General features: G+C 38.9%; 1 protein-coding gene across 1 annotated transcript; it reads right to left on the reverse strand.

The window, feature by feature from the left end:
* Nucleotides 1–6,088: 6,088 nt before the first annotated feature.
* Nucleotides 6,089–34,229, reverse strand: LOC125279033 (uncharacterized protein C14orf132-like). Its single transcript, XM_048208499.1, has 2 exons — nucleotides 33,905–34,229; nucleotides 6,089–6,998 (listed from the first exon to the last, which is right to left on the reverse strand). The coding sequence occupies exons 1-2, from the start codon at nucleotides 33,929–33,931 to the stop codon at nucleotides 6,768–6,770; spliced, it is 258 nt and encodes an 85-aa protein (XP_048064456.1). The 5' UTR covers nucleotides 33,932–34,229; the 3' UTR covers nucleotides 6,089–6,767.
* Between the last annotated feature and the right edge of the window lie 37,860 nt (nucleotides 34,230–72,089).

Raw genomic sequence — 72,089 nt, forward strand, 5'->3', positions numbered from 1 at the left:
GCAAATAACCCACCACAATTGATTTGACTCCGGTTTTAATAAAATATGCCCTGTTGATCTGAATCCTAATTAGTTGCTAGCTATTGATCTGTGCCAACTTCTGACCATTGTTCAGTCTTACCTTGGTTGGAATATGGATTTCTTCTTTTCTTCTTCGAATGGGTGATTGTATTAGCTAGAAAAGCTGTATATGAATTGCTTGCCCAAGTGGATAATAAATGTACTGTTGCCAGATATTGATAATGAAAAAATCAACTAAAAGTAAATGATAATTGTATATTTTCATGTTTTTCTCGAAACAAAAAAAAAAAAAAAAATGGTGAAAATCCACATAAAACATATTCTCCCATATCTGGCAACATGGATTGAAAACGTAACTTACTGTAGGCTAAGCTTTTCGAAGAACTGGAGAATGGATTTCATTAAAATTGGCATACCTTAAAATCTGCACCTGCCATGGTGTTTCTTTTTCATATTTTCATATTTTTTTTTATTTTTTTTTTATTTATTTATTGTATAATGTTGTATTTTTCTTCTTCTTCTGTAGCTTGGGAATGTTTTGGAAGGCCTCCAGTTCTTGGCCAAGTTGCTGTCAGGTAAAATTCTCTTCATTTGACTCACAGTAGACTAATCCACTTGTTAAGTCAGGCGTCATGCGTGACCATTTCTGTGTCCAAATTATGGAAATTTTGCATTTCTATGTCAACATTATCAATGCCTAAATGAATCTGCAGTGGTCAGTTGGTACAGCTGTAATGTAGTATAAGTAGGAACTCTCAAAAAATTCCCATTTTATAAGCTGTAATCCTAACCTTTATCTCCCTACCGAAATCCCAGAAGGCCAATGGTTAAAATATTTATGTCTGGCCAAAGATGCTGTGAGTTGTAGTGTTCACCGTGAGTTTTTAAAAGCTTAGCTTAAATGCGTGATTCTAAGTTGTGTGTAGTTAAGTGTATTCTTGGACCCAGAAACTGTATTCCTTATGTCACGACTTAACAAGCAGATGGACACTAAAACCTTTTCAGGTCCACTTATTATGATGTTAGACAAAATTTGTAATATATAAGTTCTCTTTATAATTCAATTTCATTTTGAGGGAACTCGATGTTGCGTCATGGTGTTGATGCTATAGGAACATGTCTGCAGAACCTCTGTCTGAACACGGCAATCTTAATGATGTTTTATTAACACATTCAAATGATCTAACTAATCATCACATCACTCCAACCAGCAGTCATCAATCAGCAATCAACATGTCTACCCAATCAGCATGAGTGGAGACCTATATATATATATATACACGCAGTCCACTCACCTATGTTTTTTTGACAGTTTTCAGCATCCCTCCACCACCCCGCCTCCTCACACTCGCCTGGTTACTTTCCTAAACTAGAAATACAGGGGTTACTCTGGGTTCGGGCCTTGCGTTTTTTATTACGGTCGACAATACACATGAACTGTGTGTTACTTGTTTAGGACCGGCGGCATACAAATTTGGCTCTTGAGAGAACTGGATGTACTCACTGTGATAAGTTGACAATGGATGTCAAGTGTTTGCACCTCGAGATTTAGTCTACAGGCTGGCAGAGGAGTTTGACAAGGGTGTTGTTCACGGCAGATTAGACAAATGCTTTCTGCTGCATCATCCTCTCCTGTGAGCCCTCTGTTTCTTCCAGACATCCATACTGAGTCAAGCTCATTCCCCTAAGGGATCTAAGGCAGTATTGAGAATGGAAGTGGACTATGTACAATATGAGTGTCCCACTCTCTGATTGGTTGCCCTCTCCAATGTTTTGAGTTGTGAAGCATGCCAACGCTCTTTTCTACTAATTTGGCGGTAAATATTTTTCAGTTTTTCTCCTGTTGAGGCAGAAGTTCATGCACAGAGATGGGCAGCTATTATAGTAGAAAGTTATCTGTATGCCTATAGGCATCCTACTTTCTCGCCAGTTGCCCCTCTAACATAGTGAGCGATAGTGTAGACATATGATGTCGACACTCTCCCCTGATGGTAGCGCAAGATGAGAAGGTTGACAGAACAGAAGTGAGCTATATCACATTAGGGAGTCCCACTTTCCACTTTCACCTGGTCCAGTATGGAGCTGGAGGCTATTTGCCTGACAGATCTCCTCAAAGTACTTTTATCTCTCCTCCCTAGATGTATTTAGGGCATAGAGCCTGGCAGATTAGAATTGAGGTGGACAGGGTCACAAGAGCGACCCACTCTCTCATTTGTCACCCTCCCCAGTTTATTCAGACTGGGGGTTAAAGCAGAGTTATATACCCCTATGAAGACCCCTTTTCAGTCTAATCAAAGGTCAGAGTGGTGCACTCTAGCAGAGTGGAGCTAGATCAAATCACAACTGGTGATCCATTCTCTCATCTGTCACACTCTCCAGCACATTAAATCTGGGTATTAGACTGCAGAGGTTTACCTCACATGCTCCCTTCATGAGGGCTGCTCCCTAAGAACTTTACAAGTCTTTGGCCGAGGCCGGGGGACTAGTAGGCTGATATGACAGAGAGAGGATGTGTAGAGTTATCTCATCTGTGGCCTGCTTCAGCTTAAGATGGAAGGAGTACTGTGGATAATGTCTGTGAACTCCCCTGAATAGCTCTGTTTTCAGGGACTCTTAAGCAGATGCCTGTCCTGTAGCTGGAGGCTATGGCTGGCCTAAAGGCTGATTTATACTTCTGCATCGGACCTACGCCAGAGCCTCTGCACCGTAGGCTAAGCGTCTGTTTTCATTTATACTTCTGCGTCATTGTCCATGTCGACGTGCATGCAGACCACTAGGAGGCAGTGTGTGCAGTCATGTTGAGTATCAAGGCAAAAGCCGAAGAAGAAGCAGCTTGTCATGTACATTGTCAAAGAAGCTTACAAATAGAAGCGGCAAATAAGTAACGACTTTTGTTGTAGTTTGACTGTATGTGTCCCCTGAAACAGCATTTTTTCATTTCTATGTAAGTTGAAAACGCTCGCTCTTCTCTGATTGCTCTGTGCCAGTTTTTTAACCTGAGGGAGGGGTTCTAGCAGACCAATCACAGCGCTTGCAGTCCGCGTAGAATTGACGCGTTGTTACATTTTTGAAGAGGTGCACGTCAGGCTACGTCATAGGCTACGCGTGGCACAAACAGCCTACACCGTAGCTACGGCGTACACTCGTTGCAGAAGTATAAATCAGCCTTAAAGCTGGGTTAACTCTTTCACGTAAGTGTTTCAGTAGAGCATGGAAGCTTCAGGGTCTTCTCTGGCACCTCTAGGCATTAAGCTCTTCAAGGGGCTATTGTACTATGTCAGATGCATCCTAACTGGAAGTTGATGACGTGTAATGCAGGCACCCTTTTAAGCTCCATGTGATGACATAGGACTGCTGTCAGCCAATGAGCGTGGCATGATTTCACACCTGAGTAAGACACCAGTTCTGCAGATACGTTCACATAGTGTCAACACCATGATGCAGCATCTTGTTCCCTAAGGAAGGATTTTTGAGTTTCTGAAAATTTATCAAATCAAGTCAAATGTCATGTTATATTAAATGACCTATAACTTCCCTCTGAGCCAACATATCAATTATTTATACAATTACTTGTTATTTACTATAACATTAATAATTATGCAGCCCTGCCCCTCTTCAGCACTGCGCTAGTTGTCTTTTGTCTTCCGGTTTGTATTTCCACAATGATCTTACGTATTTATGAATGACCTGCTCATTTTAAAATCTTCTGGATCTACTGTCATTTGTTAAGACATCTGCTTTAAACATTACAATGCTCACGATAACTTTCAGTAACTCTACAACAAGTAAATCCATTTCACCAGCTGATGCCATAGAAATGTACAGGGCTGCATTCGGAAGTTCAAAGACAATTTTATAAAGATGGCGGCGCTCTTGTTTCTCTGGCGCATAAGGTCTATATATATATATATATATATATATATATATATATATATATATATATATATATATATATATATATATAATGTATATACTAAAGACTGGACATCCACTAAACCAATGAGTCTTATTTTCCAATAGTTAACAAATAAATTCAGTGTTTCAGTGGTGCTTACGCAGGGTTTTCAACTCAAAACAAATTCCTGGGGTTTGTAGTACAGTAGTATTTTAAGTGACAACAAAAAATTGAGGTCAAAGTGTCAAGGTTTTGCTTAGTTCACTGTCAGAAAAGATGAACAGATTTGTTATCAAAGGTATTTAACAGTCACACATCTGGTGTTCCATGACTCATTTAATTCAACAGTGGTTTTCAATACAAAAAGAAACACGTTGCAGTGCAGGTGAAGCAGAATTTAGCTGAACACACCAGTGTTCATTTGCTACAATAGATATCAGGCCTCTATATAAAGACCTCTCAACATCAACAGACAGGACTTTTACTAAGAATCTTAATATCTACATTGTTTTTGCTGAGCAGAAAAGAGTTTGTTACTTCGCACCACACTTCTAAATGAAAGTTTACTGTGGTTTGGGGATTGTGATTTGAGCTGGTCTAAATAACAGATGTTCCTCTATTAGGAACTGCAATGGTACCAGCAATGGTACCTTTAATAGAAAAGAGCAAACTGCAATTAGATTGTATTATATGCCATAATTAACAATCAGCTTTTCATCAAACTTCATTGTGGCAGTTACAGTTTATCTGCAATATATTTTAACATACTGACGTGAGACCTTCCAGTCCATAAATCAAAGTCAGTGATAAAGTGAAGGCCATTTTCCTGTTCAGCATATATTCAACTCCATCTCCTAGTGCAATCCATTGCAGAAAAGACGATAGATGATCATCTTGGCTTGGCCCCAGTCCATTTCATCCGAGTGAACCATAGCTAAAACCGGCTCATTTTAGTTTACCTAATAATAAGGTCCAAAGTCTGTTGATCAGATCAATACTGTGACCGCCACAGTTTGAAAACTGCCCGTTCAATAATGACTCAATTAGTAATTGTCCTTCAAGTTTTACAGTGAAAATGCTCTGAAGATCTGACTGGTTTGTAAAATTCGACTGGTATGAGATAACTTTCTAAACCTTCTTATTTAGTTGGTCAGTGACCTTTAAGGACATCTGAAGACTTAGTCTCATAAAACAATTGGCAGTTGCATGATCAGAATTAAGAGAGAATTGATTGATCTTAAAAAAAGTGTATTTGCTGTTCCCAAATGATAAGAATACCATTATCACATGGTGGGATGCTGATGTCCCCATCACTCTTCTTAAATAACTAGCTTAAACTACAGTATTCAACTATCTTCCATAGAAACACCATGTTGGTCAACTAGCCAGACCTGCACTAACCAGCGTAAGAAAACCTAAAGTAGTTAGTTAATTTTCAGAAGGGATTGTTGGTCCAGTAATATGCTTCATTTATAGATTAAGGCTTTGAAACTCTCCCAAAAAAAGACAATTAAAATAATAATAATAATTATGCGCATTAGGAAAGTTATTAACATAATTGTGCATGAATAAAATGTCTTTATATGTATGTTTGTTTGGACAGTTGCTTTGTGCCAACGGGCAGTAAAGGTTTTTGCAGGTGTACGATGGTGGGATAAGAAGCCACCGCCACTTTCTCCTAGACAGCATGAAACAGTCACCATAGCAACCACCACCTTTTATGCTGAGCTCATTAAAAGCAAAGGTTTGACCTCTACCAAACACAAGCTGCACTTGTCATCCTCAAACTAAGGGGATGGAATGATTTATCTGTATGAAATCATTTACTGGAATGCAGGTTTTAATTGAAATCATCAGTAAAATCAGTGATTTCACTATGTGAGATAAGAGATTGTCTCCAAATTGATGTATCCTGGGGTAAATAAATAAATAAATATACCAATGTGCATAAATGCTCCACGAATGAAGAAAAATAGGTAACACTTTACAATAAGGTTAACATTAGTTTACTACTTTAGTTAACATGAACTAAGAATTAACTGCACTTCTACAGCATTTATTAATATTAGTCAATGTTAATTTCAACATTTACTGATATATTATTAAAATCAAATGTTGTATTTGTTAACATTAGTTAATGCACTGTGAACTAACATGAACAAACAATAAATATATAAATACTTTAACAAATGTATTGCTTATTGTTAGTTCATGTTAATTAATACATTAACTAATGTTAACAAATGAGACCTTATTGTTAAGTGTTACTGAAAAATTGAAAAAAAAAAGTGCTTTTATCACTTATTATCTCTGTTTCAGAACAAGACTAAATAGTTTAATAAGAAAAAAAGGGTTTAGTTTCCTGGGCACTTACATATTGCACTTCCTGCTTTTACATTATTTTGTGGTTACTTTTACAAATTAGGTTTGGGATTCATTTCAACTTCCTCATCACTGCTCTAAAAAGGTAGCTGGATGACTTCCAGAAAGCGTTTGCCCTCTAGACATTTAAAGCTTAATAAAGCATTTGTTATTACATACTAAAAGCAAAAACACATACAAATTATTTGGCAAAAGTCTGGCAGTATTAGTCACTCGGAAAAATGAAATCAGTGGTTTTTCCTCGCGTTAGCATTAAACAATCTAGTTAAAAAGTTTTCAACATGAAAATTACAAAACAATTTCTGGAGCTTCTAAATACTGTTCTGCATAAAAAATAAACAACTAACACCGTGTACATTTTTTTTGTTTTCTTGAACGATTGCACACACTGTTCGTCTGATGAGGGCCCCGGCGCCCCATATTTGGGGATGAATTTATCTCCAAAGTTCAGTAGGTTTCATTCTAGAGGTCAGAACGTGAAGGCATAAACAACGCCCACCACTATAATATTTCCGATGGTGGCGGTGATGGCGATCCACAGCCATATGGCATCTCGGGACATGGGCTGTTGCTCCTCCTGTTGGTTGTGAGCTGCGAGAGCGGCGGCGTGGACGCTAGCAGAGGAGTTGAACAGAGAGTGATCCGTGCTGTAGTCATCGTGAGGCGATGAGTCCATGAAGGCTCCTGTCATCACAGGGATCTGATGATGGAGAAGAGAAGAGGTCAGGTGGATGACCAACACAATCAAATGATTCCATCTTCTACATCAAGTAACACGCATTTTGGTCTGGCTTTATAGACATCTTACAAAACTCGGTAACACTTCTGCTAAGTATAAGCAACTTTGCAACTACATGTCAATTAACTCTCTAGATCTAAATCTAGTAAAATCAAATATCATTACTAAATTTGATTTTACTAGATTTATTTCAAATTAAAATGTGACACTAACACCAAAGAAAGAAAGAAAGAAAAAAAAGTGCAGACCTTATATACAGTAGCTACAGAAATGTACTACTCATGTAGCTTATAAAATATACGGTATTACTGAAAATACTGAATGCATCATGTGTCACTTTGGATAAAATCATCTGTCAAATATACACAGTCTAAGAAGTATAGGAGAAATTTAAGAGTCCTGGTTTATTTATGATTATTTTAACTAATGTAACAACCTCTTTTTTTAAGAACTGAATTCTGAAGTCTACACAAGAGGTATATGAATTTTTATTCTCAGAAACAAATGCAGATGTATCTCAGAATAAATGTTACTTTCCATAAATCAACATAATTGTTTTTTCTAACCTGTGGAGGAAAAAAAGGGGAACTGAATGTTCTCTTTTCAGTGATAACCTCAGGAAACGGGCTTCCCATATACAGTCTGCAATCTGTCATATATTGGCGTGTGGTGTAGCAAAAACAAATCTAAATCTAAAAAATTATAGTTATCCATTAATTTCTACAAGGAAAATGAAGACTGTTTGTTCAAAAGTTGAAATATGATAAATTATGTTATTTTAACTATTTTAATAACTATAAACTATATTATTTAGTAATGTGTTATGAAATAGGACCAGAACACCTCATAAAAACTTGATGGTCTATGTGTAGCATTTTATTGGAGTAGTTTTATTGGAACAAAGCAATTTTCTTAGATTTAATTGTCTTGTATACTACTGACTTATTTGTTTATTTGAAATTTGATTGCAAAGTAAAGTCTGCTGCAGACATTCACATGTTCAAGTGTGTAAGTTCACATAAAGTACATCTCTTATTAACTTCATCAATGCACCCATTAATATCCACTGACAGATATTTTAAATTTTGGTTGATTGTTTGGTAAGTGGGTCCCACTTTATATTAGGTGGCTTTGTACTAATATGTACTTACATCAAAAAATACGTAAAATTTACTTATTGTGTTCATATTGTATTGCAAAACACTTTTGCTGCTATTGAGTTGGGATACGGTAGGGCTGCAACAAATGATTATTTTGATAATCGATTGAATCTGCCGATTATTGGAACGATTAATCGGATAATCGTCGATTATTACACTGATTAATCAGTATGCTTTGTTTGATTATTCCACTTTAGCAATTAATTAAAATATTGATAGTTTGATTGATAGTTATACTTTAATAAATAAAAATCACTTCAGCTTTTGAAAGTGTATTTTTAATCAATTTCGAGCCAAATGAACAGACCAAACTACTTCAGGTTTTCTTTTTTTTTCTCCTCAGAAGTCATCAATAGTCCAACTGTTACAATGACTGGTACTGTGTTTTTATTTAGTCTGGGAACTGTAATAATAACTTTTTAATAAGAGTAAAAATATGAATGTGTAAGATTGTGCATATTTTTTGAAAAAAATACCCCTCTCTAGATGTCTTTTTACTAACTATCGAGTTTATGGTCACTGAATGGCTTTCCTGAGGTAAATGTAACATTTTGTGACATTTTAGTTTGCAAGTTGTTTTATTGACGTCTTTGTGCGATTAAAACTTTGATTAACCCTCTGGAGTCTGAGGCTGATTTGGGGCCTGGAGAAGTTTTGACATGCCCTGACATTTGTGCTTTTTTTCAGTTGTTCATAAACATATTAATGACAAAGGTGCCATTACACTGTATTCAGCACAAACTAGGCTACCATAATATGTGAGGAACATGTATGCACATGTTTGTGTTTTTGAAGGAATAACGTTTATGCGTGGTTATTGAAAAAACAAAAAAATTAAGTCACTGAAAGAAGGCCAAAAATATATATTAAATCTGTGTTTACAAGACTTCTGCGTATTGGAGGTTGTAGGCTAGAGTTTTTGCTTCAAAATTATTTAAAAATTATAATGCCTACTTGTTCATATAAAACAATATATTGATTTAGTTTTTGTAAGACACTTTTTGTCAAGAAACACAGTATGCGTGGAGGCTTGAATCATCATGAATAATGGATCATTTACACCTGAGAAGACAAAAGAATCGCATAAAGAACCTCTAATGGTGCTGCATAATAATGAGGCCTTTCAGTCAGGTAGGCTGTGAAAAAACCTCTGTAATCATGTCTCAGCTCAATTTTAAAATAATGGTATTCTATTATATTCCTTAAAATATAATGTATTTCTGTGATGCAAAGAGTCTGAATATAGGTTTTTAGTTTAAAAGCATTCACATTTGGAGAAATATTGATGGATTCTCATATGTTTATGTCAATATTCTATACTGAGGAGTAATATTTATTCAGTATTTATTATCATCACTATGAGTGCTGGATACTGTTTTCAATTCATACTTGCAGCCAGAGGGCGCTCTGTACACCTTTAGTCCACAAATTATTCTAAAGAAGAAGAGGACATTTCAGGAATGGTGTTTTCAATTCATACTTGCAGCCGGAGGGCACTCTCTGTGCACATTTAGTCCACAAATTATTCTAAAGAAGAAGAGGACATATCAGGAACTAACGGCATGTCTTCCAGAGGTCGCTAACCATGGCTTTTACATACAGATAAACACTTTTCAAGACAATAAATACATGATTGAGATGATATATGCCTGTATTGACTCATAATTTGCCTCTGAATAGTGCTCCCTCCGTGGGCGTGGCCGCATTAGCGGATAATGAGCTGAAACACGGACTTCTGACATGTCTCTTTTCATACAGATTACATAAACACAGAATTTGTTTTTTCGATATGACTTACATGATTTAACACTCTGAGGTCTGAAGGTATCGCCGGCGATACCACCGTGGTTTTTTCTTATCAGTGTGAAAGAGACTCAAAATACTCCGTCAATGTTGCACATACAATTAAGAGTTATACACCATTTTAATCTGTGGAATATCTTCTTTCATTTGTGTACACTCAGAGTAAAAACAAAATGTTGTGCTCTTTGTAAAATAAAGAAAACTAACATGATGCGTGATCTCTCCTCTCCCTCTGAACGAAGTCCAATCTGATAGTTCTTAGAAAATGAACTGTAACTTAGTGAATACTAATGACAAAAAAATTACACTTATGTCTAAAAAAACGTTAAGATGTCAGGTTTTAAAACATATAAGTCAAATCGAAAACAAACCTTCTGTGTTTATGTAATCTGTATGAAAAGAGAGCCATGTCAGAAGTCTGTGATTCAGCTCATTATCCGCTAATGCGGCCACGCCCACGGAGCCAGCGCTATTCAGACGCAAATTCAGTCAATACATGCATTCGTCATCTCAATCATGTATTTATTGTCTTGAAAAGTGTTTTGAATAGCCATATTTAGCGATCTCTTGCCTCTGTTAGTTCCTTGATTGTCACATGATATTCCTCTTCTTTTACTGAGGCATTTGTGGACAAAAGGGGCAGAGCGCCCTCCGGCTGCAAGTATGAATGATGAAAACACAGTATCCAGCACTCATAGTAATGACAATAAATATAGAATAATAAATATTATCTCTGTATAGAAAATTGATATAAACATATGAGAATACATCAATATTTCTCCAAATGTGTATGCTTTTAAGCATATTAAGAAATTATGGTCAATATAAGATTTTAAGAGTCAAAATGTGAAGCTTGAGTCTTAGATCTTTTTAATGATGTATAGTTTGTCAACTGCACATCAACATTTAGGCTCTATAATATAACAAATATAGTAGCCTATATGAAATGCCCTAGAGGTAGGAATGTTCAGACGCTTTGCATCACAGAAATACATTATATTTGAAAGTATATTAAAATAGAAAACCATTATTTGGTTAGAGACTTGAGACTTCTTTTAAAAACATTATAATGGCATTATAATGTGTTCAATCTTTTGACTGGTAGTGTAATTTAACATAGGCCTATACAAAATTTTCTTCATATCATGTGCAATAATACGTGCATGCATGAGATCACAAAAATCATGTTTTTTTTTGTCCTGAGTGGACTTTAATCCTGTTATTAGCATGATCACAGAGGGTTTTTTCACAGCCTACCTGACTGAAAGGCCTCATTAATATGCAAGTCATTTCAGGTCATTATTATTCAATTCTTTTGTCTTCTCAGGTGAGAATCACCCATTATACATGAGGATTCCCGCCTCCTCGCATACTGTGTTTCTTGACCAAAAGTGTCTTAGAAAATTTAAATCTCTCTATTGTTTTATATGAAGGAGTAGGAAGGATAATTTTTACTTCATTCTGAAGCAAAAACTCTAGTCTACAACCTCCAATACCCAGAAGTCTTATGAACACAGTTTTAATATATCTTTTTTGGCCTTATTTCAGTGACTTAAGTTTTTTGTTTTTTCAATAACCACGCATAAACGTTATTCCTTCAAAAACACAAACATGTACATACATGTTCCTCACATATTATTGTAGCCTAGTTTGTGCTGAATACAGTGTAATGACACTTTTTCCATTAATATGTTTATGAACAACTGAAAAAAGCACAAATGTCAGGGCATGTCAAAACTTCTCCAGGGCCCCAAAAATCCTCAGACCCCTGAGGGTTAAAACCTGACATTTCAACGTGTCTTTAGACATAAGTCTAATTTTTTTGTGATTAGTATTCACTAAAGTTATAGTTCATTTTCTGAGAACTATCAGATTAAACTTTGTTCAGAGGGAGAGGACAGATCATGCATCATTTTAGTTTTCTTTATTTTGCAAAAAGCACAACATTTTGTTTTTACTCTGAGTGTATACAAATAAAAGAAAGATATTCTATAGTTTCAATTGATATATTACTTATGTCTCTATGACAAAAAAATGACAGAGTATTTTAAGTCTGTTTTGCTGCAATGTGAAAAAAAAAAACCCTGCAAAACGCGCCGGCGCGTTTTCAGACCTCAGGGAGTTAAGTGATTACATTAGAGATGGATTAATTTCAGTAAGTTGTATTGTATGTTGTTCAACATACTTTTTGAAGTTCATTCATGTTTATTACATGCTGTAATAGTAGAAAAGAGGAAGAGATAATAGGTTAACGTGCCGCTTGACCTGAGGCGCTACAGCGATCTGTCAGCGATCCTCTTATGCTCTGCTATGTATCTTTCACTACGTGAGAAAATGGACATGTGGCGTGGAGAACATGAGAACGTGAGTTTGAATGAGAGTTGGTGGCCCTGCATGAAGGCATTTTTTGTAGTTATGCCAAAGTTATGTTTGTTATGTTTTATGCTATGTAAAACTCCCTCATTTTACGAATTCGACTTCGTTTGCACTATGCACTCCAAAGCGCCTGTGTCTTCTTCTATTGAATTGGATCCAGGAGGTCTGCATAACAGTATTGCGCTACAGCACCCCACTGGTCAAACTGCGTTATTGCAGGCCCTTCAAATAGGTCAAATGAGATCAAAAGACTATTCAACAACAAAACTATTTGTCGACAATTTTTTTATTGTCGACGTTGTTGATAATGTCAACTAATCATTTCAGCCCTAGATACGGGTAAGGTTAAAGACAGGTTTGGTGGTATGGGTAGGTTTAAGGGTGGGTTAAGGTGTAAGGGATGGGTCAACTGTGTTATTATTAATGCAGTTACAGAAATTAATTACATGCAGGTATTTTTAACATATAAGTACACTGGAAAAACATGTATGTACACAATAAGTGCATTGTATCAAATGATTAATTTAAATATAAGTATATAGTAGTTAAAGCCACCTAATATAAAGTGGGACTGGTAAGTGAGATTTTAAACCTACAACTTTTCTCATCAAAGAAACATATCTTTAGACCAAGCAACTATAGCTAACATATACAGTCATCCATGGGGCTTTGGTATATAGCAACTTTGAGTCAGAAACCATGTTACAAATGAATTGTATATTAAATTTGATAAAACTTGACTGTCTAATAGCCCTTGCCCTGGAAAATGCTCCTTTTTTAGTAATTCACAAAACAGAGCTGTCATTTGCGCAACCTTCACAACAAACTGTCAAACAATGTTGCATGTTGACGATTAAAGCGAAAATGTGAACAACAGTAAATAACAACTCTGGCTATTTCCAGAGAGGCGTCTGAGCTGTTTTAAGACTGATCAAAACCTGCATGGGGCATTAAAAACTCTGACAGCCATCCACTGAGCTAAGATGAAAAGACGCTCACAACCAGGGTAAAAATATCACAAAGAACCCAGAGACGGCCAATTCCATTCAGCCCGACATGCACACCTGTCTGTGCTGTTGTTTGTGAGTGTGAACATTTACAAGCTGCACACTTCACACATACATAGACGGATCCTTGTTCTGCTTCTATGGCAACTGGTGACAGAAGAAAACAAGGAATGATGGAAGCAGGGATGCTGAGAATGAAGAGGGATGACAAACTTAACTGTGTATGAGCGGCTACCAGTGAACCATCATGAGCTGATAAACAAAATCAAAGATGGCAAATCAGAAGGCAGCATTATGAATCATCCATCCAGCATAATTGTTTATAATGTGTCATTTCACTCATGGCTGAACACGTTTTAAGCTGTATCTACAACATATTCAAACCATTTTCAGGAAACACACACACACACACACACACACACACACACACACACACACACACACACACACACACACACACACAAAACAAATACACAAACTAGCAAAGAAACTTAAACAAGCAAATAAGATTGAACAATGTCTGTTTACTATACATGCTGGTGCCAAGTTCTACCGCAGACATGTATGTAACATGTTTATATAACAATATATTTTTGATTCTAATACATATTTGTATTGAACATAGAATTAATAATTCAGTATGCCAAGATGCTGTGCATTTTGTCAGTTTTGACAGCATGTTATTTTATTTTACTAAAGGCAACCACACAGTTCAATTATAGTCCAGAGCAGAATGCGAGGTTTTCATGTTATACTTAGGGTGTTTACATGTCAACAATGTACTTTTTTGGTGTTTCTTGATGTTTTTTTTTTTTTTTTCTTTTTTTTTTTTTGTGCTTACAGATGACAACATTGTTAAAAATCCCCATTCACACGGATTCACAAAAATGACTGCTGCAGGCCAGTAGTTGGCGATGTCTCTGTAAAGAAACACTACGGGCCCTATTTTAACAATCTAAGCGCATGGAATAAGTTTAACGACGGGAAAAATGGTCTAAAAGGGTTGTCTTTATTCTCTTAATGAGTAATGGGTGTGTTTTGGACATGCAATTAACCAATCAGAGTCACATCTCCCATTCCCTTTAAAAGCCAGGTGCACTCACACCATGGTGGATTAGCTATTTACACAGAATTTAGAAGCGGAAAAGCTGAACGCTTCTCTAACAAATATTTGGCTTATTTGTAATAAGCAGAGTGTATGCGTGTTTTGCACCCACCTATAGGTGCTTATTACTAACACACTCTTTAAATAAAAAAAAAAAAAAAAAATACTGAGCCATTGACTTTAGACCAGGTTTTTGTTGGTCAAAAGTCGTTTTCAGTTGCCTCAAAATAGCAACATGCCAACAATTTGCCTGAACACACCTCATTTTCAGACCAGCACGCCCATGGGCGCACAAATGGGCACAAATGCATTTGCTTTTTAAACACTGGACATGAAAATGATAACTGCATCAGGCTGAAACTAGCAAAAAACACTTGCATCACGCCTGGTGCTGTGTTGCGCCAGGTGTATGATAGGGCCCTACGTGTCTATAGACTGAACAAATAATACACATGCGCATGATGTCACCATTTTCACAAATTCGTGTTTTTTTGTTTTTGTTTTTTTTGTTTTTTTGTAGTTTAGACAGAGACGATAAAGGTATTGTTGCAGTTTGACTTTAAAAGTTTGCACTTTAAGGCCCACAAAACGCCATTTTCGTGTAAATGAACAGCCAAAACGCTTGTCTGTTTTTACTTGAAAACAGTGTCCTGTAAACAACCCCTTATAATTAGGCCTATTTTGAAATGTTATATTGATGTATGAGTCAGAGGTCAGTGATTGGCTGATTATTGAAGTCAGTGTAAAACAGCAACTGGGCAGCAATCGATACAGCACTGCACCTGCTGCTCCTCACTGACAGAACAACTACATCAATCTTTAAGGAGAAAAACCTTGCATCTTTTTGAAACATAAAACTTGGCGTACACATAAATAACAGTACTAATAAATCAGGGTGAACAGAACATTTTCCACTTTCACTGGGGTTCTGAATAGAACACTTTCTGAGTGATATAATGAAAGTGAAAAATCACAGGAGCTTTCAAAATGGCAAAAAAAAAAAGATTAAAAAAGCATCAAAAAAGGAGTCATTACAACTTGTGCACTATATTCCAAGTTTTCTGAAGCAATATGACTTGAATGATGTAAGAAACAGACTGATATACTGAGCTCTCCTTGTCGTGTTCAACAAGATAATGTGATTTGTGAACAAACTGTTCTTTTTAATTTAATATTTTCAATGAATCAATTGATCCAATGCACAAAAACAGCCAGAATGACTCGCTAATAAATGGAATCTCACTTAATGGTCCAATTGCAGTGATTGATAGCTCACTGGAGGTGAAGACTGTCAGTGAATAACAACTTAAATTTTGTTTGTCACATAATTTGCTATAGTATAGATTGAGTGGACTTGGAATATAATGTGACTACTTTTAATATATTTTATTGTGCTTTTTTATTGTTGGTTAAAAGCATTTCTCCTTTTTGGATTTTAAATATTCAAGACTTTGAAATATTTAAATGAGAAATTTAAATATTTGAATATATTCTTTTTTCTGAAAAATTCTCCTTTGAAATTCCTAAGAAACAACATATTACAAAAAAATGTGAATATATGAATATGAATAAAATATGAATCAATCTAGGTGATTCATGTTAAGCACTGATTCATAACTCTAAATCAAACAGAGAACTTTACTGCAAGTTGTTCCTTTTCATTCCTTTGGCTTTACACATGATATATATATATATATATATATATATATATATATATATATATATATATATATATATATATATATATATATATATATTAGTTAGATTTGTTGACCTTTCCTACACTCAATTATTTTTTTTTCCCCTTCCCACTGGGGCTGCATTTTGCTTATAAACACGCTCATGTATGCACGCACAATAATAAAATGACAAAAATTAATCATTGATAACCCATTGCAGCATGAAAAGGAGATTCAAGCTGTATATTCATCATTTTTTTTTTTTTTTTTTCCAATTGAAAGTAAGCCTATGCAAGTAAAATTAACATATTTTGTTTGAAAACATTTCAGAGCAATGTTTAGCTTGTTATGGTGTTTTTATGGTGTTGTTTTGTTAGGAAAAAGAGAAAAGTTTCATAAATTTAGACTATTTTGAGCAGTAATGAGTTATAAGTTTCAAATTAATTTAAATCATTTGAAGTCAATGGAGATCATTTTCATTCTCATATTATGTTCTTATAAATTTGGGCTGTCAATAGATTTTTTTTTTTTATTTTTATCGTGATTACTCGCGCACCCTTAATTCGCAATTAACTGTGATTAATCGCATACTTATGAAATTAAGCATACACCATTTATCTTGTTTAACACGTCCATTTTGCCATCATTGCGTATATCCAGCAAAATACACCATCAGATTGAAGTGTGATTTTCACAAAACTCTATTTTTCAGCTTTTTTCAAGGTAAATTTAGATGTCTTTCCAAAAAAAGGATGCCAAATAACCAAATGATATGATTATTCATATATTTATGTACACAAAGCACCCATTAAAAAAATAAATAAATAAATAAAAATTTGATTAGATACAAAATGGATTTGAAAAAAAATATTATGACTGTTTTATAAGCTTATGTCCCACCGGGTCCAAGCTGACCCGGGAATGCAAAAGGTGTATACAGTTTTTTAATGTATTAGGAGGGTTAACTTTTAATGACAGTAACTGATGAATCTGACATAAAAAAATAAATAAATAAGTAAAAATAAAAAAAATAAAAATAAAAAAAGGCTATATGAACATTTGATATTAAGGCTTTCATAAAATGCAACTGTCACATAAACTCAGTATCTTGTCATTGCAGAGGCAGTGGTTGAAATGAGTTGCCTGGAGCTTAATACCATTCAGAGAGCTGCATTAAGTCTTAATGATTCCCATGCTTCCTGCAGCCTCTGCTTTGAGCTCAAATATGAAGGATTCAATGGACAACTGCTAAGAGCCCAGAGGCTCACAATAGTGAATAGGCACTGGAGCACCTAATAAAAATAAGTTAACGAATGCACACAAATGCACACGCACTTAAACAGCATATTTATAGATGTCCATGGCTTCTTCATGCAGCCTACTTACTCACAAACTAACATGCACCAACACAAACCACTCTTGTCCTACCCTGATATTCTGAATCTCAACTTTCTCTACTTTTTTCTCTACTCTAACTTTCTCATTATGAATCAACCAAACCATTCTAATCAGTTCCCCTACTTTTTGCATATTTTTTTGTCATGTGACCATATTTAGAAATTGAAAGATGCACAAAGATGCACTGATGATAAATAAACTATTGTGTATTTAAAACACATTCAGTTTATTAGTATTATTACAGATGTTATCAATTTCATGTATGCATTAATTTATGACACATATGCTTAAAATTAAGTTTAGATTATGTTAAAACTGTGTGATCCAAATGGATGGAAATTTTATGGGCAATTCAAATACATAAATCTTAAATTTTAGCCTAAATATTTTTTGGTAAGATATGTTTCTGCACTGTAAAACCAAACATTGAAATTAAATTAAATGAGTTTCACTCAAATAATAATGAAAGTTCATTGTACTTAACAGAAAAAAGTTGTGTAAACTCAAAATTTGATTGTAGTAAGCTGAACTTAAAATGACTGAGTTGCAGCTGGTTTCTATTTCCCAGCATGCTTTGCATCAGACTGTATAAGGAAAATAAATGTTGAAATAAGTGTTATATCTAAGTGTTATTTTGTGTGTTTTACACAAGATTACCATAGGGAGACATATGTTAGTGTCATATGTTGTGTTATATTGGGATTTACAGGGAGTTCTGTTATGTCAGTTTTGTAGGGCTCTTGGCCCCGCCCCACTTGTCACAAAGTGGAAGTTCTACTAATTTAAAAAAAAAAAAAAAAATGTTAAGAGTTAGTGTACTTAAAGGGGACATCGGATGCAAAATTCACTTTGAACTTAAATGTGTCTTGGCTGTGTGTTACACAACCACCCATATAATGATAAAAACCCACCCAGTGCTTTTTTTTAATCCCCATAAATCATAAGAACTTCAGAGGAAGCCCTTCACAGATTCTTGCCAAAGTGATGTAAATTTGCACAGGCCCCTCCCACGACTGTTCACAGACACTGCTGTTTTAGCATAGACCCGCCCTGAGTGAGCTGTAAACAGTCCGCCATTATTTCGACTCTGTGTAGGTGTAGACAAGAATGTCTCCTAAGCAACTGAGGTGTTTTGTTATTGGACATAAGAATGATCATAGCAGTCGTCCTTTACTCTCGACATCTGAGCCGCTGAAGACGCAGTGGGTTAATTTTGTATTTGAAGGGAATGCACCCCCAGATTTACCAATGTGCGTTTATGTCTGTGCTAAAAAGTTTATGTTTTGCTAAAAAGTTCCTGAAGGATGGATCAGTACCAACTATTCTTGATCCAGCTTCACCTCCAGAAGACGTGAGTATAGGTTTTTTTATGAATCTTTGCAAATCGCCATTCCTAATAATGTGCTAGTTAGCAAGTTCCACTACGAATGTGGCTAAAGTTGCCTTTGGTTAGAGTTTGTTTTCATCCTGACTGAACATGTTTAATCGGTGTTTGTTGGGTCGTGGAATGTTTGAGCAGTGTGGTATGATTTTTCAGCAAACGACAACAAACTCTGATGTAATCTGACCTGGCCACGAACCGTTGCCATGACGATGAGGCAAGTCCCTTGCTAAGACTGCTGTTTGATCGCGCCGGCGCCTCACGCACACACACCGAAGCACTGCAAACGTAACATCGCAGCTTGTTCATTATCAAAATAATACAGTTCGAACAAACATATATGTTGTCATTTCTATTTAGAACCTTCTCAATGTAATTCTCAATGCACATTTATAATGACCTTTGTAGAGGGTTCATAAGGGTGTTGGTTAATGACTAACAAGTTAATTTTCAAATGTATTTTAATTGTTTTTGAGCATTTATAACTGCATAAATAATAATGGTGAGTTCAATGCAATACCTGCCAAATAGTGTTTACAGCCCACCCACGGAAGATAGGGGTGAGGTGAACAGTAGCTCATTATCATTTAAAGGGACATGCACCAAAACTGCTCGCTGTGAACAGAGCTGTTTTTGACAAGGTAAAAAGGGTGGTTTTTTTTTACACAACCATTAGGAAATTTTAATCAAAGAATGTTATAGACTTTTCATGAAGACCCTAAAGAATCACACTAACTTGTGGAAAATTGGCATCCGATGTCCTCTTTAAATGTTTTGAGGTAATACGTTTTCTCAAATGTTTTAAGTATTCTGAATTTATTGAGTTTTACAGTGTGGACCAAAATTTCATGGAGAAGTCAAATTTCTATGGATATACACATCTCATCATCATTCGTCATTGTTCATTGCCTAAACAAGGCAAACATGTGGCACAGCTTACCCCACTCTCCCTTAATTGGATATCATACCATTTTCAATTTCCTAAACCATTGTGAGTTTTTGAATAATGTTAGATGTGACAAAATTAATGCATACACACCTTGCTGCTGATAGAGGTTTATTATAATGTCAATGGATTGTTGTCAGTATGATGAAGCCTCGTTCGTTCAGACGGGTGTTATCGCTGTGCCAAAGACAGAGCGCTCCCTGTACAGCAGGGCTCAAAGCATTTTTTTTTTTTCTCCTTCCATTCAAATGTCACAATTTTGAGACAAAATCCCCTTTTCTGTTCACAGCTGCAACTCTTTGTTCTTGTTCCCAGTCTTAGAAAACCTCCTTCAGCAACTTCTTTATGAAGCTCAGGTTTATTATTGGTTGAGGTGCAGTCAGGGCTCCACTGGGACTTTGGCCTTCAAGGCACCCACAAATTGAAGAAAGCCAGAGAGAATAGCATATCCTTGGCTATAGCAGGAGACTATAAGGTCCAGGAAAAGATTTGACTTTATAAATCTCCAGAGCCAGAGGACAATGGCAGATTTTTTTTTTATGTGTCATAGTTTTGGATTCACTCACTATGGCGATATATCTTCTGCAGTGCTTTTGCCTGCCAGTCACAATCAAGTTCAATTCCAAACTGCATCTCTTCAACTTCTGGCAGTGTGAGATTTGATTAAGAGTGGCAATCCATCACTACCAATGACTGATTGCCAAAGTGGTTTATTCTTGCAAATATGCTTTCAAACTTTAAATGAAAGTTCAGAATGATTAACCTTCTCACTGGATGCAGCAGGAAAGGACATTTCCCTTAAGCTTATAATAGGATACATGCAATATCTTCCACCAAGGGCATGACATTTGCATTTGCTGTCAATTAAACTGTTTAAGTCATATAAAAAATCCCTGTCCGAAAGTTCTGCAACTGTTTGTGAAAATCTTTTGTGTTCAGGTGATTTACAGAGACAGATCGTACTTAGTTTTATTAAAGCATTTTAGGCACAAATCTTTTTTTAAAGACAGAACTGTTTGATATTAGATAAACTTTCTTAACATAAAACCAATATAGCATGAGTAGCTAGTTTTAAACATTTAATATATATAACCAACCCTCAAAATTATAATTTTGTCCTGTCACACCTCAGATATCTTGACCTTATTAATTGTATCCAAGTTTTACATTCTGTTGAATTTTATATTATGATTTGATAATTCAAAGTAATTTCAGTTATTATATTTAACATTTTTTGCACAACTTTTACATGAATTTACATAATAAATTGTGAAAAAGACACAAAAATTAAATAGACAAAATTGGGATTAGCATATATATATATATATATATATATATATATATATATATATATATATATATATATATATATACATAGAGTACTATGCAAAAGTCGTAGGTCACCATTAGATGTTGTTTTAGCAATGGTATAATGACCATATATAATTATTTATCAGTCGCTTTTTTAGAATATAATCAGGAAATACAGGAAATTTGTATGCAGTATTAAAAAACAGAGAAAAATAACAGCTTCTATAGGCTAAAGTGGCAAGTATTTAGTGACCTCCCCTTACACTTGAGCAATAGCAGGAACCTGCTCTCTTAAACCTAAATGGAATGGAAAAAGACTGGAAGGTCAAGAAAACTTTCAAAATATGAATGAGACATTTCTCATAGTTTCTTCTTTTAGAAACTGAAAGAAGTCCAGGAGGTCACACTAAATATTGATTTTTGCTTAAAGAAGCCATTTTGTTCTGAGTTTTTTTTTTTTTTTTTTTTACAGTTTTTGTACATATTTCCTTTATTTTCTGTTTGCATCGTAATATAGACCAATATATATATATATTGTTATTAAAGCCTGTTTTTTCATCATGTGGCAAGCCTTTTTCATCTATAAGCACCAGTGTTCTGTGTCAGCCAAGCAGGCCGCTCCTGAAATATCTGCCTGATCTATGTCAGCGAGGCCATTCCTAAAAGTATTTGTCTGTCCCATGTCAGCCATGAAGGCCTCTTTTATACTCTCTGCCTGCCCTAACTCGGCCAAGGAGGCCGTTTTGTAAACTTCTGCCTACAGTATGCTACCCAGTTCTTTGGGCACTGTTGTTGCTGGCTCCATTCAGCCCTTCAGCTCCTTCTGAGCTGTCTGCCCCTAGCATCTTGGATCCGCCTGGTCCTTCCAGTTCGTCAGCTCCGCCTGGGAGTGTCGACCTTCTAGCTCCACCTAGAACCTCCAAACACGTCACTCCAACTTGGCCCACCGACCAGTTGGTCCAACTTGGTTCCTCAGTCCCTTGGCTCAACATGGAACCGTCGTCCCTACGGCTCCACCGGGCTTCCTTGTCCCTTCAGCTCCACCTTGGTCAGTCATTGTTCTGCTTTTTCATGGAATGTCAGGGTTGTGTTCTGTTTTCCTGTGTTTTGTGCATGTTTCTTTTGATTCCTGTATTTGTGTCCTTGGTTACTGAAAGTTACACACCTGTTTGTGTTTCAATTGCTCCTTGTATGTTCCTGTCATTACGTTTGTGTAGTTCTATTAACTATTTTTTGTTTGTTGAATATTCTGAAGTGTATTTTGAGATTTTTAGAATTTTAGATTCACTTCTGCAATGAAATCCTGCTGCTTTTTCTGTGTTTTCAACACCCCAGCAAGACAGATGTAGTGTTTGCTAATTTTGTAACTCAATTTTGTTTATTAACAGAAAAATGCTCAAAGTTTTAAACTATACTTAGATTTGTATCTAGCATGATTAGTTTTATTATTCCACATACAGTCAACTTTCGAGAGTTCAGTAAGCGCAAGGTAGTAAGGTTCAGAAAGGAAATTGTGTGTATCGATTTAACATTTTAATTCTGTTTCAAGACAGAGCTGGCTGATTTTCCCACTCTATTACTCTTCTGTCTCAGACTATAAATCATACAGAAGGACGGAGTGTAATTCAGCCTTGCGCTACTGTGGTGGCATATGCTAAAAGCTGTTTTACATTATGTGGTAAGACACAACACAATCCTCCTCTCTCCAAGCCAAGGGTCACGCTCTTAAACCAAAACTCTTCTTTTACAGAATAACAATTACTCTTCATACTCCAGAGAGAGGGCAGCAAAAATGGAAAAGAGTTGGAGCCATGTTGCAGGAGGTTTGGAATGATTCAGCCAATTCTGGAAGGAAATGGAAGCTTTTAAATTATGTAAATGAATGCTCTGAAACTTAAGGGAACCTTAAAGGGAACCTAGAAATGACAGTTGAGGAGAACAGCCTAGTGATATAAAGATAAATATGTGATATAAATACAATCCAATTCACAATATTCATATCCACTGTAATAATCCACTAACTCTAAAAAGAGAAAACGAGAATCTAGTTGTTGTAGACAGAATGAAGTGTGACCACTTGACTTTGTCAATTTAAGCAGTTAAACTAGGAAATTAAGGAGATCAAAAACAGAAAAGAGAACCCCAGTCCTTCAGCTCCGCCAAGATAACATGCATTGATGTTGACTAATGAGTTTCTGCATTCTTGAAATGAAATCTTTTCAGAGTCTGATAGCCCTCATGCCATGAAGAGATAAAGGCCTTTGCCACAAGTGTCTGTTACACACAGCTTGAAGATATAAAATGAGAAAAGCAGAGAGCAAAAGGTGCCACTATGCAAAGCTTTGTAATAATATATATATGAGAAAGACAGAATTAGCAAACATCAAAGTCTAATTTGCTAAGACGGCTCTGTCTGAACATAAATTATGATTTCTAATTCTCATTGTGGGATAATGTATTCAAGCTATCAGTGACTTAACCAGACTGTGTTATGCAACATAACATAATAAGTCTGTCTCTGGAACTTGGTAGGAATTGAATTGAGTCTCATTTCAATAAAGGGACTGAACGAAACAAGGAGATAATCAGAATTAAACAGGAACTAAACGGAGTTGGCAAAACAGGAACACAACCGTGACAGTACCCCCCACCCCCCCTCGATAAGGCGCATCCTCACAAACAAACACCATGGTGGAGTTGGAGTTGTGGCATTGACTGAAGGGCTAGGCAGAACCGGCGGAACATAGAGGCTGACGGACCAGGGGACATCTCCAGCCTGGAAGCCCAAGGTGGAGTTGCTGGCTTGCGGGACCGAGGTAGAGACGGGGGCTCGGCCGACTGGGGCGATGACGGAGGAGTGAGGACAATGGGGAAGCCAGGGGAAAGTAGAAGGCCGGTGAAGCCAAAGGGGTGGAGAGTCAAGACACAGCCAGAGACCCGGAAGTCCGTGGCGATGCCAGACCAAGGCTGATTCAGATGGACAAGGGAGCCCGGAGGAGTCCCAGGGCTGGCAGACCACAGTGGATTCGAGGGACCGCAGAGCTGGGGGCCGGGGGCCGGGGGCTTAACCTTAAAGCTGCAGTCCGTAACTTTTTTTGGTTAAAAATGATCCAAAATCAATTTTTGAGCAAGTACATAACCAGCTGGTGTTCAAAACTATCTCATTATCTTGTCTCGATTCACAACGGTAAGCTTGTAATAATGTTTTATAATAAGAGCGACATGGTCGATTTCCGTGGGAAATTTGTGCATGCAGCAGTTCCTCTGTGCTTCATTGCATCACGTCCGTAAACAGAAAGGAAGGAGTCCAGGCAAATCGGTTTTATCACGTGAGGATGCTGCTGGTAGCGGATCATTTATAGCCTTTTCTCACAGCAGCTGAAATAATTAAACTTATCATTTTGATGGCGGATTGTAATCCAGAAAGGTCCATATGACAATCATCAGTAAAAACTGGAGATACACCTGTAGTCAAAAAGCAAAAGACTTTGGACGGTGGAGTGGCTACAGAAATTGAAATCTACAGGTAACGCTAATATACACATAGTCATAATAATGCTGATGTTGTTAACATTAACGATTTGAGAACAAAGTATAACAGTAATAATAATTTGCACGGTTTGGCGTGATCCGAGCTAAGCGATCGTTAGATTTAATCATCATTGGCAGCGCGATTTATTGTAGGCCTAATGCCTTTTTACCTCAGTTTGGTCAGAACAAAAGTGGCAGAAATGTTACTTATTGTTCAGATGATATTTTCCAGTGAAAATTCTTATATTGGTCATACTTTCAAGATTTAGAATCTGTGATTCTGAAGTTCAGTATCCACACCGGTGCAGTGACTGACAGCAATCATTAGATTCATCCGCGCTGACGAGCTATGCGGGAGGCACAACGCACGTACAGATAACTGTTCCGCATATGACTGCAATTGCAGGTTTCAAACAGAGATGGCGACAAAGAGGAAAAATCGCAGACTGCAGCTTTAAGTTGAGCTGGTAGACAGAAGGCCTGAGGCAGAGCCGAAGAGGTGCATGGAGCAAGCATCGGGTGCAGATCCGAGGAGAAGGGCGACACCAGTGTCTCTCAAATCCAGGGAAATGGACAAAACCAGTGGAGGACATGGGACCAGGAAGTCAGGTGAGGATTTCGGAGGAGGAAAATTTCCGGACGGAACCGGCGTATAAGGCGAAGACTCGAGGGTGGGGACTCGGGATCGAACTGGATCCACGGACCACAGATCTATCAGGCAGTGGTCTGCTCCTGGCTTTGGAATGGACTGGGCAGCTTGCTTCGGCTCGGGGAAGACCGAGGCAACTGATTCCAGCATGGGCTCCTTCACTGCCTCACTGATGTTACCCGGAGAGTCGCCCTGCTGTATCCTCCACCACCAGTATTCCACCAGCGCCCTGTTCTCGTAGGTGATGACACAAAACTGGTATGTCCATGATATAAAAAAAAAAAAAATATATATATATATATATATATTTTTTTTTTTTTTTTTTGATCAGTTCTTCTGTAATGGTGGTCTGCAGCCTAAACAAAGTCTTTTTTTCAGAATAACAAACACTCAGGAGATAACATAGAGGACATAGGAAAATGCAAACCAAATACACTGAAACAAGAACCGACAAGGGGTGGAACGAAACGGAGTATAAATACAAGCCGAAAATAATGACTGACAGGTGATGATTATATGTAACTATAGAAACAAACGAGGAGATAATCCGAATGTATCCGGAACAAACGGAGTAGGCAAAACAGGAACTACTTCTAAATTTCAAAACAATGGGGCTCAGCTTTATTGTAATGAATGCTCATCAGTTGATTGCGATATGCGATCAGGATGGCTGAAATGATGATGATTTATTTTTTTAAATTACACACACACATTCTGTAAAAATATTTCCTTAAAAGATATTAAACACTTTTTTCCTTAAATATTTTAAACACAGATTAAAAAAAGTGAAAGTAACATCACACTTTAATTAACTTTAATGAATTAGTTATTTTTAAAATTAACCAAAGAAATTATTTGTTTGAATAGTAAGCAAAGAGTAAGAATAGAAGATTGAATTTTACACACAAAAAGGGTTGGGAAGCAGATTTGCATATAACCACATGAAAAAAATGTTGCTGTTTTCTTACATTTTAATATTTTAGTTTTAGTTTAATTTATTATTGAGTTTAAAAATGATTGACATTATATTACCGCTTTATGTTTCTTCTTGTTTTATGAGCTTTATTTGTCTCATAACGTTTATACATATAAAAGCACTCTATTTTCAGAGTATAAATGGGGTTTTATGCAATGAAATATATAACTGGGTGTCCATAGCATCAGAGAGTATGAGACCTCAAATAAATTGCCGTGCATCCAGCACATGCCCAGTTAAATACATTAGATTTCTCCATCTGAGCTTGAATCAAATGCATTCATAAATGTGACTGCTTACATAAGAGTATCAGAGAACTGCTCACAAAACACAAGAGAGGTAGATGGGAGAAAAACACCTAGCTTGTGCCTCTGAGAGAAGGAATCCTCTGGCTAGAGCAAATGAATCAGTGAGCAACAAACTCCACAGCATTATCTACAGTGAAGTGCCATTTCCAATCACAGTAGTGCTGAACAAGCTTCCGGCCCCCCTCCCGCTGCCTTCATCGTCCTTATGGGCGCACATTTACCCATCCAGGCATCACTGTCCTCAGCTAGTAAGGAGACATAGGGAATGACAGTTGGCTCTCAGAGGAGGAGGTTCCAGATTGGTGATGTGGCATTTGTTCAGCTGGCTGGAACGGCCAAGAACTCCCTCATCAGCAGTTTACAAACTTGTCTTGGCTCACAATTTTAATGTCACAGAATGAATTTGTTAAATAACCTGAATTAACCTTAATTAAAAGATTATCACTTACAGCATTGCGCAGTAGCTTTACCTTAAACAGCTAATTTACATTTCTCAGTGGTGAGGTGGCAGATTCTTTGTTTATAAAACCATGTAGCTTTTCAGTAGCGAAGCTTTTTTTAATTGATTAAGTAGCAGGGTAGCATTGACACAGGCTTTTTGCTTTTTTTCCCCCTAACAATATAAACAATATATCGTATGAATTTATATTCTGTCAGCTTCTTAGAATCACACCTATAGCGAAGCCCAATTCATGAATGAATCAATGTTTTGAGTCAACTCTATTTAAAGAATTGACTAACAAATTGGTCTGAATCTTTCCGAAAGCTCAGTCACACATTGAATCATCTGGAGTGCTTTCTCACTCCGTAAAACATTGACATGGTATTTTATTAGGTTCAACACCAGCAGCTTGTGAAAAGCTCTGTAACGCAGGTGAAAACATTTTATGATTGAAACAGTATGCAAAAACAGTAAAAACGTGTCATGGCATTTCCATTACTATTGTAATACCATGGTATTCTGAATACCATATATATATATATATATATATATATATATATATATATATATATATATATATATATATATATATATATATATATATATGTATGTATGGTACATAAATATGGTAATAATTTACCAACTGTATACTGTATACCAACTGTATCATAGCTACTGCCACAGAACAATGGACTACTAAAATATAAAAATTTATTAAATTGAATTACAGCTGGTTATTTTAAATATTTAATCATTATAATATGTATCTTTCATTTAGCCAAGATGCTAAATTAAGCAAGTTGCATGTAACTTGTAGTGTTGCTAATTTAGTAGTATTTAGTAGTATTTAATTTGTAGTATTTAGCTTTCAGCTTTGCCTAGCTAATTTTCTTGTTGGACTTGTTAGCTACTTAGCTAGTTAAATTTTTGGGGTAGCCTCCCAACACGGATTACTTCACAATACCCATTCTAATTATTTATTGTGTAAACTAATACTTTAATGTTGAAACTAAGTTCATTGGGACAAACTGTTTTATAATGTTGTTAATTTGTCTTAGCATGTGTCTAGCATTATTTTACATATTGTTAGCATGTTTGTAGCAGATTTTAATACATCGCTAGCATGAATTATCATGCTCCTATCATGAATTAGTACACTGCTAGCATGTTTTAGCACACTGCTAGCACGCTTTAACACATTGCTAGCAAGTTTTAACATGTTGCTAACATGAATAATTGAATAATGATAATTACATAATGTATAATATAGTCTGTGAAAACAACAGTTATGTTAAAGCTGCAGTCTGCCATTTTTCCTCTTTGTCGCCATCTCTGTTTGAAACATGCGATTGCAGTCATATGCGGAACAGTTATCGTTTCGTGGGTTGTGGATCGGCACGGCTCAGCGTGGATGAATCTAATGTTTGCTGTCAATCACTACACCGGTGTGGATACTGTACTTCAGAATCACAGATTCTACATCTTGAAAGTATGACACTTTTGTTCTGACCAACTGAGGAAAAAAGCATTAGGCCTACAATAAATTGCACTGCTAATGATGATTAAATCTAACAATCGCTTAGCTCGGATCACGCCAAACCGTGCAAATTATTATTACGGTTATACTTTGTTCTCAAATTATTAATGTTAACAACATGAGCATTGCGTGACTATCCCTGTGTCTCAATCAGCTCCCTAGCTCGTGAATCAGTATATCATGGCCGATTCCCTGTTCAGTGCCCTGACTACTGAACTAGGGAGCTGATTGAGATACACACTATGTGTATTTAGTGTATATTAGAGTTACCTGTGGATTTCAATTCCTGTAACCACTCCACAATCCAAAGTCTTTTGCTTTTTGACTACGGGTGAATCTCCAGTTGTCACTGATGATTGCCAGTGTCAGACTGACGTTTAATTATTTCAGCTGCTGTGAAAACAGAGTATAAATGATCCGCTACAAGCAGCATCCTCACATGATAAAGCCGACTAGCCTGGACTACTTTTTTCTGTTTACGGACGTGACGTAATGACTCAAAGACGAACTGCCGAATATTCGAATTTCCCACGGAAATCCACCAGGTCGCTCTTATTTTAAAACATTATTACAAGCTTACCGTTGTGAATCGGGCTAAGATAAGGAGATATTTTAGAACACTGGCTGGTTACGTACTTGCTCAAAAAAATTATTTCGGATAATTTTTAACCAAAAAAAGTTACGGACTGCAGCTTTAAGTTTGGCTTCCTAGCAAAGACAACAACAACAAAAAGGGTCACTATTTTAAAGGTGCTCTAAGCGATGTCACGCGTTTTTAGGCCAAAACATTTTTTGTCACATACAGCAAACATCTCCTCACTATCCGCTAGCTGCCTGTCCCCTAAACAAACTGTAAGAAAACGCGGTCTCTGTAGTCGCCACAAGCTCCAAAAACGGCAGCAAAATCAAACTGGTGCAGCCTGGACCATCAAACATAATAAACACGCTCCAGCCAATAACCGACAAGAATGATTTTAAATGCGCGTTCATGACTGTTTCAGGAAGCACGGAGGGGAGGGAGAGGAGGAGGAGGAGGAGGAGGCGGAGGGAGGGTCTAGCTAGCCTCTGTTTTGTTTGACAACACTTCGAACGTCAACAGGAAGTTACTCCACCCAGGATCACTTAGAGCACCTTTAAAGAGGACCTACTATGCCCCTTTTCACAAGATGAAAAGTGTCTGGTGTCCCCAGAATGTGTATGTCAGGGGTGTCCAACCCTGTTCCTGGAGGGCTACGTTCTGCAGATTTCAGTTCCACCCTGCTCCAACACACCTGTCTGTAATTATCAAGCAGAACACCATGATTAGCTGGTTCAGGTGCGTTTGATTTGGATTAGAGCTAAAATCTGCAGGGTGGAAGAACCTCCAGGACTAGGGCTGGACACCCCTGGTGTATGTGAAGTTTCAACTCCAAAAAAACCCCCCACAGATCATTTATTAAAGCTTGTCAAATTTGCTTCTATTTGGGTGTGAGCAAAAAACACGCTGTTTCTGTGTGTGTCCCTTTAAATGCAAATGAGCTGCTGCTCCCGGCCCTGCCCTACTGCTAAAAACATGCTCATCTTACGTAAGAGTAGGGGGAAATCTGGAATCTTCGGAGAGACGAGCGATTTATGATTTATGGGGAATATAAAAATACATATAATGGTGGATTTTTACCATTATAGGCTGGTTGTTTACACACACTGTGGACACACATCTGTGTTCAAACACCGTACAAAAGTGCATTTTCATAATAATAGATCCCCTTTAAATTAAACCATTATAAGTAAAATTTACCTAAGGATCTACCTACAATAAAAGTTTACAAGCATTTTTTTTCCAGTTCTAGGTCCAGGTTTTTTCATTTGTATGGTAGCTTGCCCATTTTGCAGTTTCGTCAGGTTTCACATAGCTGTAGTTGAAAGAAAGAATTCAAAAGACAAGTGAACCTATTCACTTAAAGAATAGGTGATAAGACTGATGATATATTGAGCATGAGCACTAACACACAAAGACAATATACATCAATGTCAAAGATGCTTTTAAAAATTCTATTGCAAATGCAGTATGATTAAATAGGTGATTACATTTAACAAAAGGTACCAAGGGCCAGGTTAAAAATCCAAAGCATTTATTATCACTGTAGAGTATTACTAGTACAGAGTTGTCCCAAAGGAGAACTGCCCACAAACATGTAGCATGCATTAGGGATTCAGTGACTGTCAGAGAGTCTACAGGTAGACCCAAGGCTAAATCTCAGCAAAGCCATCACACAAATATGACAGAGTAAAGAATCAAAAAGCAGCCATGAGCCAATGGGGAAATAAAAGAACCCGATATGCATGTGGTGAGGTTCAAAGGCTAAGGAATGGTGCACAGGCAAAATGAGAAATGAGGATTTTTTTTTTTCTTTTGTTGGGAAGCAAAGGATGCAGATGACAGGGAAACCATTCAATGTGGACTGTAGAAAATAACATGAACTAACATGAACGAGCACACTTTGCCGCAGTCTGAAATGAAACAACAACTGGATGTTGCACATTAAAGGGACTTGGAGTGTGTTGAGACCAAGAATGGTTTCGCAGGCAGATGGTGTATTTATGGCATTTCCAGAAGGGACTAACTGGACTGTGTGATAACCAGCCAAAGTTTTACTTGGAGTCATGAAAACTAAGAATTCTGCTCATGACATCCTCTACACTGGTACTATGAAGAAATTGTGTGGACTGGGCAACCCACCAACGCAAGAAATGACGTAATCTGAGGGCACATCACATAAACAATAAATTGCACTGCTAAGTAGATCAACATTTTATGTTGGCGATACCAAGATTAATTACCCAATTAAAGGACTCGATGGCTATGCCAAAGACTCATAACTACAACCAAAAGTTATCAGACAATATAGCGTTAAAAGAATCAGCCCCTTTCTCTATAATATCTGGCTTGCCCATGATGAGGCGACAAAAGAAAAGCATAGAGAACAGATGATGAAACGACTAAGTTTTTTACTATGGAAGTCGAGTGCTTTTCCAAATTCCAAACTGTTAACTCATAATTGATTTATATAATGCTCTACGTAGTCAGTAACTTACACAAATAGTGCTGCGCACAGTAAAATCAACTTGCAATTGAGTTCAGTTCACTAAGTACAAATATGTTCTACTTGATACCTCAAAGTCTTAGGTGAAAGAATGAATGTCAAAAGACACTCATTTGAAAAAGACTGTTTTGAACAAGAAAGAAATTGGGAATTTTTTTCCCTGCAATATCAGTACAGGATTCTATTACTTTTTTGTAACATCACTGATATAATTTAGCTTGTTTCCTAAAAATAAGCTCACTGTTCCACACCATCTGAGCAAAATTAAGCGATTCAATTAAAGGCAGAGATCCAACACTATCTGAGATAAATGAGGGAAGTTGGAGAATCTCGCTAGCAATCAGGGCCATTGTGAGAAACCATGGCCATCTTTTATTACTTGTCAAAACACATAAAGCCAAAGATTCATTTGCATCAACGGCATAAATGAGGGAAGAAACCGAACTGAAAAATCATTTAGCCTTGAACTGCTGCATATTATGATTTGGGCCAACTCTAAAACTCTCCCCTGAGAGTCATATAGCACATAGAAACTATGACCTCAATCCAGTTCATACAGTCACATGGTCTATTCTGAAATAGACCAGACTTGGCATCAGAAATCAGTCAAGCCAAATCTTACCTATCAGATGTGACTTTATGAGGATAATGTATATTCTTGGTGAATAGCACTGTTCAGGCAGGCTAATTTAGACCCTAGCAAGTTAGTCTCAGCCATTAATATTAAAGCTTCTGCCTCTTGGCTGTCAAGATAAATGACACTGAGAGAAGACACAACACTAATGGAGAGATCAGCCTTTGATGCCCTGCAACCTATCTCTGTCTGGCCTCGGATCAAATCCATATACAGCACAATCTAGTCTGTGATACACATCTAAAGTTATTTCTATAGCCCATCCAGTAAGAGGGAAAAGGTTGTTTAGATGCACCCTTGGCTGATGTTGCAATGATGTTCATTTCACTTAGATACATCCTTTTAAATGACCCTGTCAGTGCAATTTTCTGATGTCGCTCCAAGCAGAACTATTCTTGCTTGTTGTCTCTGTAATCACAGAGTATGGTCTTTTGTTTTTTTACATCAAACATTTTTTTTTCAGTAACTTTCCTCTGTTAAAAGACTTCATACTTTTACCTTTAGATTTTTTTTTTCTGCCAAGTTAATGAAACACAAGATAATTAACATGACTATAAAGCTTGAGCAAAACTGTTCTCTCCCATTAGCCCTTCACCAATAATTGCTCTACAGCTCATTACAAAAGCTGCAGTTGTTCATATCATTTCTTAATTTTATTGCTCTCTGAATCATGCACACTGCACTCACATTCTCATGGTCTAATAGGTGCAATAATTATTGATCAAATTTATTATAAGTGCATACATGTGTAGGACTGATTTAATCGCAATAAATTGATACTTGTTGCAAAGTGAGTGGATGAAGCAATAAACAAGGATAAATTTAATTGCATTTATGTTTTTGGCTTATGCCTTTATTTAATTTTATCTATCTATCTATCTATTTACGGATTTCTGCGTAACAGTAAGGTTGCAATCACTGTTTATTAAATGGCAACTAGATAATTTGATAGTTAATAGTTTCTGATTGCCACAGAGACAATATGTGCGCCTGACTATTTTAGGTCAAATATTGCTTAAGTAATAGCTGCCACATGCAAAATACAGGTTGAATTTTTTAAAGTGCGTCAGTAGGAATGAGAATGAAAATTTGGATTGTCATGAACTCCACAAGTTGCATAAATCATAAACTGAAGATCCATGTTATTCAGCATGATTCAAGAATATTACAAAGAGCATCTAGTGCTTCTTGGAAAAAAATAAATTGTGACCTTTTTGTGCAAAGCAGTTCACACACTTAGTAGGATATTAACTAGTACATAGTGCAGAATCTTAAATAACATTTAATCTTTTTTTATGTCATAACTTTTTGTGTGTATAAGTGATGTTTTTGTGATAAAACGTATTTAAAATTCCATATTTTTAATGTTGTCTCCAAGTTTTGGACCTCACAATACAATAAATATAGAAACAATTAGTTTTGCTGATATTATAAGCTGAAGTTTGTACATTCTTAAGCAATGAGTTCCACATGAAGTTCAAGTTGACTTTACGACTGTGTATCTTTCTGATGGCTCGAGACAAAAGAGTGAAATGTCTTACCTGCGCGGCCATAAATGACAGATCCATGGTGATTTGCTTATCAGAACAATAACTAAAGCTTCAGTAAGGTCAGGTAAGCTAGCTTCTGTGTCGTCTCTGTCCACGCGGGTAACCTATTTACATCCAAATGACATCGTCGAGTTCAGCTCCAGCCTCCAGGTACATGAATCCTGAGCATCTGATGTGCGTCTGCGATCATTTTAGAGACGGATCAACAGCGAGACGAGGATGAGACAGAGCGGAGGAGAAGAAACAAGAGGAGAGAGAGAGAGAGAGAGAGAGAGAGAGAGAGAGCGAGAGAGAGAGAGAGCGTATTCTTATTCGTATTCATGTTTTTGTGACGCCAACCGAACGTCTCGAAAAGATTTTTAGACAAAGCTTTTGTAGATGCGCCACATGCTGGGTATTGAGCTCGAAATATTTAGTAAGAATAGCTCTTTCAAAGCCAATTATGTTCGATTTATCAACTATGACTATGATTTATTTCTACAGCCATAAATAATAGTCACCCAAAAACATTTTACTTATGGTTTTGCTAACTGTACATATATTAGTTAATTAGTTAATGTACATATATTAGTTAATATACATATATTAGTACATATATTAGTTAATATAGGCTACATATACATATAATCAGGAAAATATATTTTGATAAAGGTAAACGTATAAGGCTCGCTGTCCATTATAGAGTGATCAGGCATGAGACAAGACTTGAATAATATGAAGCCAAATGCTGTAAAACCTTTCATAATTAATGAAGCAGTCAGAACGTGTAAAATATTGAATGAATATAGACACATATTGTTATGAACTATAGGCTACCATAAAAATAAAATGTGTTAAAACCTGTAAAAGGGTTGTAAGTAATCAGCAAGTGATGAGATTATGGAGAAGAACTGTTGCTATTAAAGGGTTAGTTCACCCAAAAATGAAAATTCTGTCATTTATTACTTACCCTCATGCTGTTCCAGACCCTTAAGACCTTTGTTAATCTTCGGAACACAAATTAAGATATTTTAGTTGAAATCCGATGACTCAGTGAGGCCTCCATAGCCAGCAATGACATTTCCTCTCTCAAGATCCATTAATGTACTAAAAACATATTTAAATCAGTTCATGTGAGTACAGTGGTTCAATATTAATATTATAAAGCGACGACAGTATTTTTGGTGCACCAAAAAAACAAAATAAGGACTTATTTAGTGCGGGCCGATTTTAAAACACTGCTTCAGGAAGCTTCGGAGCATAAATTAATCAGCGTATCGAATCATGATTTGGATTGCGTGTCAAACCGCCAACGGCTGAAATCACGTGACTTTGGTGCTCCGAACAGCTGATTCGACACGCTGATTCATTATGCTCCGATGCATCCTGAAGTAGTGTTTTGAAATCGGCCGTCACTATATAAGTCATTATTTTGTTTTTTTGGCATACCAAAAATATTCTCGTTGATTTATAATATTAATATTGAACCACTGTACTCACAGTAACTGATATGTTTTTAGTACCTTTATGGATCTTGAAAGAGGACGTAACAGTCGGGGTGTACGCCCCCAATATTTGCATATGTCAGCCCACGTTCCCAACATTATCATTATGAAAGGCATTAGACAAGGGCAGAACGTCTGGATGTGCATAGCTGAATCAACAAACTAGGTAAGCAAGCAAGAACAACAGCGAAAAATGGCAGATGGAGCAATAATAACTGACATGATCCATGATAGCATGATATTTTTAGTGATATTTGTAAATTGTCTTTCTAAATGTTTCGTTAGCATGTTGCTAATGTACTGTTAAATGTGGTTAAAGTTACCATCATTTCTTACTGTATTCACGGAGACAAGAGCCGTCGCTATTTTCATTTTTAAACACTTGCAGTCTGTATAATGCATAAAGACAACTTCATTCTTTATAAATCTCTCCAACAGTGTGTAATGTTAGCTTTAGCCACGCAGCCTCAAACTCATTCAGAATCAATGTAAACAATATAACAGTATACAATACTCACATAATCCGACGCATGCATGCCGCATGCATGACGAACACTTTGTAAAGATCCATTTTGAGGGTTATATTAGCTGTGTAAACTTTGTTAAGGCACTGTTTAAGGCAAGCGCGAGCTCTGTGGGCGGAGAGCACGGGATTTAAAGGGGCCACAGCATAAATCGGCGCGTTTATAATGATGCCCCAAAATAGGCAGTTAAAAAAATTAATTAAAAAAAATCTATGGGGTATTTTGAGCTGAAACTTCACAGACACATTCAGGGGACACCTTAGACTTATATTACATCTTTTAAAAACATAATCTAGGGCACCTTTAATTTGTGTTCCAAAGATTAATGAAGGTCTTACGGGTGTGGAACGGCATGAGGGTAAGTACTAAATGACAGAATTTTCATTTTTGGGTGAACTAACCCTTTAATGACAACTGATGTTGGCAACTTTCTTGAGAGCTGCAGAACATGGAGTTGTAGAATATTAGTCATATTCTTATTTATTTATATTATTATTATTATTATTATTATTATTATTATTATATATATTTTCTTCTCTTGGATCATCACTAATGGCAAATAAAAGCAATATGGGTTTAAAATAAGGTTCTTTTAAAAATGAATCCTGCCTCAACCATAATCTTAAGGTTGAAATGTAATATAATCAAACTGGCTCTCTACTTGTTATAGTCAGAAACACTTTTGATGAGCTTGAGGTTAAACAGAGTCAATACTTGTTAACACACGTATCCACAATATGTTAACGTATTATCAAGATTATTGAAATGCCACACTCTCTTTTGTGCATGACGGTAATCTGAATTGCAAATGCGAGGTAATCGCCATTCTAGTCTGTGAGCATGAATATGCCACCCTCTTGGCAGCTTAATGGTGTTTAGAGGACAGAATCATTGTACTCTTGGTGAACTCTCGCACATTTGACCACAGCATTCAGAATACACTTAGCATGCACAAGCTAAGTGTATAATATGCAATGCAAAAATAATGCATTGATATGTGATGAACAAACAGACACTAGATGCGTTGCCTTGTGAAAAAGAAGTGTGCTTCATTGCACTGAATGCGCACTTGTAGTTTACTTCAAATTTTATATAAATGCCCTGCCCAAATACCCACAATTGTTCTTGGCCACTTGAGAGTGCATGAACGCGACAGGAAATAAGTGGGTAAGACTGTCCAATGTCTTAAAAATGCCCAAGTGCAGTGCCCTTAATGCACACTAAACCCACACTATCTTGAATACTGCTTCGGAGCAGTATTAAAGGCTAAGCATATCCCATCATGCATTATGTTTGGGAACTCACATACCCCAAAATCGCGAGATGTCAAGGAAAACATTTGACTGTAAGTTAAATTAATTATATATTACATATAATTTGGTCGTAAAATATAAAGTGTTGCACATTTTATTGATGCAAAGATGAGTAGGCTATGTGTATTTTGTACATCATTTACAACTGCTTTTTATCACAATTTTAAAATTGTGTTTTCTAGTTACATCGCGACCACTGAACAGACATTTGGAAGTGTATTTTAAAATGCAAAGTACTGAAAATAATAATAAAAAAAAGATATAAGTGTGTCCCATTGGGTAATAAAAAGTTCTATACATACTTAATACATACTGCACGCCTACTTTAACACTTGAGCCAAATACAGGAAATACATCATGCAAGTAGACAAGTGGTCAAGTGCAAAGGCTCCAAGTGTGGGTATTTTGACAGGGCAATTGTATATAAAAAACTCTACTTGCAGATAATATAATATAAATGAAATAAAGGGCTACTTAAGTGTACTTAAAGGGGTATTTCACTGCTGGCAAAATGGGCTTTCAATAAAACTTCGGTGACTAAGACTGTTGTCTTCTTTTTTGGAAAATAGGTAGGGAAACTTCAATACCCATAATGCACTGGGAATTCCGTCCAAGGCCGCTACCACGAGTCTACTATGGATATGCTTACCAAAGTCAAATACCGCCTTGCTTTAGCAGGAAATACTTCTTAGCAAACTTTTAGTCATAATGGTGTTGACTTGTATTTTTCCCAGCTGTAAGAATTCAAAGAGTAAACGTTTAGCGGGAGTGAGTTACTTTCGATTTCCAGTGAAGGATCCAGCACTTTGTAAGCAGTGGCAAAAAGCTAAAGAATTGTAAATACAGAGAGAATGCCATAACGGATAATTTGAAAAACATCAATATTTTAAACTGGATGACCACGAACACACTGCACTAGCACTCATTATATATACACGGAAGTATATATAATGAGCCATGCTCATTAATCACTCTTGCAGATGTCATACACTGCGCAGTGCTGCTTTAAGTTGAACACACATAGTGTTTTAGTAGCCTGGTAATACCAGACTCTGCTACTTCACTTTGCTTCGTAGACAGAGTCTGGAATGGCATAATAGAGAAGTGTTTTCTCTCTCGCTAGGGGACGCTTGTCTGAAGTTTAAAATCATTGGTTACCCGTAAGCCAATCAGATACGTTTAGTTATGACGTATGTTATCCGCCTGTACAGCCGCATCGAAGCACAGACATCATGCATCGAACTCAAATCTATGATTGAACTTCCACTGTAAACCTGTTGTAAACACATGATGATGTGAGCGAAATACCGGAGTGAACATGGCTGTAAACGACTTTTGCAGATTATGCGAAGTTAATGCATCCCGAAGTTTGCATCCCGTGTCTCGTTTCCCATTTCCGCGGTCGTTTCGGTTTTCGATTTCTCTAACCTACAATGTAAAACTCGGCGCTTAGCATCTACGTCACGGCTCTCAGCCCGCCCTCTGTTCGTTGATTGCCCGGCTGTTGATTCCAGCCCGGCTGTTTCCAGACCGGGCAAACACAAAGCTCTGACGCTGTATCAGACTGAGTACAGAAGCGAAATGAAATTGAGCGGAAGTAGGAAGTCTGACGTAGTCAGGCTAGTGTTTTAGGCCAAACAGAGTGGAAAAACTGAAAGAACCCCCCCCCACCCCAAGCAAAAAGTAAGAAAGCTGTTGCCTGTTGACATTTTTTATTTAACATGCAATTCACATAAACATTGCACTCAGTTCACATTTAAGTATTTGCTTTTAAAATATATTATTTCTATAGTAAATAAGTAATCTTTTTTTGTGAAATATCTTTTTAAGTAAGGAGATACCGTGTAATTCTTTTTTGCAAGGGCTGTCTGTAACGTGTTTTGGTTTGTTTTCACTGTGTTTCCTGTTCTCATTTGCCTGTGCTCTGGGTCCCAAGTTAGTTTTCTTGGTTGTTAATTAACCCCACATCTGTTCTGTTAATTAACTCTTCCTTTGTATTCTTTGTCCAGTATTGTTTATGTCGATGTGGTATTTGTATTCTCCTGCGTTCCTAAGTTTTTATCTCCAGCGACCTATGTTAAAGAATTATTCTAGTATTTTCCTGTGTGTGCATGTTGTTGACCACACCAGCCGTAACACTCTCCAGTTATTGAATGTGTAAAATATAACATAATGGACACATTTATTATCAAAATGGTAATTATATTCAAATGTTTGAAATATGGCAAAATTGAAAGTGTGTTAAGAAATCAATTTCATCATTCATCTTTATTCAAGACAAAAACACAATTACATGGCAAAGTAATGAAAATATATGGATATTAAATCCTCAAGAGAAATGCTGTTTAGCACTACAGTATAATATAAATGAACAATTGCTCTGATACAGAGAGATTATGTAGAAAAAGTGTATCACAGCAGACTGTTGTTGAACTCCCAGACAAACTCCCACGGAACAGAATGCCATGACAATGATGGATCCAGTTGCAAAACAGTTACATAATGCACCCTGAAATGCAACTAAAAAAAAAGATGAGGTAAATTTATCTATTCGGAGGAATATATTCTTGAGCTGATACAGCGGAGCTGAGAGTTGGAGGCAGAGTGATGCCTACAGCATCTGTCCTCAGAATAACAGGTCACAGCACATCAATTATTAATGTATAAACCGGAAATCCCTTCAGCCATCGATAAAGGTTAGGGCATATTTTCTGGTTAAATGTTTGTCTCATAGCAACAGACCTTTCTGAATGAAGTCTTTAGAGACTTTTGAGTGGGTGGGTAGATCTAATGCCATTGCAGGCTCGGAAAGTGTTTATATTAATTATGTTGTATTATATAGATGATTCACCCTGCAGGCATATGTTGGTGTGATTGGGGTGTAGGTCATATACAGTAGGCTAGTTCTTGTTATGCATGATGACTATTAAGTGTGTAAACAAAGCACAATAAAATGATCACTTAGACACATACAAAAATATGTTAAACAGAGGCCTGAGGGAATAGCTAGTACCTATTTTTTTGCGCTATATTGCATATAAATGTGGTAGTTGTTTATGCACAGACTGGCTCCTTGATTCATTCTGATTTATTTCTCATTTTATACAATTTCAAATTTACTTTTAAATTACCCGCAGCCCTATTGTGTAAAGTGTAACTCAGACAGTTGATAAAACCTATTCACATCCCATATATCAAGAGCCATTATGATGCTGAGCAGATGATGCATAATTAGGATGGTGGAGATGAGCTCTTGTTCCCTCTAAACTCTTGGATTGATATATCATCCCACAGGTGTTTCTAAATGCCGTGTCTCCATTACCCAATTTCGAAATGGTCTGTTTCTAAAATGTGACTGTATATTTCGCAAATGAATCTTTGTTTCTCATAATTGGATTTTATTTGTTAGAAATTGTAACTTTGTTTCTTGTAATGTGACTTTTTTCTTTAACTTTTTTAGTAAAGTGTAATCTCTCAATTGCAACTTTATTTCTCACAATGCGACTTCAAATCTAGCAGTTGCGACTTTTTTCCTCATCATTTTTTTGACACTTGATATCTCCCAGGTATGGCTTAATTTCTCACAATGTGACTTTGTTTTCTATTTTAAAGTATCATAAATTACTTTGAAACTAAGACACAATAGATGTGCCTTTAAATGTCTTATTTTCATTTTCCTATAATATTTCATTTAGCTTTTTTATACTTTTTATCACAATGTTTTATTTACCTTTATTCTTCAGTGCTTTTCCTACAAGGTCTCGGTGATTGTCTATGGCAAATTTACTAATCAGAGCAGATGGTTTGATTTATGTTTTATGATATTCTATGCATTTTCATGCATTGCTGGAATTTAAAATAGTGTGAACATTAGAAGGAAGCTTGCATTTAAAGCAACTTTTACTTAGTGTTTATTGATCCCACAGAGAAATCTGAAAATTCATACATATTAAACCACTTTGTACCGTCAATTGGGCTGAATTTTTTAGAGTTATACTCTAATGCAAAGAAAGTTGTAAAACGGTGCACTCTAAATCACGAGTTAGAGACCACAAATGGAAGCAGAAGCAAGTTGTTTCAAAATGAATAGGAGAGACAGCCTCTTCCTTTCCACCAACAAAACAAACACAGTAAATGCAGATAAAGGTCACGAGTCTGTTAGTCCTCCATTGGGCAGATTTTCTGCTCCGGTTGGCTCTTCGTCAAATAACAGAATTCTTTTTCCCTCTACAGTCTGATAACAGCTGCTCCCAGTAAAGTATAGTAATCTATCTCTGTGCGGTTGCATCAACAAAGACATATGCATTCTTCAGTCGACCTCATTCAGGAGTGTTTCTGTAACTAATGCATGCTGAGAGAAGCCCAGTCATAATGGAAGTAGAGAAGGAAATGTTGATCGGGGCTGTGTGATTCCAAGCACGCTTAGCTGTTGCCGTTTCAAAATTTATTACTGGAAACATTTTATATGAAGCAATTTAAATAAAGGGGTCAAGAGACATCCCTCCGCAATCTTCTCCTTCAGTGATTTACTTGCATCCTAGACAAAAGCAAAACAGTACCAACATAGTAAAACAGGAATCCGCCTCAAGCAAAAAAATAAATAATGAATTAGAAAAAAGAAATTAATACTTTTATTCAGCATGGATGCATTAAATTGATCAAAAGTGACAGTAAAGACATAATGTCATGAATGTGGCTCCCTCGTCTCATCCTCCGGACCGCCGGAGGGAGCCATCACCGGAATACTGAATCTCATTCGGACTCCGTTACCCATAGGCCCTCATTCCTGGGACTGATTGCACACACACCTGCACGCCATCACACACACCCTATATAACACATACACTTGCATTCATACATCGCGAAGTCTTGATTTGCTACGGTGGTCATTTCTGAGCGTTATTCCCTGGACTGTTATCTCGTTGTTTCTTGGACTGTTACTCTCTGCTGAACCTTTGCTGCCTACCCCGATCTCTGCCTGTGCCCTGGACTGTGTTTGTTTGCCGCCTGTCTTGATCTCTGCCTGTGACCCGACTCTGATTCTCTGCTGCCAGCCTCGACCCCTGCCTGTCCCTGTTTACGGTACTGCTTTGCCCTTGTTTGTAAACACTGCTGTGTTTTAATAAAAAGCTGCAAATGGATCCGCACTCTGTTGACCCTTCATTACAGAAGACTTCGCCACCCGGTGATCCAGCAGCTCTAATACAGATTTCCTCCGAGCTCTCAGCTCAAGCCAACCAGCTAGCGATGCATCACCATCAGCTGAGTCGACTAACTTCATTAACGGAGGAATTAGTAAAGACACTGCAGGGCCTACGGCTCAACCCCACCGAGGTCGCCACGCCGCCTCCCATGGCGTCTGCCACACCAACCTTCCCGTCTCCTCCTGCTGTCAATCCCCGCCTGGCCCTTCCTGAGAAGTTTGACGGTACCTCGGCCAAATGTAAGGGCTTTTCTGCTACAGTGCTCCCTGTATGTTAACCAACAGCCCTCTCTGTATACCACCGAGACGAGTAGAATATCATTTGTCTGCTCGTTACTGACGGGTAAGGCTTTGGACTGGGCTACTGCTGTTTGGAGGAATGACAGCTCAGTATTCCCCACTTTCACTGAGTTTCTGAAACAATTCAGAGAGGTGTTCGAACATCCTGCAGGCGGCCAGAGCCCGGGTGACCAGTTAATCTCTCTCACGCAAGGTAAAACAACAGCCTCTGAATATGCCCTGCAATTCCGCACTCTAGCAGCTCAAACTAACTGGGTGGAGGATACACTGAAACTGCTGTTTCGTCGAGGGTTATCGCTGGAATTACAAGCAGAACTCGCTTGCCGCGATGAGGGAAGCTCACTAAACACGTTTATCGAACTTGCTATTCACATTGATAACCTCCTTCGTACCAGGCGTCCTGCACGGATTCCCAGCGCAACCAACATTGCCCCTGAGGCCATGCAAATCGGATACACTCCACTTCTGCCGGAGGAGAGAGAGAGGAGACGGCAGATGCATCTCTGTCTATACTGCGGCCAGGCTGGCCACGTCAAGGCTAACTGTCCAGTTCGACCCACGTCAACCAGCTCCCGGGCGGTGAGTTCTCCTCTTCCCTCTGATTACGCATCTAACTGCCTCAAAATTCCTGTCCAGATCACCTTTCATGAACGGAACATACTCACTCACGCCCTGCTGGATTCTGGAGCTGCGGGAAACTTCATGTCTGACACGTTCATTAAAGATCACCATATCCCCTTAACTGACTGCCACTTTCCCTTAACAGTGGAGGCGCTAGACGGGAAACCCATTGGAGGAGGAAAGATCGCTCATATCACCGACGAACTTAAACTCCAAGTAGGAATCCTTCATCAAGAACCCATCCGCTTCTACGTCATCCACTCACCTAACAACCCCATCATCCTTGGTATACCGTGGCTTCGTATCCATAACCCACATATCTCCTGGAAGGAGGGTCAAATCCTGCAGTGGGACACTCTTTGCCACCAAAACTGTTTAAAACACGTCACTCCTTTACCCATTCGCTCTGTGGAAATACAGGAAACCGTCCCTGGACAGCTTGACATCCCAGCTGAGTACACAGACCTGGCCATAGCCTTTAGCAAACAAAAAGCTACAGAATTACCACCTCACCGACCTGGAGACTGCGCTATAGACTTGCTACCCGACACCTCGCCTCCTAAAGGCAGAATTTTTCCCCTGTCACAACCAGAATCCGCGGCCATGAAAGCTTACATTGAGGAGGAACTAGCCAAAGGTTTTATTCGACCATCCACGTCCCCTGCATCATCAGGGTTCTTCTTTGTTAAAAAAAAGGATGGAGGTCTGAGACCCTGCATTGACTATCGAGGTCTGAACGAGATCACAGTCAAGTTTCGCTACCCATTACCATTAGTACCTGCCGCTCTGGAGCAACTAAGACAAGCCAGATACTTCACGAAACTCGACCTCCGCTGTGCCTACAACCTCATTCGGATACGTGAGGGGGACGAATGGAAGACGGCATTCTCCACAACCACCGGTCACTATGAGACCCTTGTTATGCCGTTCGGGCTCTCCAACAGTCCATCCGTCTTTCCAATCCTACATTAATGATGTGTTCAGAGACATGTTGAACCGTTGGGTTATCGTCTACATCGACGACATCCTCATATATTCCAATACACTGGAGGAACACATACAACATGTTCGGGCCGTGCTACAAAGACTCATCCAACACCAGTTATACGCAAAAGCAGAGAAGTGTGAGTTCCACCAGACTTCAACCTCCTTCCTGGGGTATGTTATCAGTCAAGACGGCATCGCAATGGATGACACGAAGGTGAAAGCCGTACTGGACTGGCCGAAACCACGCACGCTAAAGGAACTACAGAGATTCCTGGGCTTTCGCTAATTTCTACAGGCGGTTTATACGAGGCTTCAGCAGTGTTGCAGCCCCTTTAACTTCCATGACTAAGCGTCACACATCTCGGCTGCACTGGTCCCCAGAGGCAGAGGCGGCTTTTAAAGGATTGAAGGAACGGTTCACTACAGCTCCCATACTCCGTCATCCTGATCCTGAAAGGCCCTTCATAGTCGAGGTTGATGCCTCCAACACGGGCATTGGTGCCATTCTTTCCCAACGCCAAGGTACCCCAGAGAAAATGTTTCCTTGTGCTTTTTACTCCAGAAAGTTATCCGCGGCTGAACGTAATTATGATGTGGGAGATCGTGAATTGCTGGCAATGAAGGCGGCGCTGGAAGAATGGCGTCATTGGTTGGAGGGAGCCCAACATCCATTCACGGTACTCACGGACCATAAAAATCTAGAGTACCTCCGCTCAGCCAAACGGCTTAACCCTCGCCAGGCTCGGTGGGCAATGTTCTTTACTCGCTTCCAGTTCAAGGTGACATACAGACCTGGGTCCAAGAACACGAAAGCCGACGCACTATCCCGGCAAACGGAACACCTAGAACGTACTGAACACGCAGAACATATCATTCCTGACACTCTGCTTCTCGCACCCGTCCAGTGGGATGTAATATCCGAGATCACACAGGCCAACGAACAGTCTGCTCCTCCAGCTACATGTCCCCCTAACCGTCTGTTCGTACCAGTTGCTCTGAGAGAGAGGCTCCTGCATCATGTTCACGATTTGCCCAGCTCTGGACACCCAGGAATTACCGCCACTCACCACCTCTTGCAAAACCGGTTCTGGTGGGACACCATGCTCCGTGACGTCACCCAGTTCATTCACCACTGCACCGCTTGTCAGACATCCAAGACACCACATCAATCTCCCGCGGGCCTGCTTCAGCCACTACCCATTCCACAACGTCCCTGGTCACACATAGCCATAGACTTTGTAACCGATCTACCACTGTCACAGGGCAACACCACCATACTCACGGTTGTTGACAGATTCTCCAAAGCCTGCCGCCTCATTCCCCTTCCTAAACTTCCCACTGCCTTCGAGACTGCGGAACTACTATGCAACTTCGTGTTCAGGTTCTATGGGCTGCCTGAGGATATCGTGTCAGACAGGGGACCACAATTTACCTCTCGTGTGTGGGCAGCGTTCTTTAAACAACTGAACGTCAATATCAGCCTGACATCGGGCTACCACCCAGAATCTAATGGCCAGACAGAACGGCTAAACCAGGAGATCACACGGTTCCTCCGCACCTACTGTCAGCAGAACCAGGCTGAATGGAGTCGGTATTTGATGTGGGCGGAGTATGCCCAGAATTCTCTGAGAAAACCGGCCACGGGTATCACTCCCTTCCAATGTGTCTTAGGATTTCAACCACCAATGTTCCCGTGGTCTGGTGAACCCTCTGACCTACCCTCTGTCAACGAATGGTTACAAAGGAGCGAGGAGACTTGGAACTTGGCTCATCGCCACCTACAACGGGCAGTTCGGCGACAGGAGGTACAGGCCAATCGACACCGGCGTCCCAATCCCCAGTACACCGTGGGTCAATGGGTCTGGCTCTCCACGAGAGACCTCCGACTAAGACTTCCATCCAAGAAACTCAGTCCCAGGTTTGTAGGGCCTTTCCAAATTGTTAAACAGATCACTCCTGTCTCTTTTCGGTTAAGTTTACCTGCTAACTATCGTGTTTCTCCCACTTTCCATGTTTCGCTGCTGAAACCCTCCGGGGGTCCGAGAGGAGAACCAGAGGGAGCCGAGGGCCGTCATCCCCCACCGCTGGTAATTGAGGGCGAGGAGGCTTACCAAGTTCGGGAACTGCTCGATTCCAGGCGTCGGGGTCAGAGACTACAATACCTGGTCGACTGGGAGGGGTACGGACCGGAGGAGCGATCCTGGGTCAACCGGGATGATATCCTAGACCCCACACTCATGGAGGAATTCCATCGGACGCACCCGGAGAGGCCGGCCCCTCGACCACGTGGTAGACCCCGGCGTCCGCCTCCTCGCGTCTGGAGCCGCTCGCAGGGTGGGGGCTCTGTCATGAATGTGGCTCCCTCGTCTCATCCTCCGGACCGCCGGAGGGAGCCATCACCGGAATACTGAATCTCATTCGGACTCCGTTACCCATAGGCCCTCATTCCTGGGACTGATTGCACACACACCTGCACGCCATCACACACACCCTATATAACACATCACACTTGCATTCATACATCGCGAAGTCTTGATTTGCTACGGTGGTCATTTCTGAGCGTTATTCCCTGGACTGTTATCTCGTTGTTTCTTGGACTGTTACTCTCTGCTGAACCTTTGCTGCCTACCCCGATCTCTGCCTGTGCCCTGGACTGTGTTTGTTTGCCGCCTGTCTTGATCTCTGCCTGTGACCCGACTCTGATTCTCTGCTGCCAGCCTCGACCCCTGCCTGTCCCTGTTTACGGTACTGCTTTGCCCTTGTTTGTAAACACTGCTGTGTTTTAATAAAAAGCTGCAAATGGATCCGCACTCTGTTGACCCTTCATTACACATAAGGTTACAAAAGATTTCTATTTCAAATAAATGCTGTTATTGCGACCTTTCAATTAATCGATGAATGTATCACAGTTTCCACAAAAAAAATATTAGGCAGAAAAAACTGTTCAACATTGTTAATAATAATAACCATTATTAATATTTGAGCACCAATAATAATTGGTAATAACTGAGCACCAGATCTGAATATTAAAATTTATCATGTGACATTGAAGATGATGCCGAAAATTCCGCTAAATAACATTTTATATATAATATATATATATAATAAGTTATTTTTATTTGTAACAATATTTCATATTATTACTGTATTTTTGATGAAATAAATAAGATACTTCTAGCACTAGCACTTTAAAATAATAGTAAAATTAATATATTAGTTTTATATAATTAATATATTTTAAATATATAATATATATTTAATAGTAAATAATAAATAATTTAAAATAATCTAAAAATATATACTTTAACACTGAGGAATTCATGAAATATTATTTGTTTTAGATCAAAAATGCAATTTCTCACTATTTTTCAAGTTATTGTATTTTCGCATCTTAACTATTTTCATCTTCAGAGTTTATGAAGATCACCATCTCCCTTGAGCTTCAATCATTTTAACCGACATCTGTCCGTCCTCTTTATCTGATGAAGGTCAGCACCTCATTGAATACAGACACTCCCCTTACATAAAGCAAATGAGAAGCTGACACTATTGGGTGAATGGTCGGGGCCAAACACATGCTGAGTCGAAATTAATTTTGGGGGCGTTAAAGGTCGGAATGATTTACTCAATGTGTTCTGAGCTGCTTCATTACAGATGATCAAGTCAGTTTCTAGAGCACCTACGTATATCCAAAGAACTCAACAAATGTTGTTTTGAATTGGGTAGCATATTACCAAAATAAATCTAATGAATTTGCTTCATGCATTAACATCTAATTTTTAATTTAAATCCATTTTAAATATGACTGAATCAATATGACTAATCATTAGGCTATGCTAATGAAAGTAATTTTTAAGGGTCAAGATCAGGTTTGTTTTTCTTTTTAATTTTGAGACCTGCTCTCCATGATAAACATTTCAAGATAAACTTTTTAACACTTTTCAATAGAATATATATATATAAATCAATAATAATATAATTCTTATTCAAGTAATTTGAAAAATAACCATAATGGCATGGCATCATCAAATAAGTCAAATAAGCCTAAATTTGCTGTTCTGGTCTTTATAATCAAACTCTCATCTGAAGTGAAATGGAGTGATCTATTTACTCAGTGAAAGCCATTACATTTTAATTTGCTTCAAAATTAAATAGCAAGTTTCTATTGATTGTTGCCCTTTCTCTCAAGGATACGATTTTCTCTGGATTAATCCTCAAAACTATTTAAAGTGAACTATGGAGACAATACACCAAAGTCACATCAGAATGTTTTGAGTTTAAAGCTGAAGTGTGTTTTGCATCACTAGTGGCCTCAAACAGGAGTTGCAAACATTTTGAACACTCCCCTTGTCTGCCATTGGCCAGACAGTCCCACCCTAAACTCACCCCATTGGTTGAGCTAATGTTATTGTGTCAAGCTGCTCCAACAACTGCTCAAACATCTTATAGTCTCTGCATATTAAACTGGAAAATGAGAAAGTGTTTCTCTTTTAATGTAGTTCCAAGCATAGGTTCGGGATGAGCCAGAACATTCAGTCCTTTCATTACATGCATACTATATAAGCTGCAAACACCACATCATCCCATTGACAATTTTTTTCCGGGTTTAACTCGGAGCTTCGGGTTCAAGCCTCCTCTGCGGACAGCAAGCCAAGTTCGTTTTACTATTAACCGTCAAGGGAATTTCCCTTTATAACCATGCAAGTCTTGCCACTTTGATTCTCCATTATGTTTGGTCGGCTCTCTGTATCCATAGCAAAAGCAGTGTCTCCTTAATTGACTTCCTTTGTAAAATAAAATAAACCAAAATAGATTGTATAATGTTTATTATATTTTATTAAATAAAATCATGTGTTTATATGTAATCAAAATAAATGCATTTGACCATTTGAATCCATTTATCTGCATTAGGATTTTGTACACAAATGAGAAGACATACAATTATAGTACACACTGTTACAAAGAGAACAAAGACAACCTTGAGGAAGTTTTAAAAATATGTCTCAGATTTGTCTTACTCACTATGAGGAAGAAATTAGTATGCATTGGTTCCCATTTTAATGAGAACATTAATGAGGAAATATCCAGCAATTTACTTCACCACAGCTGCAGCCCTTTATATGCAATGCCTCTGTTTCTGGTGATAACACATTTGGGAACTGTTCCCACCTTTGAACACACATTAGAGAAAGTTCTTAAATAAGATTCAGATTAAAACCTATAATAATCAAGTTTGAGTCCAGAACAAAATGACCCATTTAACAAAATCTGCATTTTTGCTCAATAACAGAGAGCTTTAGTGTGTAAATGCCCCTGTCACAGTGTATTATACTTAAATGGCTAAGCACACAGTGGCTTGACCTTTAATGCTTCCGTTCATTAGACCACATCCAAATTTGAAGTGTCTCACTGACATTTCTTGTGTGATTCAATTGAATTTTAAGCAGTTGAAGAGTCTGGGACAAAGCCATATTATCCATTCCCTATCTGTCAGTCACTTTGGTCTGGTGTCGAATCCTGACACAAGGGGTCACACTTGGGAGCCCCAAACAATTCTGATACTTCAGAAAAGTCGAATGAGAATTGTTGAGTGGAATTTGCATGTGCCACTCCCTCAGACATAAAGGTATTCTTCGGAGCTGTCGTGCATTCACTCATTCAGACTTATTCTTCGGAGCTGAGCAGTGTTGATGCATTTGCTCTGCCTATTCACCTCTACAAGGAAGCTGATCTGCCTGGATATATGGCAACATTGCAGTCGCGACTCTCCTTTACGATTAGAGAGTCACCTCAGCCGCTCCCTGCGCTGGTCCTTCTGGAATCCACGAGGCCACATCCACTAGCACTGAGGGCAACAATGAGTGTTTCTACGTTGTGCCCGGTGGAGCTTCCAGTCGAGTTCGACGTAGCATCACATGATGCATCTGATATTTCATTCGGCATCAGGCTGCAGTGGAATCCTCCGCCCTGTCCCAAATGATCTCGGTTGGATGATTGGTATCTGGGCTCAGAGCGCAACTCACAGAGTAATGAAAGTCATAGCGAGGGCTCCCGGCCAGACAACGTCCACACTAGTAGTCCAGGAATGTCATCTCTGGCTGAACCTTGCAGAGATGGAGGTCGACAAATATGCGCTTTCTAAATGCCCCAGTCTCGCAGGGTGGCCTCTTCGACGACACTGTCAAGGACTTTGCTCAGCAGTTCTTGCCAGTAAAGAAGCAGACCGAGGCGATTAAACACATCTTGCCTCAGTGCGATGCCACCAGGTCACAGTGGTCGTGCTCATCATCTACTTGTCACCGAGGGCATCCGCCTGCAGTTTCCCCATCAGCTCTGCCGCCTGAACCTACAGCCCGGCCACAGTATGCTTGTCAGGCCAAGAATCCCAAAGTGTTGAAGCGTCCCTGAGATGTGCGACCCAAGGATAGCATGGGATGCTTTTTTCCAGGAGATGGTGAATGCACCGTTCTTTCCCCTGGTGGAGAATCTTTGGTTTCCTTTTGTTTTTGTTTTGCTGCTGGTAGATGTTCCTGTACACTTAACAGTGATGGAATTGGGACGCGCAGCTTCCCGACATGGCGGCCAATGCTCCCAACCCATCGCTCTGGCTTAGAACAATCAGACTCGGTGACGTGATTCAGTTTGCCAGGTGCCCGCCCAGGTTCAATGGCATCCTCTTTGCCTTGGTGGCAGGAAAAGACATCCCAGTGCTGCATGTGGAAATTGCAGTCCTATTGGACGCAATAGAGCCTGTCCCTCCAACAGAGATGGAGAAGGGTTCCTATAGCCCTTACTTCATCATACCAAAGAAAGGCAGTGGATTACAACCAATCCTAGGCCTGCGAGTTTTGAACTGGGCTTTGCTCAGGCTCCCGTTCAAGATGTTGATACAGAAGTGCATTCTGACATGCGTTCGCCAACAGGATTGTTTTGCAGCAATAGACCTGGAGGTTGCATACTTTCATTTCTCGATCTTGCCTCAGCACAGACCGTTTCTTCGGTTCACCTTTGAGGGTCAGGCATATCAGTTCAAGGTCCTCCCCTTTGGGATGTCCCTGTCTCCTCACGTCTTCACGAAAGTCGCAGAGGTCTCCCTTGCCCCGTTAAGGGAAGTGGCCATTCACATTCTCAGTTTATCTCAATGACTGGCTGATTCTAGCTCACTCTCGAGATCTATTGTGCTCACACAGGGTCCTGGAGCTCAAACACCTCAGCTGATTGGGACTTCAGGTCAACGAGGAAAATAGCAATCTGGGATGGAGTTGGACTCAATCTCTATGGCAGCACATCTCAAGAACAAATGAGTCCAGTCGGTGCTGAATTGCCTTAAAGGGAAATCCTGGTGTTAAGACTTGTATGGCTTAATATAATGTAAATGATGTCTCTTACTGAAATATGTAGAAGAAAACCCATGAAAGATTTACGTTATTTAAAAAATCCATAACATAGTTGGACAATGGGCGGCGCCATTTTGTTTGCGTTCTATGTCGATAACGCCAAATGGTTGCACTCTGTCAGCTACTTACATTACTCTATGGCTATTTTTAACGCAACACAACTCGGAATATACAGTAATATACGATGCCACATTGTGCAGCTTTTGGGTGTAATTTTCAGTCGATGAGTCTTTACTGCTTTACTAGCAATAAGAGGAGAAAATAATGGGAAGTTGTGAAGAATGTGGACGAATAAAACTTCCTAAAGATCCGCGTCTTTGTTCTCTTCACTTTAGCCCTGATGCCTTTGAGGCTTTTAGTAGACCACAGCAGAAAGAGCTTACAGTTCCTGATATAAGTGTGTGCTTTAACCAAATGCCACGCCTGTCATGGAGACTGACGAGGGCAGCCTATAACACATCTTGATTGAGACAGACTGCCTCAAAGCTTGTGTGTGCTGTAATGCACGAGATATCTGTGATCACTTAAAACAGTAGCATCTTCTCAGCATGTTTAACTGTGTGTATACATTCAGGTGACATATCAGATGATTTTTACACACCATACAACAGTAGTTTGAATAGCCACAGAATCATTGCACGTCTTCAATGTTTTCAATCCTCACTAATTTTGTGCTCTGGCTCAAATTGAAAAGGCTGATCGTGTTTTAAAAGGAACCCCACGGATATTAAGACTTGTATGTGTTACTAGATCAGGGCTAAAGTGGGGAGAACATTACCTGGTCACGTCATGCGTTTTCTCTGATCGGATAGCTATCTGATTTATAAAAACGATTGCATTTACACTTGGCCACATAAATGTGTCTCTGCATATAGCCGATCTTCAATTCGCGCTATATGCAGATCTCATGGAGTTCACGTCACCGAAAGCAACAAATATGAGCTGCATTTTATTGATCATCATCTAATTTCAAAATCAAGACCGCAATCGGAGAGAGCACGGCAACAGCACTGGTAAGATCATTCAGTCTCATTACTTTTAATGAAGATGATTGTGTTTTGAGCGCCTGCGACTTACTCTCAGTTTGCGCGTTGTCTTGCTGAATAGAAAATCAGCTGCTCATCTGCGGTGATACGTGCTGCATCTTCTTATCGCTAGTAAAGCAGTAAAGACTTACATCGCTTCTCTTGTGGCTCATCGACTGAAAATTACAACCAAAAGCTGCAAAATGTGGCATTGTATATTATATTATATTGTTCTCTTTGTAACAGTGTGTTTTGTGGTAAAAAACAGCCATATAGAGTAATGTAAGTAGCTGACAGAGTGCAACCATTTGACGTCAACGACATAGAACGCAAACAAAATGGCTCCGCCCATTGTCCAAATATGTTATGGATTTTTTAAATAACGTAAATATTTCACGGGTTTTCTGCTATCGAAAAGGAGGCTTTAGTGTTAGTTCTTGCGATTCAACATTTCGAGGTGTATTTGTCCAGCTGTTATTCGATCCTTATGTATTGCGATCATAACCCGCTTACCTTTTTGAACTCCATGCGCAACTTTAACCAGTGTCTCATGCGCTGGAGTTTATACTTGCAGCCATATAACCTCAACATTAAACATGTCAGAGGTCGGGACAACGTGGTCGCTGACGCACTATCCCGGATGGGATAGGCCTGTGGGTAAAGTATGTGCTTTTGGAAAGGGTGTCTTTTAGTAGATGCACTTTCTTATGGTGACGGTTCACTTTTGGGGGATGAAGGTGTTACATGTATGTATATTTATGTATTTGCCTGCCCGTCTAGGGGCAGGAAAAGCGTGATTTACATTTGTCCTATTTAGCAGATTCCTTACACCTGTGGACTATTATCCTGTGCTTAAGGTGGAACTCAGTAATACCCCCTTTCCACCAGCACGAACCAGGTGCTAGTTTCAGAGCTAGTGCTAGTGCCAGTTCGGAGTTGGTTCAACTGACGAGCCTTCTAAGAACCGGTTTGCCTTTCCACAAGCTAGAGAGCCCCCACAGAGCCAGGTCTTGCGTCACTGTATACGTCTCATATTTCACTGCAAAGCTAGCACCGCAGCGCCAAACACAAATACACCAGGCTCGTTTGAGATGCATCGGCTTCTCGCAAAGCGATCGGCACATGACATCAAAGCTCCGCGAGAACGATCCAAAAGTACAAGGAGTCGTATGCTCTACAAACGCTCCCACGGACCCGCGGCACCCGCCGAATCGGTCCGCGCTGCTCCGATGCATCTCGAACAAGCCTTCTATCAACAATCGCGGATGTTTCACTACTGTTGATGCTCATGGCTTTGCGAACCTACATCGGCATCCAAGCACAGCTCGCCGTAATTTGTATATAGACGGAGATTATGATCGAGCTGCTATTAGCTCGATTAGCTGCTATTTCAAAAATGGCAGTCACAAGTTTCTTGTTGGTCACGGTAACCCCGCCCCCAGCCCCTGACGCAAGCGGTTCTTACTTCTAGCCCAACAATGTTTTGGTGCTACTTACGAACCACTTTTTCTGGTTCGGAGCTGGTGCTTTGTGTGTCGAAAGACAAAGAACTGATTTGAAACTAGGCTCTGGCTCCGAACTAGCACTCAAACTGCCTTGGTGGAAAAGGGGTATAAGATTTGCAAAGCTCCCCCTACAGTTTCCTTCAGTGAATCACACTGTCGTAAATACTCCAAGCGCAGCTCTGGACTACAACGACTACAACGCTCACCAGCGCAGTAGTTTTGCAAATACAGTACAAGAAATCTCGATGGAGGTGGGTAATTTTTGAAATTGTCTTATAAAGTCATAATATATACATTCATTGTTTTTGAACGTGAACATGAGGCGAGATTGTTTCGGGTCGGTGCAGCTCAACTTGCAAGTGCTGTTTTTTGGCATAGACGTGCCAGAGGGGGTTAGTGCTCGCCTCAAACACACCACTACAAGTCAATTAACCATCGTAAGGACTTAGAAAACTATTTATGAAAGTAAAAAAAGTTACTTAGTTCTGCTTTAAAGGAATCCAAGTTGCCACACTTCAGCAGCAGAACTTGAGCGGCATTCCCAAGATGGAGCTGCACTCTTTTTTTGTGTTTAGCCCTTTATTTTCCTGTCTAATTTCTCCTACTTATTATCATATTTTGTCTTATTTCAATAAATTCCCCTATTTGACCGAGCTGTTGTGTCATCCCTCTCTTGTGTTATGGCAGTGGCTGTAACAACTACATATTTCAGTAAGAGACATCATTTACGTTACATTAAGCCATACAAGTCTTAACACCAGGGGTTCTCTTTAAGTTATTCAGGGGGAAGGCAATGGTTCCGATGAAACAATTTCAGAGGCTCTTGGGGCATATGGCATCCTTGTTGGTTGTGAAGCTGCTCGGGTTGATGCATATGAGACCTCTTTAGCACTGGCTTCGGACTTAGTCCCGAGATGGACATGGTGCCGTGGTGCGCATTGCGTGGCTATAATGCCAGTCTGCCACAGTGTGTTCAGCCCTTGGACAGACCTTGCATTTCTACAGGCAGGGGTTTCCCTAGAACAAGTGTCCAGGCACGTTGTGGTCAAAACAGATGTGTCCAAGACACATATAAAATATAAATATAAAAATAATTAAATAAATACAAATCAAACTGAATCAAATTAAGCAGTTTAATTTGAAACCATGAATTAGGACCATGTGAACCATGTGAAACCGTTTCTGATAGTGGGAAGAATGGAGGTCAGTATGACCTGAGTCTGTCATAATATGGTAAAGTCCCTAAAGACAGTGAGGCTTACTGAAGCCATAAACACTGAACATCAAAAGGCCTAGAAAACTGTCAACAGCAACTATACTCAGCTGCAAATTTGCTCCATATGCTGTGGGAAAAGCCTGTCAACAGAAAGAAATTCAGTTAAAAATGGCCTATAAATTACTTTAACCCTTTAGGATTTTGAAAAGTAAAATGTACCTAAATAATAGGAAAGTGGGTTTTCACTAGCGGCATCAAACAGGAGCTGCAAACATTTTGAACACTCTCCTTGTATGCCATTTGTCAGATATACAGACAGTCCAGCCCTAAACTCACCCCTTTTGTTAAGCCAGAGATGTGTCAGGATGCTTCAACAATTATATGATTGCTCAAACATTGCATTCTCTGCATATTAAATCGGAATACGAGAAAGTATTTTAGCAATGAAAAATTACAGACTTCACCTTTAAGCCACTATGGCAAAGAACCATAGCTTTTCATACTTCTCTTTTATTTCCCTTTTTATAACCATGCACTGACATGCACATACACACATTGTTGGCTGCTAATTGCTTGCTATCATCCAGTCAAGATGTGATTTATAACTTTGGCTACCCAGCAGATGAACAGATGGGGCCTACACTGATGACAGTTCCAGGGAAGTAGGACGGGACAGGGCACAGAGCAGAGCCATTGCTCACATGTGGGGGCGTGATCTAATTTGAATGCAAATTTTGGGAGGCATTCTACTTCGGATGTTCATTTATTCCACGTCATAAAAAAGAACTGTGCATTTTTCACATGGAAATGATCATCTGAGTGGAAGAAATGGAAGATAATGGACACTATTCAGATACAGGGCGCTTTGGGGCTAGGGAGGTTGGTCCTAATTGAAAAAGATGAAGACGGGAGATAAAAACTTTGTCTGGAAGGAAATTGAGCATGTTCATCCTTCGTGGAGAATTTGAATCATTAGTCTCTGGAGAATACTGTTTACTTTGAACCTACAATATATGCAAGAGTGCATGAGTCCATAAAAGTGATGTTGTAAAGCTTATTTTAGTGTTTAATATGATCTGTGGAACACAAAAGCAGATATTTTGAAGAATGTTCAAGCTGCTGTTTTTCTTATAATGAAAGGGAATTGTGACCAAGATTGTCAAGCTAGAATTTCAAGCATGATTTTCATTGAATAACGACTAAAATATTATTTTATTCCTCTGACCTCTGAAAATTTGGAATATAGTGAAAGTTGAAAATTCTTGCTCTTTTGTGAAGTAAAACCCTTTCAAAATTAACCAATGAGAATTTCACATTTTGTATCTCTATAAACTAAGTTCAATTAATTACCAGCATGTGTCAGATTTGTGTTTGCAAAATGGCTAATAAGAGTATTCAAAGACAGTCTTATTATTAACAAGACCATTACAAAGATAAGGTCTAAGAAATTTCTGAATGATCTCTCAAAATTCTAAACATCCAGGTTTTAAATGTTTAAAACCTTTTTTTTTTTTTTTGTTATATGAACATTAAGGGAACATTCCATTTAATCATTTTGCAAACTTAATGGGAACATTACTTTTGAATGTTCTCTTAATGTTACGAAACTGGTTGAAACTGGTAGTAACATTTAAAGAAAGAAAAGTTTGACGAATATCTAACTAAAACTGAAAAAATGTTTCATGAACAATGTATAAACAACTTTTTTGTGCTAACATTTTGAAAACATTACTAAGACCACATTACTAGACCAGAAAACGTTCTATTAACATTACTAGAAAAATGTTTGCTCATAACTTTTAGAGAACCTTGCCAGAACATTAAGTTCTGAGAACGTTTCCTGCTAGCTGGTATAGTACTTTTTTTTTTTTAGCTTGACAAGCTTTATCCTCATCCACGTATGGAAAAGATGATGTGAAAATTCTTCATAATGTCTCATTTTGTTTTCCACAGAAGAAAGAAAGTCATCGTGGGTTTGGAATCACCATGAGTAAATGATGACAGAACTTTTGTGGGTGAATCCCTTTAAAACCTCTACATGAGTAATCAGAGAGTACAGACATTAAGGGATTCCCTCAAAGAAACACACTATTACACTATTAATCAGCAACTCCCTTTTGATCCCTGTCACTAAACATCTCAAGATAATAACTTACTACATATATTGGCTCAGGGCAGATCTGCCTTAATATAGTTATGTATGACCATCTTTCTGGGCCTAAATTTTAATATTAACCTTAAAGGGATAGTTCACCCAAAAATGAAAATTTGATGTTTATCTGCTTACCCCCAGGGCATCCAAGATGTAGGTGACTTTGTTTGTTCAGTAGAACGCAAATGATGATTTTTAACTCCAACAGTTGATGTCTGTCAGTCAAATAATGCGAGTCAATGGTCACACAATCTGTAAGAGTCAATAAACACGCACAGACAAATCCAAATTAAACCCTGCGGCTCGTGACGACACATTGATGCCCTAAGACACGAAACGATCGGTTTGTGCGAGAAACCGAACAGTATTTGGGTCATTCTACAGAAACGTCCACTTTTCTGTCCCTAGACTTTACAGAAATATTACACTTAAAAACACTTTAGGATTACAATTTTTTTATATTTTAATATGAAACAATATGTTATTTGAACAATGAAACCTTGTTGAGCCATCAATGTGGCAATATTTGTTTTTTAATTAATTATAAAAATTTCAAGCGCCACAGAAGTGCTCGTCCCCACAGTCATGTACAGAGGGAAAGTGCTTTATTTTGAGCTCACAAACAGGTTTTTCTACCATTTTAAATACAATAATGTATGCATAACTATCAAATATATAATGTAAATGACATAAAAACCAAATGCTAAATAAATATTATACATTTTTTAATGAATGTAGTGGTCCCCTGGTGTTGTGTCACTGGTGTTACCTTTAACAAAAATCTCTTATTTTGAAAGAAAAAAATCACACTGATGACATCACTTGACTTCCTTCTTTCTATTTCCTGAAGATCAATGAAGAAAGGCCAATGGAAAGTCCACTATCTCTTTTCAGTTATCAGATATTTTAATTATAAAATCATATTTTCATATGAAGCTTTTAGTTGAAGTCACTGGTGTGTCCTACTTTATTGCTAGGGAATTATAAAAAACTAGAATACAAATGGATTAAATTACTTAATTTAGTGAATATATCACGATTCACAACATGTGGATTGATTCCTTGCAGCAGCCATTTTGTAAAATGCATTTTTCATGAAAAATGTCACTGGTGTTACTGTCACTGGTGTTACCTTTTTATGAAAATATCACTGGTGTCACCGTCACTGGTGTTACCCGTTTATAGATAAACTTTATTTAAAGCTATTCATTTAGTTATTTTGCATAAAAAAGCACTAAGATTACATGATTCTAACTTTTCTTTCTCATTGTTAATCCTCCTTTGGTCAGATATGGCTAAATTAAGGGGATTTGGCTAAATTCAGTGCAGCGACTTTAGTTTTAAAATGTTGTTTATGATCTTTTACTGACTGCTTTCACTAAGTGTCAACGATAGTCTTTTATTGTACACCAAATGTAAAAATTTAGTCCAAACTACTTAATTCTAGTTGAAAAATTAAGGATCTTTGGTCTTATGTATACATCACTGGTGATTCATTTTGTCACTGGTGTTACTGTTTTTTGTCTGTCACATTAAATAAAATGTCATATGTGACATGATAATAATTTTACATTAATTGAATTCTGCTACACTCAAGAATTAAGATTTAAAGGATTGCATCATTACTGGTTTATAACTGTTTTTCAAAGATTTTTATTGTTATAGCAAATACATGGTTGCGCAATTGAATTAACATCATTCAATCACACTTTTAACTAACCTGATTAAAAGAAATAACACATAATCTCATTATTTTTTGCATTATTATTATTAATCTGTAACTCTGACTGAATGTGCAGAAAAAATTGAGAAATAATATTTCATAAAAATGTTTACAAATGCCAAAGTAGTAAGGTAACACCAGTGACAAAAAAAGGGGACATGCAATCTTTAAATAAATGTACAAAAAAAATAAAAAATCATTAAGCTGTCATTTATGTGTATTCATAAAGTCCAAGTGTAATATAATAATGTGGTCTAAGTTTAAATGTTAAAAAAAGAAATATATTTTAAGACATTTTGTCATACCAAAAGTGGACGTTTCTGTAGAATGACCCATTTATATCATTTGTTACCTCTAATACACCACTATGTCCAACTGCGTTCAACAATCGCTTGGTGATGTCGGATCGCGCTCTGACAATGGAAGTGATGTCTCGCGCATCATGGGTTTCATGTGACGTCACTGTATTTTATCACCGCCATATTTGTGTCCGGTCACAGCTGCGCGCTCTGTTTAAGTCTATGGTGACAGCAGCTACAACTACCAGAGGAAGGCCAACGAAACACTCTCAGAAGGTTCACAACAAATTTACAATATGTCTGGGATATGTGGTGCTGTTAGCCGTTTCAACAGTCATCAGAACTGCAAATTTATTTGATCCCAAAGGAGTTAGATCGGCAGAATTATTGGCTTCATTCAGAAAGGACCATACCACTGGCAGCCAAACAGCAATGCACATTAATAACTGCTGGGACTGTCATTTACATAACATTATAATTGTATACAATATTGTATTAAAATATTGTGAATTCTAGTTGCTGTGTTTCGGCGTGTTATTACAGGATGAACAAATTCACGACACGAGCTGACTACAGTACTTAGTTCAAGTAGGCTGCATGCGTGCATGATTTTGTGCAAATATAAGTTGTAATTTTATGTCTATCTTGTATAAATATATATGAATTACCCTATATAGGATGTGCTCCTTTGAGTTAATTAACTTAAAAGCGCTTCATTTTACGGATGTTCATTCAGCGCGTGCAGCTCAAATAATACTATCAAAATGAGATGATTTGAGAAAAAAATCTGTTATTGTTCGTGATCCTTATTAATCAAACCATGTGTTGCTGAATATAATACAAGAACAATATAAGAGCTAGTTATTAAAAATAATGCAATCTTTTTTTTTTTTTTTTTAAATATGAAAGTTTTAATATTACTGTAAACATTTTAATGACTTAATCATTGCTGTTTGAGCTGCGCACGCTGAAGCTGAAGAGAATAAAAACCCATAAACAAAGTTAATTAACTCAACGGGACACATCCTATATAGGGTAATTCATATATATTTATACAAGATAGACATAAAATTACAACTTATATTTGCACAAAATCATGCACGCATGTACTTGAACTAAGTAATGTAGTCAGCTCGTTTCGTGAATTTGTTCATCCTGTAATAACACGCCGAAACACAGCAACTAGAATTCACAATATTTTAATACAATATTGTATACAATTATAATGTTATGTAAATGACAGTCCCAGCAGTTATTAATGTTGTGCGTTGCTGTTTGGCTGCCAGTGGTATGGTCCTTTCTGAATGAAACCAATAATTCTGCCAATCTAACTCCTTTGGGATCAAATAAATTTGTAGTTCTGATGACTGTTGAAACGGCTAACAGCACCACATATCCCAGACATATTGTAAATTTGTTGTGAACCTTCTGAGAGTATTTTGTTGGCCTTCCTCTGGTAGTTGTAGCTGCTGTCACCATTGACTTAAACAAAGCGCGCAGCTGTGACCGGACACAAATATGGCGGCGGGCATAGCGGAAGTGACGTCTTTGAAACCCATGGATACTTCAATGAGCGCCAGACATCACTGCCGCTGTCAGAGCGCGATCAGACATCACCAAGCGATTGCTGAATGCAGTTGGACGTAGTGGTGTATTAGAGGTAAAAAATTATATAAATACTGTTCGGCTTCTCGCACAAACCGATCGTTTCGTGTCTTAGGACATCAATGTGTCGTCACGAGCCGCAGGGTTTAATTTGGATTTGTCTGTTCGTGTTTATTGACTCTTACAGATTGTGTGACCATTGACTCGCATTATTTGACTGACAGACATCAACGGTTGTTAAAAATCATCATTTGTGTTCTACTGAAGAAACAAAGTCACCTACATCTTGGATGCCCTGGGGGTAAGCAGATAAACATCAAATTTTCATTTTTGGGTGAACTATCCCTTTAAGGTTAAAAAAAAAAAAACAGTCTTCTGTATTTACAGTCTACTATAGTCTACTTAGAGTATTAGTAGACTGTTAGGTTAGGGTTTGGGTAAGTTGACATGTAGTTGCAAAGTCACTTATAGTCATTTTGTCAGTAGAATGTCTGTTAGGCAGAATCAAAATAAAGTTTTGGTAGATATTAAGCAGACAGTCTACTGTACTACTGTACTAGTTGACATGTATTTGCAAAGTTACTTATAGTTAGTAAAATGTCTAAAGCCCACGATACACTGCACGATTTCAGCAGTCCTATAAGATCATTACAAATCACACTGTACAACATGGATCTATTAAACTTGGGTACGACATGCATGTAGACTGTACGATGATGACACCTGTTGACTTGTAGGCTACGATGCAAGTTTCTATAGAAGAATAAAACTTCATCAGCATGCACTAATGGTAAACAAAAGGCCATGTTAAATCACACTTTGGCAGTTATAGTTATATGTGTGCTGAAAAAAAGGAAGCGGTGAAAGAAGAAGGGTAAAGAGCTTGAGGTAAGCAGTTTTAAGTTTTAGCGCCATGTCACGTTGATTTCATGTCGCATTTTTATTGGCTGCTCAGTAGACGTAGGTCATAGCAGCAGATACACTGTGCAAAAATCATGCTGAATTTCTGACACTGTCAGAAAATGATCGTAGGCTATCTTTGGTCGCAAGACCAGGAAAAAAATGGCTGTCTTTGAACCTCTCTCACTGTACAACATAGGACCACCGATTAAGAGCCACGATCACAGAAATCACCACGATTGTTTCACGATGGCAATCTTTTGTCTGGGACAGCCAAAAAAATGTGCAGTGTGTCCCAGGCTTCAAGTGAACCATCAAAATAAAGTGTTACCAGATAAATCATTTATAATAAATATTGCAATAAAAAAAAAAAAAAAAGTTTCTTAATTTCCAGGGTTAGCAACCCTGTTAAATGAGTGCTTACTTATATAACGCAACCATGTGTATTAATACAGCTTAATAATGATTATTTTATTTAATTATTAGCTTATTATTTTTTTTGCCTTTGTATTTTTCCTGTACAGTAAATAGTAGGTGCTGTTTAAATCATATCTTTAATATATCATCACACAGTAACATCTGTAACAGACATCATCACAAATGTTAGAAGTATACAAACGAGAGAGCAAATAGAGCAAGCAATTTGGACAATCATAAGAACGTGCTCTCTCGCTCCCACTCATGTTCTCTTTCTTCATCCTCCACCTCCTCTTTCTGTCTGCTTTTCTCACTAAGGTTGGTGAAGACTTGTCAGCAGGACAGCATGCTTTTCCATTGTTCAGCTCCAGGGCTTGACACATCACAATGATAAGGAAGCAGTAGGGATACGCTAATGCAAAGAGGATGTCACATCTCTTTTAATTAACCCAGTGTGCACTGATGCCCAGCTGCCTGATTCCCACAGGGGAGGAATATAATATAATTTTTGTTCAGTTTCTGTAACCTTGATACTGTTTACTGTAAGATATTTTAAAGGCACATTTGCACTAAGTGCAAATAATGATAGATGGTATTTAGACCAAGTGTAGATAGCAATTGGATGCTATTTGCACTAAATGAAAATAGCATATTTTCTTAGCGATAGATGCTATTTACACTAAGTGCAAAAAGCTGTAAATGCTATTTACACTAAATGAAAATAGCGATTTATTTTATTTAAACTAAGTGACAATAGCAGCATTTTCTTAGAGACATGCTATTTAAACTAAGTGAAAATAGTGATACATTCTATTCACACCATATAAAAGTAGCAGTTTAAAGTAAAAGTGCAGTAAAGTGTAAATAGTAATTAGATGATATCTTACTTTATACTGGCAGATACTATTTGCACCTCAGTATTTTTGTACACTAACAGGATGCAATAATATCATAGAGTGTAAATGAATATATTTATTAAAATTATTAAATGGATGCTGCCTTATTGGAAAAATAAAAAATCCTCCCTACACCTAACCCTACCCAATAAATACTTTTATTAAATACACAGTTTATTTCCACTTTTAGAATATTATTTTCATTTTTATTGAAAATAAATGCCTTTCTGGTGTGATATATGATGGGAAAATGGAGAAGAGCGAGCTTGGCAGAGGGCGGATTCGAACCCACGTCAATCGTGTTAAAAGCTAGGTGTGCAAGCCTTACTCGCTACTGCTGTGGTGTCAACAAGGGATGCTATTTGCACTAGGCACTCCATATTTTAAAGGCACAATAAAATAAATTTTCACCACTAGAGGTCGCCTATTTAAAACAAAAGCGTAGCTTGATGATGCTGAAATTTAGCGCGGAATCATGGGAGATGTCATCTTCACCTCACAGCTAGGGAAAAGAATCCAACGGAACTCGGACAGAAATCATGCTCATGGATGAGATTATTAACATTACTGTAATATGAAGCAGAGCAGGGCAGAGTGTTGTGGGAGCTGAACGAGGCCACTGGAATGATTGCTAATGAGAGACGAGCGCGACACATGGCTCAAGAGCAAAATAACTTTTATTATGCCACAGTGGGTAATGCAGCACTGTTTTATCAAAATAGATACATTTGAGTGTGTTACATTGTTATAACATTACTCTGTGCGTTCGCTCAGTGGCTGCTATGTGACACTTGTTGCACACTGCAGTAAGCTAGATCGATATTAGAATATCATATTAATATAATCAAGAAAACAAGATTCAAACAATAAGACTAAACCTATTGAGCTATATAACAATTATTACAAACCTGATTCCAAAAAAGTTGGGACACTACAAATTGTGAATAAAAACAGAATGCAATGATGTGGAAGTTTCAAATTTCAATATTTGATTCAGAATACAACATAGATGACACATCAAATGTTTAAACTGAGAAAATGTGAAAAATAAGTTGATTTTAAATTTCATGGCATCAACACATCTCAAAAAAGTTGGGACAAGGCCATGTTTACCACTGTGTGGCATTCCCTCTTCTTTTTATAACAGTCTGCAAACGTCTGGGGACTGAGGAGACAAGTTGCTCAAGTTTAGGAATAGGAATGTTGTCCCATTCTTGTCTAATACAGGCTTCTAGTTGTTCAACTGTCTTAGGTCTTCTTTGTCGCATCTTCCTCTTTATGATGCGCCAAATGTTTTCTATGGGTGAAAGATCTGGACTGCAGGCTGGCCATTTCAGTACCCGGATCCTTCTTCTACGCAGCCATGATGTTGTAATTGATACAGTATGTGGGCTGGCATTGTCATGTTGGAAAATGCAAGTTCTTCCCTGAAAGAGATGACGTCTGGATGGGAGCATATGTTGTTCTAGAACTTGGATATACCTTTCAGCATTGATGGTGCCTTTCCAGATGTGTAAGCTCCCCATGCCACACGCACTCATGCAACCTCATACCATCAGAGATGCAGGCTTCTGAACTGAGCGCTGATAACAACTTGGGTTGTCCTTGTCCTCTTTAGTCCGGATGACATGGCATCCCAGTTTTCCAAAAAGAACTTCAAATTTTGATTCGTCTGACCACAGAACAGTTTTCCACTTTGCCACAGTCCATTTTAAATGAGCCTTGGCCCAGAGAAAACGCCTGCGCTTCTGGATAATGTTTAGATATGGCTTCTTTTTTGACCTATAGAGTTTTAGCCGGCAACGGCGAATGGCACGGTGGATTGTGTTCATGTTCAATCATGTTGCCAATTGACCTAATAAGTTGCAAATTGGTCCTCCAGCTGTTCCTTATATGTACATTTAACTTTTCCGGCCTCTTATTGCTACCTGTCCCAACTTTTTTGGAATATGTAGTTCTCATGAAATCCAAAATGAGCCAATTTGACATTTCAAAATGTCTCACTTTCAACATTTGATATGTTATCTATATTATATTGTGAATAAATTATAAGTTTATGGGATTTGTAAATTATTGCATTCCTTTTTTATTCACAATTTGTACAGTATCCCAACTTTTTTGGAATCGGGTTTGTAGTTTTCTGTCTATAAATGTATTCAAACAGTTGTTCCCTTGTCTAATAAAAGATATAATATTAAAGTGTCTTTGGTGTTTCCATGGTTTCTACAAAATAAAACTGGAAATTGAGGGTAACGCGGGTATGATGTCATTGATAGTCGACACACAGACGTGGTTAAAATTGCTTATTTCTCTGGATTTAAACATTCATGAAAACATCTGGGATAATGTAAGCACACAAGTCAACAAAATATATAACACTGTTTTAGTGGTTTTTGGATAGTTTAATCAAAAAATCTGACATATTGTGTCTTTAAAGGGTTAGTTCACCCAAAAATTAAAATTATGCCCTCATGTCGTTCCACACCCGTAAGACCTTCGTTCATCTTTGGAAAACAAATTAAGATATTTTTGATGTAATCTGAGAGGTATATGACTCGTCCATAGACAGCAATATAATCAACACTTTCAAAGTCCAGAAAGGTAAGACATCATTAAAACCGTCAACGTGACTACAGTAGTTCAACCTTAATTTTATGAAGCGAGGAGAACAGTTTTTGTGCGCAAAAACAAAAATAACGACTTCATTCATTCAACAATATCTTCTCTTCTTTGTAAAATTTTAAAATCTCTCACTTACATTCAGCATTCAGTATAACCAGTCATGATTATGTCATTGTAATAGTCTGTAACAGTCTAAAATTATATGTGACTGTCTTTATTGCATTTATTTAACTATTTATATCCACCTTTATTGCTTTTTCCTAAAATAGATATTTCATTTATTACTGAAAAATACTGATTAAAATAGTAATATTGTGTCACGGGCACACAAGAACAAGATGTTGTGATCCAGTTGCAGCATAAGTATTTATTGGGGAATCCAGAAACATATATCCAAAGACAGGCAGGGGTCAAAATCCAGAATATCCAGTCCATGAAACAAAAGCCAGAGAAACAAAAGTGCACGTAACAAAATACAACGAACCACAACCAAGGACAGACACAACTGAGATTAAATAGACAACCACTAATGAACAAACACAAGACAGCTGGGTGCAATGATGAATGGTAATTAGTCCAGGGAGTGTGTAAGGAAATGTAGTTCATGAAATGAGTGAAACAGTGAGTCCGGGAAGGAGTGCCCTCTAGAGGCTGAAGGGCACTCTCACAGGTGATCGTGACATTACCCCCCCTCAAAGGAGCGGCTACCAGACGCTCCACCAGACAAAAAACAAAAACACAAAAAACTCAGGAGGGAGGTGGACAGGAGGAGGATCAGGGGGAGGGATGGTGGGCCAGATCCAGGGTGCCCAACTGATAGCCAGGGCGGTGCTGGAGGAACTGACCAGGCTGGTTCCAGCGGGTCTGGAATCCTGGCTGATTGCCAGGGTGGTGCCGGAGGAACTGACCAGGCTGGTTCCAACTGTTCAGACGGCCTGGGCAGTGGCGGCAGGGCAGAAAGCCTGGGCGGCGGCGGCAGGGCAGAAGGCTTGGATGATGGCGGCAGGACAGAAGATCTGGGTAGTGGAGGCAGGGCAGAAGGCTTGGACGGCGGCAGCAGGGCAGAAGGCTTGGATGATGGCGACAGGGCTGGCCAAGGGTGCTTCGTGGCCGTATCAGGGACGGCAGCGGGTTCAGACTGGAACTGCTCAGGGACGGCAACGTGCTCAGACTGGAGCTGCTCTGGGACGGCAGCGTGCTCAGACTGGGACTGCTCTGGGACGGCAGCGTGCTCAGACTGGGGCTGCTCTGGGACGGCAGCGTGCTCAGACTGGGGCTGCTCTGGGACGGCAGCGTGCTCAGACTGGGGCTGCTCTGGGACGGCAGCGTGCTCAGACTGGGGCTGCTCTGGGACGGCAGCGTGCTCAGACTGGGGCTGCTCTGGGACGGCAGCGTGCTCAGACTGGGGCTGCTCTGGGACGGCAGCGTGCTCAGACTGGGGCTGCTCTGGGACGGCAGCGTGCTCAGACTGGGGCTGCTCTGGGACGGCAACGTGCTCAGACTGGGGCTGCTCTGGGACGGCAGCGTGCTCAGACTGGGGCTGCTCTGGGACGGCAGCGTGCTCAGACTGGGGCAGCTCTGGGACGGCAGCGTGCTCCGGCTGGGGCTGCTCCGGCGGAGGCGGCAGGGCGAGGCGCTTCGTTGGCGCCGGCAGGGCGAGGCGCTTCGGTGGCGCCGGCAGGGCAAGGCGCTTCGGTGGCGCCGGCAGGGCAAGGCGCTTCGGTGGCGCCGGCAGGGCAAGGCGCTTCGGTGGCGCCGGCAGGGCAAGGCGCTTCGGTGGCGCCGGCAGGGCAAGGCGCTTGGAGAACCAACGAACAACCTCTAGAGTGGCCTCCAGGCCTTGTAGGATGGAGGAAGCCCTTCTCCTCCTCCTCTGCTTATGAGGGTGAGGCGGTGGCTCACCCAAAATGGACTCACTGGCTGGAGCGGGCTCTGTAGTAGACCCACTGGCAGGAACGGGCTCTGAAGTGGACTCACCGGCTGGAGCGGGCTCTGAAGTGGACTCACCGACTGGAGCGGGCTCTGAAGTGGACTCACTGACTGGAGCGGGCTCTGAAGTGGACTCACTGACTGGAACGGGCTCTGAAGTGGACTCACTGACTGGAACGGGCTCTGAAGTGGACTCACTGACTGGAACGGGCTCTGGAGTGGACTCACTGACTGGAACGGGCTCTGGAGTGGACTCACTGACTGGAGAGGACTCACTGACTGGAGCGGACTCACTGACTGGAGCGGGCTCTGTAGTGGACTCACTGACTGGAGAGGACTCACTGACTGGAGCGGACTCACTGACTGGAGCGGGCTCTGTAGTGGACTCACTGACTGGAGAGGACTCACTGACTGGAGCGGACTCACTGACTGGAGCGGACTCACTGACTGGAGCGGGCTCTGGAGTGGATTCACCGACTGGAGCGGGCTCTGGAGTGGATTCACCGACTGGAGCGGGCTCTGGAGTGGATTCACCGACTGGAGCGGGCTCTGGAGTGGATTCACCGACTGGAGCGGGCTCTGGAGTGGATTCACCGACTGGAGCGGGCTCTGGAGTGGATTCACCGACTGGAGTGGGCTCTGGAGTGGATTCACCGACTGGAGCGGGCTCTGAAGTGGACTCACCGACTGGAGCGGGCTCTGTAGTGGACTCACTGGCTGGAGCGGGCTCTGTAGTGGGCTCACTGGCTGGAGCGGGCTCTGTAGTGGACTCACTAGCTGGAGCATTCCTCCTCCGCCTCCTTTTCTTCCGTGTGGGAAGCGAAGATTCAGCGCCCATCTCCTCAGTGATCTCAAGAACGGACTCACGAGCTGGAACGGACTTACTGACTGGAACGGGCTCTGAAGCGGATTCACTGGCTGAGTGTCTAGGTGAGGCCCACTCTATCCGATGGCGGAGATAAGCGGCAAACTTCCAAAAGTCTAAGCTCCGTAGCCCTTCCATCTCACAATGAGACAACGGCTCGTCAAGGCAACTATTAAATAAGTCTTTCAAAGCCGCGTCATTGTAATCCAGCCCCACCGCCATCACCCAAAAGACTTTAGCAAAGCACCCTACCTCCCATCCTTCTTGCCGTAGGGCTCTCAATGTCCGAATTTGAGCCATCCGTTCCTTAGTGCGGGTCTGGAAAGGGATCCGGAATTCCATGCTGCTGGATCAAAAGTGGTGGTTCGTTCTGTCACGGGCACACAAGAACAAGATGTTGTGATCCAGTTGCAGCATAAGTATTTATTGGGGAATCCAGAAACATATATCCAAAGACAGGCAGGGGTCAAAATCCAGAATATCCAGTCCATGAAACAAAAGCCAGAGAAACAAAAGTGCACGTAACAAAATACAACGAACCACAACCAAGGACAGACACAACTGAGATTAAATAGACAACCACTAATGAACAAACACAAGACAGCTGGGTGCAATGATGAATGGTAATTAGTCCAGGGAGTGTGTAAGGAAATGTAGTTCATGAAATGAGTGAAACAGTGAGTCCGGGAAGGAGTGCCCTCTAGAGGCTGAAGGGCACTCTCACAGGTGATCGTGACATATTGTGGTGTAATTGAAAATTGATAATTTTACCCAGTATTTAAGTGTATTGAATATTTCATGTACTATTAGTGTTTAGTTTATTATAGTATTTCACTTGTTAGCTTAGAATGCTAACATCAAACTATTGTAATCAATTGAGAGGTGAGTCTGTGCAGAGCACAGTGGCCATTTATTTCCTTCAGAAAGTATTTACTCATACATTTTGCAAGCACCCAAACTGAAACTGACAATCATTTGAGAATGAAATCTAAAGTCCTGAGGTGGTCTGTGTACTCAGAGGAAAGCATCTGCCTCTAAATGTTTAACTACCATGTTCAGATGTTCTCAATGTATATTTCATATTGTATGCATAGTATACAGTGAGAGTGTGCTATGGTAAAACCAAACCATTCAGTTTCACTGTATGATGAAATGCTAATAACAGAACAATTAAAATGCACAAACTAATACTTTAGAAATCTTTAACAAGAGTCTCAAGTAACTTTCACTTGACTAGTTTTGTAGCTCAGAAAAACAGGACAGGAAAAGCTCACAGAACAACCTCCATGATTACATGTCTAGAATCTAACATGTATCCAAGATCTTGAATTATTAGTCTTGTGTATATATTTTTATTGAGTAGTATAGAGAGGGGTAGAAAACAATCAAGACTCGTTCACATCCCAAATCTCTATCGTTTAAGACCTAAAATCTAAAAAAAATAAAATAATATATATATAAAAAAAAGTTCATGTCCTATCCGAGTACAATCTGTCGCTGTTTTTAAGAGATTGGAATTTGATTTATTTATTTATTTATTTATTTTTTTGCTGTCAAATCTCTTTAGTCTTCATTATGCATTATCCAAAGTACAGCTGACATTGACATTGTTTGTTGCCGGGGCTGATCAAAAATCATGATAAATGAAAATGAAATATATCAGTAAAAACGTCTTGGGTTACGACTGTAACCCTTGTTCCCTGAGAAGGGAACTAAACGCTGCGTCATAGTATCAATGCTTTGGGAACACTTCTATGTGATTGGGTCTGAAGCACTTGTGTGAAATCAGTCCAGTGGTGAAACCGATTGTCACATGTGATGTCATGACTAGGAAAGCATAAAAGCACATCCGGAATGACCAGCGTTAACTTCAAATAGTCGAAGCAAATCAATCACAGGAATGCAGTAAGTATAGCAGGATGACGCAACATCTCATTCCCTTCTTAGGGAACAAGGGTTACAGTTGTAACCAGAGACTACGTCATAGTATTGACACTTTGGGAACGATAATACCCAAACTGCCATACTTACAAGTGCCTGTCTGTGTGAATACTGCAAGCACAACTAAGACATAAGCATCTGCGAACCCCGGGGAGAACCACAGGGCAGCTCTGTGGACATGAACATACAGCGCTTTTGCTGGACACACAAGGTTCACCTTTTCCTGATCCTGATCTCTAAAAAGGAGGAGATCAAAAGGCTTGCAAGATTATAGGCCGCAGCACATTGCTAGGCACCTTAGGGACATAGCCCAGTCTATGGTATAAGAATGCCTTAACCACCGCTGGTGCTAACTCAAGGCATGTAGGGGACACCGACAGGGCCTGGAGGTCTCCCACTCAAGAGATGTGATGACTAGAAGGAAAACTGTTTTTTAAGGTCAGAAACCTTTCTGGAACAGACTTGATGGGCTCGAATGGAGCTGTAGATAATCCCTCTAGCACAATTGCCAGGTCCCAGGCTGGAACTCTGGTACAGCTTGCAGGTCTCAGCCTCAAAGCACCACAGAGTAAATGTGTCACCAATGGGTTTCTCCCCAGGGATACACCACCCAAAGGGACATAGTAGGCAGCTATGGCCGCCACGTACACCTTTAGTGTGGAAGGGGATGGCCCTGTGGAAAACCGATCCTGCAGGAACTCTAGCACTAAACAGACCGAGCATTTAACTGGATCCAACTGTTGCATTTCACACCATGAAGTAAAAACTCTCTACTTCAATGCATACAGTTTCCTCGTGGAGGGAGCTCTGGAGTGAAGTATGATTTCGACAACCTTAGTTGAGAGACCTGAGTCTAGGAGACTCAGTTGTTTTTGCTATGGTATTTTTAAAACATATGCAAAAGTTCCTTGTGTAAGTGTTCTTTAGCCTGTTGATTTTTGTTCATGATATTCATATTTCGCAATAAGACATGTTATGCAATAAGACTTAAAATACACTGCAAAAATGCTTTTCTTACTTAGTATTTTTGTCTTGTTTCCAGTCCAAATATATAAAAATTCTTAAAACCAGATGCCTTTACTAGATAAGTAAAATGACAAGATTTGTTTCTTGTTTTCTGGGTTGGAATCTAAATGAAGTGAGTTTTTTCTTAAAACAATCAAAATTATCTGCCAGTGAGGTAAGAAAAATAATCTGGTTTTGACAGAAACAAGAAACAAGATTTCAAACAGAAACAAGATTATTTTTCTTA

This window comes from Megalobrama amblycephala, linkage group LG11 (genome assembly GCF_018812025.1).
Source record: "Megalobrama amblycephala isolate DHTTF-2021 linkage group LG11, ASM1881202v1, whole genome shotgun sequence".
NCBI classification, from domain to species: Eukaryota; Metazoa; Chordata; class Actinopteri; order Cypriniformes; family Xenocyprididae; genus Megalobrama; species Megalobrama amblycephala.

What these genes read in the sequence shown, in the direction of transcription:
- LOC125279033 (XM_048208499.1), bottom strand. Translation starts at nt 33,931, where the DNA reads ATGGATCTGTCATTTATGGCCGCGCAG. An exon ending in TGTCATTTATGGCCGCGCAG is followed by an intron (nt 6,999 to 33,904) that starts GTAAGACATTTC and finishes CTCCATCATCAG; the next exon opens with ATCCCTGTGATGACAGGAGC.